At 37.4% G+C, this 69564-nt stretch overlaps 8 protein-coding genes and 1 non-coding gene across 9 annotated transcripts; 3 read left to right on the top strand and 6 right to left on the bottom strand.

Moving 5' to 3' along the window:
* Positions 1 to 9015: 9015 nt before the first annotated feature.
* LOC141819448 (PH, RCC1 and FYVE domains-containing protein 1-like) lies at positions 9016 to 25879 on the bottom strand. Its single transcript, XM_074706744.1, has 9 exons — positions 25766 to 25879; positions 15104 to 15190; positions 14845 to 14934; positions 14110 to 14190; positions 13368 to 13556; positions 11215 to 13287; positions 10775 to 10921; positions 9720 to 10006; positions 9016 to 9379 (listed from the first exon to the last, which is right to left on the bottom strand). Exons 1-9 carry the CDS (start codon positions 25811 to 25813, stop codon positions 9241 to 9243), a joined length of 3141 nt encoding a protein of 1046 aa, XP_074562845.1. The 5' UTR covers positions 25814 to 25879; the 3' UTR covers positions 9016 to 9240.
* A 2520-nt stretch (positions 25880 to 28399) lies between these two features.
* LOC141819453 (uncharacterized) lies at positions 28400 to 29884 on the bottom strand. The gene is made up of 2 exons (XM_074706750.1): positions 29850 to 29884; positions 28400 to 29667 (listed from the first exon to the last, which is right to left on the bottom strand). Exon 2 carries the CDS (start codon positions 29647 to 29649, stop codon positions 28546 to 28548), a length of 1104 nt encoding a protein of 367 aa, XP_074562851.1. The 5' UTR covers positions 29650 to 29667; positions 29850 to 29884; the 3' UTR covers positions 28400 to 28545.
* A 6448-nt stretch (positions 29885 to 36332) lies between these two features.
* Positions 36333 to 37635, top strand: LOC141819449 (myb-related protein 306-like). The gene is made up of 3 exons (XM_074706745.1): positions 36333 to 36475; positions 36575 to 36704; positions 36795 to 37635. Exons 1-3 carry the CDS (start codon positions 36346 to 36348, stop codon positions 37399 to 37401), a joined length of 867 nt encoding a protein of 288 aa, XP_074562846.1. The 5' UTR covers positions 36333 to 36345; the 3' UTR covers positions 37402 to 37635.
* Positions 37636 to 41132: 3497 nt separating this feature from the next.
* LOC141819454 (uncharacterized) lies at positions 41133 to 43354 on the top strand. Its single transcript, XM_074706751.1, has 5 exons — positions 41133 to 41218; positions 41298 to 42220; positions 42301 to 42711; positions 42795 to 43012; positions 43074 to 43354. The coding sequence occupies exons 1-5, from the start codon at positions 41133 to 41135 to the stop codon at positions 43326 to 43328; spliced, it is 1893 nt and encodes a 630-aa protein (XP_074562852.1). The 3' UTR covers positions 43329 to 43354.
* Positions 43355 to 45178: 1824 nt separating this feature from the next.
* Positions 45179 to 45259, bottom strand: TRNAL-CAG (transfer RNA leucine (anticodon CAG)). The gene has a single exon. It is a non-coding gene; the product is annotated as a tRNA-Leu (tRNA).
* Positions 45260 to 45355: 96 nt separating this feature from the next.
* Positions 45356 to 49461, top strand: LOC141819452 (ATPase GET3B-like). Its single transcript, XM_074706749.1, has 11 exons — positions 45356 to 45488; positions 45784 to 45995; positions 46175 to 46237; positions 46391 to 46501; positions 47172 to 47246; positions 47358 to 47426; positions 47511 to 47576; positions 48533 to 48607; positions 48687 to 48785; positions 48973 to 49107; positions 49228 to 49461. The coding sequence occupies exons 1-11, from the start codon at positions 45356 to 45358 to the stop codon at positions 49363 to 49365; spliced, it is 1176 nt and encodes a 391-aa protein (XP_074562850.1). The 3' UTR covers positions 49366 to 49461.
* Positions 49462 to 49568: 107 nt separating this feature from the next.
* Positions 49569 to 50529, bottom strand: LOC141819451 (ribonuclease 1-like). The gene is made up of 4 exons (XM_074706748.1): positions 50422 to 50529; positions 50213 to 50368; positions 49949 to 50147; positions 49569 to 49871 (listed from the first exon to the last, which is right to left on the bottom strand). The coding sequence occupies exons 1-4, from the start codon at positions 50527 to 50529 to the stop codon at positions 49648 to 49650; spliced, it is 687 nt and encodes a 228-aa protein (XP_074562849.1). The 3' UTR covers positions 49569 to 49647.
* A 1639-nt stretch (positions 50530 to 52168) lies between these two features.
* On the bottom strand, positions 52169 to 55550 carry LOC141819450 (fructose-bisphosphate aldolase-lysine N-methyltransferase, chloroplastic). The gene is made up of 6 exons (XM_074706746.1): positions 54859 to 55550; positions 54685 to 54713; positions 54155 to 54366; positions 53367 to 53489; positions 52827 to 53231; positions 52169 to 52575 (listed from the first exon to the last, which is right to left on the bottom strand). Exons 1-6 carry the CDS (start codon positions 55365 to 55367, stop codon positions 52360 to 52362), a joined length of 1494 nt encoding a protein of 497 aa, XP_074562847.1. The 5' UTR covers positions 55368 to 55550; the 3' UTR covers positions 52169 to 52359.
* Positions 55551 to 57693: 2143 nt separating this feature from the next.
* LOC141819446 (dual specificity protein phosphatase 1-like) lies at positions 57694 to 60769 on the bottom strand (the record flags this gene model as incomplete). Its single annotated transcript, XM_074706743.1, has 3 exons — positions 57694 to 58021; positions 58404 to 58549; positions 60649 to 60769. Coding segments are annotated over 3 exons (275 nt in total), but the record flags the coding sequence as incomplete, so codon positions are not given.
* Positions 60770 to 69564: the final 8795 nt, after the last annotated feature.

Raw genomic sequence — 69564 nt, 5'->3', positions numbered from 1 at the left:
TTATAAAGTAAAATATAAAGTTGAAGATTTTTTAAAAAAATTAATTTGAATTTGTCCCTTTCAAATAAAATTATGACTAACCCATTCAGGTTGAAACGTTGTTTTTTTATTAATAATAATAATAATAATCTTTTGAAAAAAAAAATGGAGATGTGCCTCAAAAAATCTTTTAAGGAGTTTTCTGACATAGCCACGATGAAATCGACCACTATACAAAATTGCAATATAATTTTTAAATTAATCTTTCCCTTTTATTCCATGACGCCTCGTAATTTTTCATAAGCAATAAATATACAGAAGTCGTTACTATGCCTTAGATAAGGAAGGAAGGAAGCAGCATTTTGTGCCTCCATGGCTCCATGTCCCTCCCTTGTATAAATAAATACATGTTCGTTCAAGTTCCAAGAGCCAAGAGAAAGGAAAGGCTCTCGACCGACTCAAGGGAACAGTCAACCCGCAACTCCATTTCTTGCCCTCTATCATAGGCATGGGCATGGTAGTAGTTTAGAACCAGCCAGTTATGGCGCCTCAAACTCAAAGAGTGACGATTCCTGGAAGAACAAAAAATTAATTGCTTGAACGTCTGTTCCCTGGATTTGATTTAATTAGATCCCATCAATTCATGCATTGCGGCGGTTGTATTTTTTCCAAAAAAAAATCATCATAAAATTATTGATTTCCATAATTAATGAATCGAACAGGGATAGTATGATTATTTAACAAATAAATCATCGTGAATTAATTTTTCAAGTGAATGAAAAATTAATATCTAAGGACAAAAATTTTGACTTGCATATGAGTTGGACATGAATAAAATTATAAGAATGTTACTTCGAATATGCACTGTTCTAGGTCAATACATCTAAATCAAGAAAGTCAAGATCTTGTTCAATTGACAGCGACACGATAAAGATAATGTCTAATCTCATGGTCGACTGGCTCAGGTCAGTGCCCAATCCCATAGTTAGCTCGGCTTATCACCTAGCTCGACTCGAGGTCCCCGCACTTTAAGCCCGAACTCTCCCCTCTAGCTCAGTTGTCGATCTTTGACTCGACTCTCTTATCAACCGTCCGAGCTCTCCACTTTAACCCAGTGGTCGAGTGACGGCTCAGCACCTTGGTCAACCGTCCAAGCTCTCCACTCTAGTCGAGTGGACGAGTGGTGACTCGACCCCCTAGTCAATTGTCTAAACTCTCCACTCTATCCCAGTGGCCGAGTGGCGACTCGGCTCCTTGGTCAACCAACCCTACGACTCACTCAGCACTTCACTCAGTGCTCCGCTAGCTTTGTTCCCAACTAAATTCGTGATCTCTTAGCTAGAAGTCGATCCCTCCATCAGCTCAACCTCTCCAAGTTCGTGCTTCTGCCCAGACCACCGTTAGAAGGACACATGCAAGTATGGGTGATAAAACCCTTAACTACCACAACGACAAAACATTCTCCTTATCGGCGATAGAACATCTCCTCCAATGACTCCATATAATGGTCTTGCTCCTCGTAGACAGAGGTACGGGCACACGTGAACACATACCATCTTCTCCCTCTCCTGCTTTCTCTTCACCTCCATCTTGGCCGGAGAGTTGATTTGAGTGTCGAAGTGGCTGAAGCTAGGGCACCCCTACCTCCGTTCTTACTCTCTTCTTTTCTTTGCAATTTGACAAGAGTGCCACCGTCTGTCTCTAGTTTGTGGGTCCTACGTGACTTTATCATCATCAGAGCCAGAAATATCTGATGACTCATCCATAGGCGATCTCAAATAGGAACATGCATGAATGTCAATCCGTGTAAAACTATTGAAGGGTGTAAAATCAAAAATAATTTCTAAAATTTAACTGTAAAATTAATCAATTGATTATCAATTAATTAATTAATATAATTAATTGAATGATTAATCATATTAATCACAACTATAATATTAATTTAATTAATTAATATATATCCTAGTTATTGATTAACTGAATCAATTAATTGCAATCGATAATGTTTTAACTGAAAAAACACACCATATATTTTTTCACCTTTTGAAAAAAATCCTTCACCCCTCGCAATAACCTTTTCATCCCTATAAAAGGAAACTCGCTCCTTCTCTTCAATTATCAAGCTAACTCGATCAGCCAAGTCACCAACCTCCCGATTTCTCGCAGTCAGACTTGCCAAGTTGACTTGACTAATCGAGTCGCCGACCTCCCATGACTTCCCGAGCACTTGCTGAATCGGCAGGATCAAATCCTTTAATCTAGCCGAGTACTATTAGCTAGGTACAGTCAGACATAAATAGACTTGCCGAGTCAGCAAGACCAAATCCTTTAGTCTACTGACCTGCTAGATGATTTCTGATGATATGGGAAAGGCTTAACCAGTTTGTCGAAGGAGGCACGACGATAAATCTGAAGCATCCTTTGAAAATCAGTACAGTTCGGTCTTGGGGCTGTTTCGGATGTTGTTGGTCGACGCCCGCCAAGCGTTCGATAAATTCCCCTGCTCCAGGAAGTTGATGTGCCGATATGGAAGGACCTGTATAAAATACATTATCAAGAAGGAAGTTTTATCTTAAAGCTGAGCCGTCGAGAAGGTCATTTGAGAAGGTGTCCAACCAAGGATTTCCACTAGAGTTTTCAACCTTTCTGATCGTTCTTCCAATTGGCCACAAAAGGGCCGGGTCATCATTGACAGCCATCGGTGCCCTGCTTCTCTTTGTTGATTCTCTTCTTACTATTGTGGCAGCTAGCGCTGGTTTTACTCTTGTAGAAAGAAGAAGGATCGTCTTCATCTCTTGATTTGTTGATGCCATTAAAGGTATTCTGCTTTCTTCTGATATCATTAAAGATGTTCTGCTTCCTTCTGATATTAGCACCTTGGACTTGATCTTTCACACTGTCCCATCTGATTCTTTGAAACAAATGCAAGCTCTTCTTGAAAACAACATTGCAGATTATGTTTTAATATATATTGCTTCAATTCCACTCTTATGGAATTATGTCTACTTCTCAAGTAGAATGATTAGCATTGATCTTGGCACGCAATTGCAAGTTGTATGCATAACGGAGTTGAATTAAAAGCTATTACTAATTTTGGAGATGCCACTTCACTGTGAGTGTTTTACTCGATAACACACAAATGTGCTCCCAAATTTTGGAGATGGCACGCAATAAGCTTCATTGTAAAAAGGAAGGATTAATTTTATGAATTATTAGAAGATGATTGGAGAATCACAGATTCACGAATGCAGGAATATTTCCAAATATAACTTCATATAAACATTCTTATTCATTCTTCAGTATTGCCACGGTTTGCTTTCAGATGGCATCACTTATGGGTTCTTAAGCCATGGCCTCTGCAAGGAAGATGTTGTATTTCGAATGCGCGAATTGTGTGATGTCTTCTTAGTACTTGTCAAGCAGGAGATATCAAGTTGTGTACCAGATGCAATTTCCTATAAAATTTTCATTCGGATGATGGACATTAGCTAGTGGAACAAAGAGATTTCCAAAGGCCATGAAAATTCTTGAAGTCCTGATGAATAAACATGTGACTTGACTGGTCCAAAGCTGTGTGATTTCTGCACCGCAATATTTTCTCAGAACCTCGGTTGGTTTCGAGATCGAACTTCTGATTATTCTCTCCGACTCCACGAGTATTCAAGAGTCAAAAATAGAGGTATTCTCTCTCCGATTCTATGGATACTCGGGAGTCGTGAGATCGTGTCAATTATACTCTTGAGTATATTATTCTTTCCTTGACTCCGCGGACATTCGGAAGTCAAGGGACCAAGCTATTCTCTTTTCGACCTCACAGGTACTCAAGAGTTGTGAAATCAAGTATATTATTTTCATGTCAACTTCACGGTACTCGGAAGTCGTGATCGAATCTATTATTCTCTCCCTGACTCCATGTACATTCGAGAGTCAAGGGAGTGAGTTATTCTCTCTCTGACTCCATGAATACTCGAGATCATGAGATCGAGTTTATTATTCCCTCTCCGATTCCATAGATATTTAGGAGTCATGAGATCGAGCCTATTATTCTCTCGCCAACTCCACAAGTACTCAGGAGTCATGATCAAGTCTATTATTCTCTCTCCGACTCTGCGAATATTCAAGAGTCAAGGGACTAAACTATTCTCTCTCCAACTCCACGAGTACTTGGGAGTAATGAGATCGAATCTATTATTCTCTCTCCGACTCCATAAGTACTCGAGAGTCGTGAGATTGAGTCTATTATTCTCTCTTTGACTCCATAGATACTCGAGAATCATGATTGAGCTTATTATTCTCTTCCAACTCAAACATAGTTACAAATCGAGCATTCATTCCCTCTGTCTCCGGCAGATGGTGTTCATCAGCATATATCTTCCGATTCGGATATAGTCGCAGATCGAGTTATTTCTGTCCCGACTCAAACATAGTTGCAAATCAAATTTATTTCTCTTGGTCTTGTACCAAGGCATCCATCAGCATCGACTCTAACGTCCTTGGTCTCATACCAAAACGTCCATCGACTCAAGCCCTTATCTCGGGCAGGTGGATCGTCTCTATCCACTTGGTCTCAGACCAAGGTGTCTATCGACTCAAGCCCCTATCTCGAATAAGCAAATCGTCTCTATCTACTTGGTCTCAGACCAAGGCATCCATCAACTCAAGCCCCTTTCTCGGACAGGCGAATCATCTCTATCCACTTGGTCTCAGACCAAAGCGTCCATCGACTCAAGCCCCTATCTCGAACAAGCGGGCTTGAGTCGAGATAGTGAATTGAGCTGATGGATGTCTTCGATAGGGGCTTGCCCATTGACAAGATAATTGTTTAATCAATCGGACTATATTCTCCTTCAACTAAACTAGCAGGGGATACTTGTGATAGAGAGGTAAGTAAGAGTCCACTTGGTGAGCTCTTAATTTGGTCAACACATGAGCCAGGTGGCATGACGCGGGACTTGATCAATATAGAATTCAAGTGGCATGTCAACTACTAAGCCAACTTGACCAGTCGAGCCACTAACACCTAACCTCCCAACTTCCCAAGCAGTTGAGTCACCGACCTCCCAACTTCCCGAGCAATCATGACTTGTCGAGCTGACTCGACCAGCCGAGTCGTCAACCTCCCAACTTAATTTCCAACTTCCTAATTAGTCTGAACTGCCGAGCTAACTTGACCAGCCAGGTCATCGACCTCCTGTGACTTCCTGAGCACTATTGAGTTTGTCTGATCTCCTAACTTGCTGAGTCAGCAGAATCATGTCCTTTAGTCTGGTCGAGTTCTATATAACAAGGTGCATCCGGGTACAAATAAACATGGGGCATGATTCACACTTTCCCATGTTCTTTCCCCCACTTTCCCATGCTCTCTCCTCCACCTTCTCATGATCTCCTTAGGTGTCTGCCCCTTTCACATGGATAGAAGGGTAGGTATATATGTCGGGTAAAGGGGATCCTTCTGGGGGGCTCTAATTGACTCGAACTCTCATTTTACTTTTTCTCTATTATCGAAACAACATGATGACTTAGGCATCAAAGTGATTTCGTTGGAGGAACTTTTGACGAACCCTTTGATGTTTGTTATTCTCCACAGGAATCGTCACGTCACGAGAAGAAGGTGAAGAGAAGGCTTTGAGGTCATTGCTCCTTGTGCAGGAAGGATTTTTATCATCACATCCTCGTAGTGAGATTTTCAGACAGCAGCAACAACAACAAAATAACACTATTTACTTGAAGAAAATATACCTCATAAGGTTACTATCAAAAGATGTCTCTAACACATTTGAAGGTGAACTTTAAACTATGGGAGAGTTATTGACAAGGAAGAATAAAATTTTCCTATGCGAGAACCATGCCTTAAAAGGTTGAATGCCAAAACTATACTATGGATATAGTGTAATAATGATGGTAAGGCTTTGTATGGCTCATTAGGCTAAAATCACAAATATGAGGATGATGAGTTTAAACTATCCGAAAAGAGGGCTAATGAAAAGCTTCAGATAAAAGGTCAAGTCCACTTGGCCGAAAGCTAAACTTGAGTCTTACTCAGTGAGACTTAAGTAGAGGTCAAAATAGATGAGTTAAAAGGATTGCATTGCATGTGTTGCAATTAACCAAGAAATTAAGTATAACTCCTATTATGTTGGAAGATCAAGGGATATATACTTCTTGAGTCGAGTGTCTCTCAAAGAGTAAATTAATCTTGGTCAGCACTCTAATCAAACGACCATAGCTTTGGCTCGACGAGATTAGAAGACAAGGGATGTATACTTTTTGAGTTGAGTGTCTCGAAGAGTAAATACTATCCTAGTTAGTACTCCAATCAGACGATCGTAGCTTTAGCTCGATGAGATTGGAAGACCGAGGATGTGTACTTCTTGAGTCAAATGTCTCAAAGAGTAAATGCAATCCTAGTCAACATTTCAATCAAATGACCATAACTTTGGCTCAATGAAATTGGAAGACCAAAGGGATGTATACTTCTTGAATCGAGTGTCTTTCAAGAGTTAATACAATCATGATAAGCACTCTAATCAGACGACCACATCTTTGGCTCGATGAGATTGAAAGACCAAGGGATATATACTTATTAAGTCAAGTGTCTCTTAAAGAGTAAATGCAATCCTGGTCAGCATTCCGGTCAGACAATCGTAGCTCTGACTTAATGAAATTAGAAGGTCAAGGGATGCATATTTTCTAGATTAAGTACTTTTCGAGAACATGTATAATCTTGATTATCATCCTGATTAAGCAACTACAGTTTGACTACGTGAAATTAGAAGATCAAGAGATGCATGCTCTCTAGATCAAGTGATTCTCAAGAACAAATGCAATCTTGGTCAAACTTTGATTAGACAGTTGTAACTTTTGGTTCAATATGAGCAAGAGGTCAAATCAAGACGCGTGGTTCCAAATGAGATTGTGGTCTTATGTCGTGCAAAGGGAACTTTACTAAAGGTATTACAACCTTTTGTCTTTCCTCGCAAAGGATGCTTCTTCATTGATTATTGAAAGAGTTATTATGGAGACTTACTTTTAAGCAAGGTTGAGATCCTTGAAGTGTTTTAAAAAAACACTAGAAATGTGATTGAAAAAATCAACTAAGCAAGATCATATATATAGCCTAGAAATAAAAAATCTCTATAAGTCATGAAGATTCCAATGGAGCTAATAAATGTGAGGGTGAACCAATAAATACGTGGGTATTTGGGTATGATATAAATACACAAATTAGGGCCTAAAACATTAATTACATAAAATGCATTGATATGTGATAATATATATGATGTATTAGAGTATCTAAAAAATTATGAGAATAACAATAGTGTAGAATAATAAGTCTTGAAAAGGCTTAATATCATTAAATATGTAGATCTCTAAAAAGGTCTATCAAGAGATCAACTATAATGCATGTCTAAAAAATTAAGTCTAAAACTCAACATTTGAAACGAGTAATAGTAACCCAATCATGCTGAATGAAAATCCCAAGATCGCAATTTAAAAAGGGCAACTAAGCTATAAGATTCGAGACATCTAGGAGTAATTAGCTCAACTAATTCCTAGGGACAAAAAGTCCCCTATAAAATGAGTAAAGGATTGGAAAAAATTCGTAATGATTATTATATTATACCGCAAAGGGTATAATTGGGTATTACGATACTCTTAATAGAAGATCACCTATATAAATGTGAAGATAGGAGCACTTCAATGAAACCCTTATGAATCTTAAGCTTTGTCCATGACCAAAACAGACATGATAGAGAACCAATAGAAGCTCAGAAGGCTATTATGTGAGTATGATTGTCTTAGTTTACACCAAAGTTAAACAATTCAAGACATAATTCATTGTGCAATCAAGTAAATCTAATTGTATTTCATTACAGAATGTTCAAAGGCACAAGCTACCTCTCTCGATACAATAATCTTCTACGGAAATTCTTATTTGAAACTTGAAATTTAACAATAATTTACATTCATATGGAGATTATTACAAAATTAATCAATTGATTAATATAAATTAATTAAACGATTGATCATATTTATAATATTAATTTAATTAATAATGCTTTAAGTGAAAAATATAGTCCATGTCTTTTCACCTTTCGAAAGAAACCTTTCACCCTAGAGAATAACCTTTCATCCCTATAAAAGAAAACTCATTCTTGTTCTTCAAATCACTCAATTCAATTCAAATTATGAAATTTTCTTTTGAACAATCTTCTCTCTCCTCTCGTCAAAGTTCTAAGACTTCCAAAGTTTATAGATATCGAAATTTAAAATACTCTTATTTTAATACATAGATCTTCAAAAAGTGATTGTCCATAAATCATAAGCACCTAGATGAGATAATATCATCTTTAAAAAAATTTAATCTTCACCTTGACTTTAATACACTTATCTGCAAGGATAAAATTATCTTTTCCAAAAGGGTGGTGTTGATATCCAAAAAGAAAACAATTGACGAGATTAAATCAATAATGACAATGCCAAAAAAGATATGTCTATTATCCAAAAGGGTACTAATAACCAAAAAGATATATTGAAAATATAAATGAGACAAGATTCACATCAACATACCAAATACCAGATTGAGTCATTGACTCATCAATTGACTGATCAAACCCAATTGTTGGATCAACACCACCATTCCATAAATTCCAACCAAAACACCAGGCAAAATAATAGCATAACGAAAATTTGTAGGGTAATATAACGTTTTTTTTTTTTACTTACGATACAAATAGCAATCTGGGCACAAACTTAAAATTGTCCTTATCAGTAAGCGTGAAATGATTATAGAGAAATAAGTGACCACGTGGTGCCCAAAATATTCGCTATCTACGAGAATGATATAAACATGGTTGCCCGTGGAGACAACTTACCTTCTAAATAATCCATAGTTCATCTACCGACAATCCAGTAACAATAAAAAAAACGAGAAAAAGATAAAACCTTGAATTAAAAAAAGAATAATAAAAAAGAATGTTGTGGCCTTCGAGCGAGTGGATAGAAAAAAAACACGCATGCAAGACTCAGGGAATGAGGAAAAATTTAGCATGTTATTTTGTCAATGGAGTAAACAAAAGAGACAAAACAACTGCACAAGCTTATTCAAGGCCGTAGAGACGACTAGCATGTGATTGTCCTAGTCAAGACTGACATATTCTGAAGCAACCATCGACTTATGTGCAACACCCACCGGCAGTTGGGTTATTTACATTTACCGGGGGGAGTGAGGAGAATCCATGGATATCAGTTCTATGTCAGTCAACCTGTTCTTTCTCTAGATGCTGAAGCAGAGGCGGAGGCATAATTTTCACCGCTGAGAATAGTGTATGTCTCCTGAAGCCTAGACTGATTTTCTGCCCACCACTTCTCTGCCTGTTGTTCGCTGAATTTTGTCCGGCTGCATATCAAACATGGGTTGAGTTTTGTTTACAATGCATAAGACAATGTTTCAGACATGCAATCTGAAGGGTACGGAAAAGAGCACATGCAGCTGAACCAAGTAAGTTTGACAATCAAACCAGACCGAACAGTTCAGGAACCAGAAGCAAAACTAGTTCAGTCCGACTAATAGGGAAAAAAATCCAGGAGATCCAGGAGATGCAGGTAAATGAAACAGAGTCTACCTATGAAGCATATAAAGTGCAAGGAGGTAGGAGAGAAAACAAACCAAATATGTGCATTCTCAAAATGACAACAGAAGTCATATGAAATATGAATGGTTGGAACATTTTGCATACCTAAAGCGTACACGCTTGAGAGATTTACGGCCTCCATTCAGAGAAGTTATGGTAAAGTAAATGCCTGGTTCAGCCTGTTCAACCCATTCTGCAGCCTCAGGCATTTTATCATTTCCATTGTACAACACTGGATTGCTAGCACAACCATTTGACTCAGACACATGGGCAGCAAGCAAGTTGGTTGACATGCTGTCACGGGAAGAAAGTTTAGTTGAATCTGATGGGCAGGCATATTCATCATTGGATACCAGAAATCCCTCCGGTACTCTCTCAGCAACGGCTTTCAGCTGCCAAGGACAAAACCAAATTATAGTCCAAAATCCAGTTCGTTGAATAATGCAGCTAAACAGGCCTTTGCTGAATTTGCCATTATAGTTCATGAGACAATGAACAAAATAGCAAAGAACCTAAAAGCTAGTAAATGAGTTGTTTTGGGAATTTAACATGCATAACTTATTGGACCTGTATAATATTAGTGATCCATGATAAAGAGGTCGACTATAAAGATGCCACTTCTTATTGTCTTACTCCTTGTTAAACACAAAAAGATCCATCAGCTACTAGTTAGTAGCAACACATGCCGTCAGTTCCATAGGTTGATCACCTTGTTAATTTTCTCCCAATAACAAGAACTTTGTACCTAGAATGAAGTCCATCGAACTTATTTGGGTGGCTGAATAGGAGAAAAAATGACAAGATAAGAGATATATATTGATTTGATAAATCACCATGCTAATTCTACTGGTAGTTGTGTCTTCTAGATGTAAGAAAGGAGTTCTTTTGAGAAATATAGTGCATGGCTTCTCATGAAAGTGGTTAATGAATTAGATGCTTCAACCATTTCTTTTCTTATATAGGAATATGATTGGAAATGATAACCAATATGGATGAGAACAAGGTGGGGATTAAGCAAGCATATCAAACCAAGAAGCCATGAAGCATACAAGGAATTTTTAGTATGCAATAATTTATTAAATTAAGAACACTAGGCTGCTCTTCACCATTGGGAGCCTTGAGGTTCAAAAAAGAAGAGTATTATGAAAAGCAACATGTACCTGTGAGGTAAGAGACTTGATAACTTCCTTTGCAGCTTTGCACTTTGCAGTTTCTTCATTTGCTATTACCTTTGCATCTATCAACTCTTTTGTTGCTTTCTGCAGTTCTACTTCTAGAATTTGTGATTTAGACATTAGCTCATCTACCTATAGAAGAAAAAGCACCAGTTTGTAGTATATAACACATCAATCATCCATACATTGCACAACGATTTCAAATAGAAAATCTTCATAAATATAAATATAATCAAGGATGGAAAATGTTTGCAATTGATCCTTTCATAATCAAGAAGAAGAAATGCAAATACTAGAAGAAATTAATTGTTAATTAGGCAAGTAACACTGACATCCATATTTCAATGTTTTAAAAGATAGTGTGCAGGTTATTTTGGTGATTGAACTTGATGCATGCATAATTTGAGCTTGTAATATGTAAATACCTGTGCCTGTAACTTGGCTACTTCTCGTTCTAGATCCTCAGTCATCGGCTTTGGGTCAGCAAATATCTCCAAGCATGTATGATCAGTTGCAGACATTTGATGTACCAAGTGGGGCGGGCTAGGCTTGCATGATGTAGGAGATGGTGAACGAGAAGAAACTCTCGAACCAGGAACAGAAGCAGAAAATATCTTCCTTGAAGATGGTTGAAGCAACTTTGAAGAGGTAGATGAGTATAGATTTCCCAATTGATGCAGGATTGGATGGCGGATGTTAGTTGATTCTTTGAAATCTCCGCTTTCACCTTTAAAAGATTCAACTGAGGAGAACCTACAAAACTGCCCTTGCACTTTAGCACCATTTGAATCTTTGTCAGCCAGTTCATCAGGAATCTGGTTTCCAATTTGATATCTTGGTCCTCTTGGTATCACACCATCCCCTATCACTTTCTTATGCTTTGCATAGCATTCATCACATACTCGATACGGCTTGTTAATATTTGGTGCCAATGAAGCTCTGGTAGATTTTCTACTGCTACATGCTTTGCAAAAAACTAAGCCGCAATTATAACAATTATGACGCTTTCTCCTGAAACCAAAAGGGAGATGACAACCAGCACAAGTGGACTGATCCACACTGCATACCCACTTATGAAGACATATGACAGCAGTAAAACTTGCACCACACACAACACTCTTCACTTGTTTGTCCTTCAAAGCTTCAACAAGAGTTGGAGTACTGCAGTCAATATTGTCACCATGGCCTAAACGACCATTTGCTCCCTTTCCCCAGGTGTAAACCTCAGTTTTCGAAGTTAATACAGCAACATGATAAGAGCCACATGATATCTCATCGACAAAACTATTGTAAATCTTACCCCCAACACGGCAAGGAAGTTTACCATCTGATACAGGATTACCAAGTTGCCCATAGGCATTACTTCCCATTGCATAAACACATCCAGAAGTTGTTAAAGCAATAGTTATGTCGTGCCCACAAGCCACCTTACACAAGCTATCAGAAACAGAAGCTACACATGCTGGAACAAATTGAGGTTCTCTATCACCATGTCCGAGTCGGCCTTTATCACCATCTCCCCAAGTGAATAATTTCCCTACTGAAGAGCAACCAGAATCAGATGATGCATCTAAAATTTCTACAACTGCAGCTGTGTGCCAAACACCACATGCTGCACAAACAGTTCGCATTCCTCTCAAAGCTTCAACTTCTCTTGGTATGTTTGTGCTACTACGATCTCCATGACCTAGAGCACCAAACATTCCATCACCAAATGTAAATAGCTGACCAGAAGATGTCACAATAGCAGTATGCCATGCCCCACAGGACACTGATGACACACGCCGATATTCCACTGCACCACCCACTCTTTTAGGAATCCAGTGACTTGCATCACTCCCATGCCCCAGGAGTCCTGAACTGTGAGTACCATCACCCCACGAGTATAAATCCCCGGACAAAGTCACAGCACATGTATGATATTCTCCACAAGCCACAAGTTCAACATTCAGTCCACCTAAAGCGTCAATAAGCTTTGGCTGGGAAACATCAGCATTGTTTCCATGCCCAAGCCTTCCTCCAGATTCCTCTCCCCAACTGAAAACCTCTCCTTGTCTGGTTACTAAAACTGCATGGCCCCTTCCACAGGCTATATTATGAACATCGAGAACTACATTTGATTCCAAGGCTCTAGGCAAAATTGCATCCATATTAGTGGTAGATGAACTTCCAATCCTCTGCAATCCACCCCCTAGCAACCCATCACCAATGCCTTCACCCCAAATGAAAACATCACCTAATGCATCAAAACTTCCATGGCTAGAAGAGCTAACAGCGCTAGATAAACTCACTCGAACAGTATCAGTCGCAGAACCCTGGCCATATGAAACATCAGTAGCCCCTGATGAGTATGAGTAAGTAGGTTTACTTAAAGAATCTGAATGAAACAAATCTTCAGCTGGTGCAGTACATAATATCACATCGGACAACACCTTTCCTAAACCATTGGTTGGTTGGCTCTCATATTGAATATTAACTTGTTGGTCATCAATGGAATCCTTAGAAAGTAACAAGAGATGTTCAGTAAGCAGCAAATTTATGAAATTTCAAAAGTTTACCAAGAATAAACTTGTCAAACCTTATGGAAAATATTGCTATCACTGATGGGTGATGTAAATGGAGAAAATTTCCAAAAATAAGCATGAGGATTATCAGAGGAACTCCTATCACCTTTTGATTCCAATCTCAACTTTCGGTAATTTCCATTTGAGATCAAAGCCCTCAAACCAACAAACCAGACTTCTGCTTCATCCTTATCTTTACAGATCTGTGAAGTGCAAATAAATGTGGAGCGTTTATTATGAGAACACACTTCAGAAATAATCTTAATAGCATGTTGTGCAGCATGTTATTGTGTGCTCAAAGCATGTATTTGTAGTTTCTTTGGGTATCTTAGAGTGTGTTTATTTTGGAAATTATTTTTCAATTTTCATTTTCCTTTCCAAAGAAAAGAAAAAATATTTTCAAAAATAAGTACAATAGAACTTCGACAAGAATAAGTATAATTGAAATGAAATATTTTTATACATAGGACAATTTATCTCCTGTAGAACTTAATAAACAATACAGTTTTTCTTTAGTCATACTTATTTTGTTGTAAAATTACTATGAAGCATATTTTTCATAAATAATTTTCTCTTCAACAAGAATGGGAATGGGAAAAAAGTGGTATTTTTTTTCAAAACAAAAACAAACACAGGTTTAAATAGTAACTGCAGTCTGCCAGAGGAGAAATTACAGACTGTTACTTCTAGAATATAATAACAACAAATTAGTCCAACCAGGAGGTAAAAAGTGAGAAATAATAAAGAAATGCATACCAAATCAAGTGATCTGTCATTGTATATGAGGGAAAATGACTGGTATTCTTTATCAGGTTGTGGATACCGCTGAAATATTGCCTGAAAAAAATGGAAATCTATAATTGTTCTTATGATATCACAGTAATTCAATAGCGTTGTTGTTTAATCAAACAAAAAAAAACCTTCTAAAGTCATTCATTACTCAAAACCCTAACATGTCACATGTCCAACTATTTGGGACTGACTAAATGGATTTTCTGCTGCAATCGTTTCAAAATAAGTAATATCCAAGTGTTTTAAGTCGATTTTATTTATGCTAAGATTCTTTAGTCTATTATTACCCTATTCTCATACATTTAACTCTGACTTATTCAACTTGTCTAAACACCAAATGCCAGTCATCTATGACCATATTTATATCTTCTAGTTTAAGTTCTCACATATTATCGTCTATCAAGAGTACAACTTACTCCTGAATGACAAACATACACATAACTTCACTATAACTTTTCGTGTGCTGTTTCTTTTGTTGCTCAACAGTCACTGATGAATCGACAAGATGACTGGTGACTACAGATATATGTCTACAATTTGCATGGGAGGAAGAAACAAGAAAAAGGGAAGCTGATGTATGTTTATCTATCATATAAGAAGTAACATTAAGAATAAGGTACGATGAAAGCTCTTGAAGCATGATGTAGGAAAAACATGATAGTCATACAAATCGCATAAAGCCATATGAAATAAACTCACAGTACGTTGTCCAGGTATAATTTTTGAAACTTGGCTAAGTCTAATTTGCTTCTCATCTCTTCCAGAATACCAAATAAGTGTAGCTTCATCCTAAAAAATGATCAAGACAAAATAATCACATAAGTGAATTACACCAGAGTATCCTATAATTACTTGTTCAAATTGTACAGTTAGTGACCGCATACAAGGAGAGGTGTAGTAAGGAAAATTCAAAAGTAAAAGAGATACACCACCCATAAATCATACTGAAACAACTTACATTAGAAAGATGAAAAGGGCAGAATTTTGGCTTCCCTCTACGGCCATACTTCAATAGATATGCTCCTTTCTTCAAGGCTGTGATTGCCTGGGCAGTGTGAAGAATTAGCATCAATAATATAATAATGGCAATCAGAAAGGGGTGGGTCCTATTATATGCAATTGCACTTGTGCCTTGCACATAAAAGGAAATGAAAGAAAGAAACTGGGTTTGCAACAACAATAAATTGAGCAAAAGATCAATGTTTAACAGTTCGCGCCAAGAAATTTAATTTGTGAAAAATCAGATTAAATTGTGCTTTCTTACATGATGTCATCAATATGGAACCGCACAGCAAAAATGAGAATTATATGGCACAAATTACTAATTGAACTGAATTAACATGTATTTTTATAAGCATCAATACTTTCTGTAGAAGGTCCCAAGTTGTAACAATTATAATTGTATGAGTACCAACAATTTACCTAGCTGCGATTGACATGATTTCACATTGTCACTGTTGTTCATAATTGATGTTACTATGTTATTTTTTTACTCTTACTATCCCTACAATTAAAAATAGTATTAAATTCTTATAAGATTCAAATAGACATTTTTTTTTTCTTACTATCCCTACAATTACAAATAGTATTAGATTTTTATAAGATTCAAACAGACATCACCATGAACGACATATGCTAATGATCAAAATGTCTTCAACTGGGATTATAGCTAGATAAAATACTCCAAATTTCACTGCTTAATATTATTGAATGTCGAAAAATATATATTGATCATCTATTTGTTAGTTTTTATCCAGAAACCTATTAGGTGAGCAGTTAAATCTAGGAAATATGATATTTCTTTAGGATTGATGATGTTGTTGGATAGTTGTTGGTGTTGATCCAACAACATCGACTCCAGTCAGTCACCTCGTTGATAAGTCGATGGCTCAAACCAATGAGGCGTTAGTATGGAAACAAGGATCAAGCCCCTTAAAGTTCTTGACACACCCTTTTGATATTGAGACATCCCTTTGGGTGATAGACATACCTTTCATGGTAACGTCATCACCAACTTAGTTTTGTCGATCATTGACTTTATATCATCAGTCGTTGAATCATCTCTTCGGATGTCAACACGCCCTTCAAGTAAGTTTATGCTTGGATAAGAGTTTTAACGTCGAGGCAAAGGCAAGCCTTCTCTCCTTAAGACAATATTGCCCTGCTTAGTACTAACGATTGATTGACAATCGCCTCTCAAGATACAACTATCTATGACTCGAAGTAGAAGCACTCTGAATTTCAAGTCTTGACAAACTTTCAAATTTGAAACTCTTTAAAGAGGAGAAGGAGAAGAACTCAAGAGGAGAACTCATAGGAGAGGGAGAAGAACTCAAGAGGAGAACTCACAACTTGAGTATTCAACAATTTGAGAGTGGAGTCTTGCGACCTTTATATAGTGATGGAGAGGTAGTGTAAACAAGCATGAACGAGCAATATGAATGGAATATTTCCATTAATGGGAAAGAAGATAAATCTCTCTTCTATTCTCTCTTCTCAACCAAGGGTACTCATTGGATCCCACATGCCATTTGGCACCGTTGCAAGTGAGTGTCAATTGGTATTGTCATTCTTTCATGCACAATTAATGCACATCTTAGGATTCCCATGATTTTAGTCTCACACGAACTAATGTTCGCGCATACTCAAATCAATATTCGTACATCCACGTCCATGGACCATGATTGTGTATGAGCTTATGCCTTCGTCTAATCAAGCTGAACCAAATAATATCAAGATTTTCTCCATAACTCGAACAGTTTTGGATATTAATTTCGCATTCACCCGACAAATTAATTTACGACAGTCTACTCATTAAATAGTTGTCCATGTCCTCATTTGATCAATTGGTTACAAAAATGAATTTCTAATAAATAGTATCTCTATGTGTATTTAGTTATTTTTCTCTTCCCTTTCAGCCAACCATACACCCAGTCATTGTCCTAATATGTTGTATATCTAGCATGCCTATATGACATATATGGATAAACCGTATTCACATGTTTCAATATTTTAAAAATTGGGTTACTTGCATAAATCTAAATCATGATTATTCAATTAATAAATATTTTTTCTCTAAATATTAGTCAGATAGGATACAAGTGTTTGAAATAGAGAAGAACGTCGAGTGTTCTTTGTGATCGTAAAATACCTCTAAAGCTTAAAGGAAGTTCTACAACACTACATTAAACATGTTATGTTCTACGAAACTGAATGTTAGACTATAACTCGAACACACGAGCAAAAGATTAGGATGTTAAAGTAGATATATGGACATATGAGGATGGACAAATAAGAAATGAGAACATTAGAGAGAGTCGGGATTGTACCTGTTGAGGAAAAACTCCAAGAAATATGTTTAAGATGGTACTGACATATACTTAGATGACCAATAAATACTCTAATTAGACTATGTAAAACTATATAAATATGTACATTGAACGAGGAAGAGAAAAACCAAAGAAAACTTGATTAACAACGATAAAACAGAATAAAATTTATTTAAATACAGATGATGATATAATAGGAAATAGAGCTCAACGATGTAGAAAGATCAATATAGCCAACTCCACTTAGTAGGATAAAGCTTGGTTGTCGTTCTTGTATTAGTTAGATAGGATATTAGCCAGGCGAGGTAAAGCATAAAAAGGTTATTTGCATTGAGTTAAAAAGAGGAAGAGAGTATAGAGTGTCATTTTTGCTCTCCATTTCATTCCACTCAAATGGGTGGAAGAGTGAAGCAACACCAAAATCAACCCATGAACAACACATAAACTTGGATGAAATTGATGAAGACGAAATTGATGGAGGGAAGAAGGCAATTATCTAACAACGAGAAACACTCTCACACAAAGATTAAAAAATCAAAATTATTATTGATTGCAAAACAACAATTACATGGACTTTAGACATCTTTCATAGACATGACTTTAAAGCAAATGAGAAAATAAATAATTCAAATCAAGGCCTTGCAACTGAATAATTTCCTTAAAAAACAACTTAACTATCTAAGATACAGCATTGATCTTATTGCATATAATAAAATGTGTCATTTTCTAAAATAAGTCTACCACTACTAAAATAGTATCATGGCTCTATTTGGTGTACACTAAAAGTAAGACGAAATCTATGCTAATATAAAAGGGGTCATGGGGAATAATAGCCAATGGCATTTTAAGACTTATATGTTAGCTAGTTGTCTTTGTTGTTGACAAGTGCAACATCATGATATAATCTGTGCAATATCTCGTGGCAGTGAGGTTTACTAAATTGATTCAACATAAGGATGATGGTGCTACTATTTCTAAAGTGTATAGCTAGACCTTTACATGCATTTCTAAATAAGTCTATAAATGAAGGAATAAAAATGACTAAGCATAAATGGACAAAATCAACCAATCTAATTCCCATTTGATTACAAAATCAACCAATTCATGATAACAAAATGACTCCCATGTAAATGTTCCATTGAGCAAAATTTGTGCAATGGACGTACATGTTTGGGTTTATACATATTTTTGAGATGGTTGGCAAAAAGGATACCTTTTTGCCACTGTGGTGTTTTTTCATGGTGTATGTGCATCCACAAAATGACTTAGTGCATCAACACGATTGTTGTCCACTCTAAATCGATGCTTATATTTTCAAAAGTGTGTTTTGAAAAACTTAGATCAACCTACAGCCAACCCCACTTAGTGCATCAACACGGTTGTTGTCCACTTAAATCGATGCTTATTGTTGTTGTTAGATCCACCTAGCATATTTGACACTTAACTATAGGATCGAGTGTCTAGAGGGGCTAAATAGCCAAAATTTAAAATTGACAATTTAAAATCTCAAGTGCAAAGTTTAGTTAAATGTTAGTTGCGCAAGGAAATAAAATAAGCTATGCTAACTCAGTTCTTTTAATGTGGTTTAGAACCCTAAGATTTCTACTCGGCCTATAGACTCATAAACTGAGTTACTCGAAATTTGATTATACTTTCTCCTTGTCAAAGGTGGAGAAACCTCTAACAAAAAAAGCCTTTTACAATAATGTAAAAACAATAAAGTGAATAAGATATGTAAGGAAATGAAGCTTAGATGTAAAATCTCTAAGCCCATATCAGTGGAATCTTGGCTTTCTTGTTCTTAAACGAGCTTCTCTTGCCCCTCTATTTATAGTTTTCGAAATAGCTATGGATAACCTCCAACCAACTATTTTGTTTAATTCCAATCAACTCAAAATGCCCCTAAATGACTGAAACTTTGGTCAAGGAAATATTATCCATCAGTTGATGTCTCTGGTCGACTCAATGAATTTCAGTTGACTCAAATGCATTCCAACTGACTTAATTGAATTGGATCGTAGGCTTATCATTTGAGTAATTATAATTCCAACATACTAAATAACACCATTAGTTGACTCAAATCAAACATAATCAACTCCAAGCTTGGTAGGTAGTTGACTCAAGTGGATGAGATCCGCCTAGATGATACTATTTTGAATCTCAAATAATAATTTAGTCAATTATCCAATCGAATCAACTTACCTAAGTCAACTCAATTACAATATAGTCGACTCGTGAGAGCTATTATTTGCTAGAGGAAAGTCTTTAGCCAATTACCTAGTTGACTCCACTTACCTCTCAATCACTCATCTCTCATTTCTCATATACCAAGAGTACTTACCTCCAAGTTATTTTTCATTTGCCATGAGTCTTGCCTCCAGGACTTCTCGTCTACCGAGTATCTGATCAACCTTGACTTACCAAAACTTTTCACTTGCCAATCCTACCTTGACCTACCAAAACTTCTCACCTGCCAACTCTTGTTGGAATTCATCATTCACTATATATCGGGACTTGGACTTTCTCCATATGTCAACACTTGTTGGACTTTCTTTCACCCAATGTTGGATTTCTCTTTTGCCAAGTATGTGGTTAACCAACCTACTTAGACTTTTCCACCTACTCCTCCTATAGTAACATATCATTCTTGATAAACTTTATCAACAAACATAACATTAGCTTAACTTAACCTCTTTACAAAACACATCAAAATCACTTAGTCGAAATTGACCACTTACAACATGATTGCACCAACGTTAACTTCTTCTATGTTTAAATGAAACTTAGTACCTTATGGTCCAAGTGTTGGATGGACTCATGGGATAGTAGGTAATAACACTAATATTTAAGGCCTTGAACAATAGCATAAGTCTCTTGTCATAGGTAGAATAACAATGTCTATTCTTATAGAGATTCTCACTAAAAATGCAATCGCGTGACCTCAGCTCAAGTTCCTCCTAACCTACTCAAATGCATTGTTAGACACCTCAAATGCTTTAGAGAGCTCAAGATATTTTAGAAGAGGGTCTTAGACAGCTTTTCCTTAATCTCCCTAAAGATTGCAAAGGTGAATTCAGTCCACAAAAATTCCACTTTCTTTAGATAATTCATCATGAGAACCAAGTCTTTAATGAAATTTCGATAAAAAGTCATAAAGACAAAATCTTCGAGCCTCTAGAAGAATGTGTGGTTATGGTCATTAAGCTAATCTTCTTTAAATCTATTGAAATGTCATGTGCAGAGATGAACACAAGGAAGAGATCTTGAGTTGATAAAAGGAATATTGTTCGATGTTGACAAAAAGTTTCTCTACCCTAAGGGTTTTTAGGATGAGACATATATGTTTCAGGTGATTATCATGAGTGTTATTGTATTTAAGGATGCCATCAACGGATCACAAGGAATTTCCCTATAAAAGATTTTTGGACTTGGTTCATCACCCTCATGAAAGTACTATAAGCGATGAACCCTCATGAAGGTACTATAAGCGTTCACAAATCCGAAGAGCATAACTAACCACCAGCAAAGTTCATCTTATGTCTTCAAGACAATTTTCTATTCATCTTCAATCCTAATTTGGTGATATACACACATATGGGAAGAACACCACACCATATCTTATCCCAATATGGACTAATCTCAATGAAAGCCAACAATCTCTGTGCACCGGAAGGAAAGTCTAATTTACGTATTCCTCCTTATAGCATGTTGACTGCAGGTTAGGTGGCACGAATCCTAGAAAGAGATCGAGTGCAAACTATGTTCATGCAACTCCTCCTGTTAATAACAATTTTGCAAGATTTACCTCCGCATTTTGTATGTGTGAAAGATGTTGATGTGTTTCTACGTGGCTTCTGATATGGGCGCGGAAAGGATGCAAGACACAATGTTCAGTCTTGCAATCACTTTTCAATTTCCTTAATCTCATAATGCTCGCCAAAGGGCTCTACCTCATGATCACTATCCAAAGTCAAAAAGGGTGCAAACTATATCCTTAGGGTCTTAATGTTACATGACTCTTGACACGATTGTACTATCGGATGTTGGAATTGGGTTCTCTATTTTCCTTGGGTCTGTGTTTATATTTAATCATTGAATGAAGACCCAAGGCAAGCCATGTCAATGGGTTCGCTTGACTATGGTGATGCCTTATAAATAAGAGTGTTTCCAATCATGGGGCTGGTGGTCAAAAGGTAAGCACTTTCACAAATTGCTCTATTCATTCAGGTTTAGCCTTATAGCAACTACTTTTATTGAGGTTATGGCAAATAACTTTGTCGTCATATTTCAAGCTTAAGTTCATTATTAATGAAGTGAATCACGATATCCCTACAATCTAATTTAGGATTGTATAGCATGCATAAATTGTTAAATTTGTTAGGTATTCAATTACGCTCATGTTCAATTGTTTTAAATTATTTCACATGGTGTCATGTTAGTTTTTAGAGTGTATTATGACATATACTTTGTAATCTTACTTTATTACAAGAGATAAGTCCCTATTTATACACGAATATAGGGACCTATTCTAGGAAAATTATTCTATAAAAAAGAAAAAACAGAATTTTTATCCCTAACAGAATTTTTGTCACTAACAGAATATTTATCCCTAAATATTCTAACACTCTCCCTCAAACTGGAGAATATAAATCATATGTACCCAGTTTGTTATATATGTAGTCAATTCGAGGACCTCTCAGTGACTTGGTGAATATATCTGTTAGTTGATCCTGTGAATTAACAAAACTAGTAGATATTTCATCAGATATAATTTTTTCTCTGACAAAGTGACAGTCGACTTCAATATACTTTGTCCTCTCATGAAAAATTGGATTCGAGGCGATATGCATGGCTGCTTGATTGTCACATATAAGTGACATTTGTGTAACCTCTCCAAATCTTAGCTCTTGAAGCAATTGTTTGAGTCATATAAGTTCTTGACTGGCTATGGTCATAACTCGATATTCTGCCTCTGTACTGGATCTTGCCACAACATTCTGCTTTTTGCTTTTCCAAGAAATAAGATTATCTCCGACAAATATACAAAAACTAGAAGTAGATTTCCTATCAATGGGAGATCTTGTCCAATCTGCATCAAAATAGCTTACAACTCGAGTATGTCCTTTGTCTTCGTACAAAGACCCTTTCCTAGAGCACCTCTGATATATCGGATAATGCGTGTCACAGCATCCCAATGTTCCTTGCATGGAGAGTTGAGAAACTGACTTATTACACTTACTGCAAAAAAGATATCCGGACGTGTAACAGTAAGGTAGCTTAATCTCTCTACTAATCGTCTGTATCGTTCAGGATCTGGAAAAGGCTCTCCTTGATTTGGCATGAGCTTGACATTAGGATCCATAGGTGTGTCAACTGTCTTTGAGTTTAACATGTCTGTTTCTTCTAGAATATCCATTGCATACTTCCTTTGGGATATGATAATCCCATCTTTGGACTGTGCTACCTCTATCCCCAAAAAATTTTTGAGTTTGCCGAGATCTTTGTCTAAAAATGTTTGAAAAGATGTTGTTTCACCTGTGAAATCCCGAGATGATCACATGGTGTCATGTTAGTTTTTAGAGTGCATTATGACATATACTTCTTATTCAATATCCATTTCATTTCTATCCGGTGCTTAATTGATTCCTCCCCATTTGTGGCATATTGATTTTGGACACATTGTAAGTATTTCTTTGCCAAAGCTACCAGTTTTATTTTTACAAATCATACTTATTCCATTTAGGCCACGGTGCATGCAGTTAAAGTAATCCTCCATCTCGACGCCCAATCAAGAAATGTGTTCTAATCAGCTATAAAAATAAAGGGCTTTAAGTTTGACTAAACAAGTCATATATGTGGCATTTTTAAGTCTAGATCAAGTATAAGTGTTTGAGAAGTGGTCCTCTTCATCAAAGATAGGGTGATAGTTCCGTTGTAAATAATGCCTTGGTGATCATGGAACTACATGTGATGTAAGATCCACAAGCTCGAAACTCATCTTTACCAATTTCTCAATTACACTAACAACATAATCTCTAAACCATTCTAAGTCTCCCACTCTAAATCATAAGGTCTTATGCTCATCTTCCACAAGCTCACACCTAGTATCTACCCCTTCGATGGTGGGGATTCTCGTCATAACTAATGTGGAGAGGTTCAACAAGTAATGACAACTATATAATTAAATTACATACTAAATTACAAAAACAAGTAGGGAACTAGACAAATAAAGATGATGAAAAGATAGGAATATATATATAGATGTAATGTGAGGAAAATGGATAGTACACAAAATTTAATTAACCACTAAATTAAATTAGAACATCAATAATTTTCAAAGAGAAAGTAATGTTGCTGGGTTGATGCAAGCCTCTCCGCTGCACTGCAATACTCCATGCATAAGCTGAACCTTTGTTACATCAATTTGATTACTACATGATATGTAGGGAATAATTTCTTTTTCTCTCTTTGCCCATTTTTTGCTATAGTCGTTTATTTTTGTTTCCCCAGTGTAGCAACGGTAATATTTTTTCCCATATTAGTAATATTTTTTTTCATTTAATGGATAGAAACCCATGTATAGAATTAATCAAATAAGGAAATTTCAATATCTGAACACAGATAAGAATCGTTTGTGGTGTCAATCAGGCAACCTTTGACGACTATGTGTGTGATTTGAGTCACTTCGTTGGACAGCAAGGTCGGTGGTGCGCAGAGACAAGGAGAGGACGCAGGAGTTCAATTAGAATCTGATCAAAGGAGAATTGTCGTGAGAAAAGTCGTGGATGAGAATGGTAATGTAGCTTGAGGATGATAGAGAATCGAATAACTAGCACCGAGATTTAACCACCAGGCTTCAACTTTGAAGCCAATTGACACAATATCAAAATTGAACTGTCAAACCATACGAGAGCTAGGATCAGATTGATGAAGCAAAGAAGATAATTACCTCACTATGAGGAAAACTCAAGCACCAATATTGGAAAGTAAAAAATTATTATTGATTGCTAGATGACAATTACAAGGACTCTGACTCTAAAGCAAATGAAGAAATAAATAATCTAAATCAAGAAATACACTAGACTATAATTGAGAATTCAAATTATGCGCTAATTATTTATCAAAAGAGAAAATGCCACAACCATAAATATAATTTTCCATTTAATTATTACTTGCAAGTATAAAACTGCTAGAACATCAACACTAACTAATGTTGAAGTTGCTAAAATTGGAGATCCCAACAAGAAGTCTCAGATCAATCAATGCCCAAGACAACCTCTAAACCAAGTAAGATCCATTGCAGGGTTGGAGTGCAATAATCATCAATATTGGAGATGAAATGGAAATTGTCTGGTCAAAGTGCAACAGCCTACTGAAGATGATGTGAAAATCATCAATCATATAAATTCATAAAGAAATTCCTTCAAATGAAACAGAAGTTTGTTACATATGTTGGCTAACGGTGTTATGCCAATTGGTAGGTATAATATTGAGGGTCTTTTTTGCATTTAAGGACAATGTCATCTGGATAAAAATAAGAGAAAATAAAGAGATTCCTACAATAACACAGTTAATGAATGTAGAGAAGAAATGATGCATCACCAGAAATATGCTTTTTAAGCATTTTATGATCTACACTAGTAAAATAGCTTGCAAGATATTCTGGACATGTCATGAGACCTCAAGAATATGTAGGGCCGACCGCCGGGGCCGACCAAATAACCTTAAAAGCAAACTAAAAGGGCAACTGAAATATGAAAAGCATATCCATAATGGCATTCTACTCCTATTCTAACTAGGAAAAATCTTTAAAGACATCCAAAATCACCCTTCTGCTGCTTATATCAAAGCGCCTTCTTGAAACTTTATCTTGCTTAGCATTAGTTAAAGTCTTACAAGGTAAATCCGTCTCTGCTAATTAACCATGTTCCCCAAGATGAGTTCATTAAAGAGTTATCCTGCAGTTCAGCTAGTCAAGGACACTGGTTCACAGATCCATTCAAAACCTTAGTAGCTTGTAGAATCAAGATAGATCCTAGGCTAAAAGATCTCAAGTTCCTCAAATCATAAACTAATGCTGATTACATCTCTTGGATTCTTAACAATGAAACCCACATTGCTTAAATCTAACACTGAAATCAACTCTTTCCATGTAAATTTGCATTGGGTATTCAAGCATAATAGATTACAATGCATTGTTTTCCTAAGAAGCCAATACAACCAAAATAATCACAGTTCAAGCAAAGAGATACAGGAATTTAAAAAAAGGAATTTAACTTCTAGAATGCTACCTGTTCTACATCCCTCTCAATGGGACCATATCTTAAAGGATCTGCCATTCACCTACGACTACCAGCAGTAAACAACATATGCACAAAGAGCAAGCCTTGTCTGCATAGTGGCAAGAAGATATTTTGCTTCTGCATAGAACCTTCCACGGCCCCATAAACGAACTCAGAGGATCTTTCGTTTATGGAGAAAAAACACACATTCTAATTCACAATATTTGGTCGTGAGCAATGACAAAGAAACATGAAACGCCTATTAATCCAAACCAAACACACATTCCGCTGCAGACCAAATCAGTAGCAGCGCGAACTTTTGTGTCAGCTCGAGCTGAGGTCTTCCAACTTCAATGTATTGCAATGCCGCACTCTTCCGTCCCACAATGCAAAGGAAAACAAAGTGCCGCACAATCCTGAGAGGAATTCCTAGTTCCCAGAAGCCGAGCGAACTTAGTGGAACAATCCACAACAGAAACAACTCAGAGATCTTGACGGAAACCCTAGAAAGTTGGTATTTCCCAAAATGAAATCCCAAATTCCTCGAGGCAGCGCGAGATGACCAAGGCCTCGATTCCAAGACGATGGAAGTAGCAGTCGAGGAATGCCCTAACGTACGACGACAGTGCCCGAAACTGGGGCCACCCGGCTGGGAGAAACGACAGCAATTGATCGGCGCTGCTTACAGGGGACGTCCGCGAGGTGGAACCGCGATGTACTCAAGGATCTACGCCCGCACGCGAGGGAAGAAGCTTGGATCGAGAGCTCCGCCGCCCGACGAGAAAAAAACGAAAAGAGAAAGAAGGGACGTGTGTGTGTGTGTGTGAGAGAGAGAGAGAGAGAGAGAGAGAGAGAGAGAGAGAGACGAATTCAAATGCAGGGGCTGCCCCTGCGATTTGCTAACGTGCGCCTCTGCAAATCTCTTCCTCTCTTTCCGGAAATTAAAAACACGTCTTGCAGCTAAACCCCGTTAGAACTCATATCAACGCGCATTATATAACAGTCGATGTAATCGCACCGACTTCATTTACCCGAATTTGTCTCCTCTCGGACTCCCAATGGGGTCCACCGGAGACTGCGCAGGTACAGTGAGCGGATCGGTACGAGGAGAAAAGTTTGGGGATGCGAGACGGAGCCGTGGCTCGTACTGAATTTGTGGTGAGCCACACCTGCCATTTCATTTATCATTATTAAAGATGGAATAAAACACCGCTTGGAGGATAAAATATAAATTGACGATTGATTTTTAAAATTTCGGGGGGAAATTAAAAATACACATTATTCAAAATTTAATGTAAAATTAATTATTTTTACAATTAATAATTATCTTAGTGTGATGATATTTCTAACAATTTCTATGACCATGTGAATGTTTAAATTTATATATATATTATTATTATTATTTAAAAAAACTTTAGTTTGTTTAATTCTATCATTATTGTGGTTCTAAGTAATTCATATAATTTAGTATTGATTTACAAGTAGTTAAATTTATATAATAATACTATTAAAAAAAGTTTAATCATTTCTTCATTCTTATTCAAATTAGAAGATATCAAATCAAATAATAAATAAATAAATTGTGACTTATTTTTTATTACAGACGCATTTACATTGGTTTTCTATTAGGTTTTAATTAATTAGATTGAGTATTAGGGAATATTAATTTTTAAAATATTTAGTATTTTATGTGTAGAGAATATTGGATTGGATTGGATTGGATTGGACATGGTGATGATAATGCTATCAAAAGAAAATAATACATGTGGTAAGCATGCAGCGATGATAGGAGAGAATATAAAGCGTCAGACGATGAAAGCCTGGAACGGGGCTTTTCCCAATAAAAAAGATAGTGACTAAGGAATATAATTTTTCAAGCATGCGGTAGCAATTAAGGACATCACCTTCAACCTAAAGCAGCTACAACTGTGTCAGACATCATAATTTAGCATATATAAAGAAAGAACTCATAAAAGGAAACGACCCTCAACCTTCAGTCCTCATCTCGTATCATCATTTGTGTTTGCTGTAGACCTTCCCGGCTGTATTTTCCCAATGTTTCATTCCCTCCACTAAACTTGTCATCGCTGTCATGCTTAGTTTGAAAAGGATGGCAATGGTGATCGAGTGTGACTGCTCATTGCCATAGGTGTCGCCCGGTCGTAGTAGATAAGACTTACTGGATTGTGGTTTGTCTCTCAGTCTCAGTCTCAGTCTCAGCATCAGCTACAAATTTGACAACTATACACCTTCATCATGCATGGCCTGACACACACTGAGACAATGGTGAAGATTAGTAACTATACGCTAAGTGTAACAGTAGCATTGGTAATTAATTCCTGCAATCATTGAGGGAGTCAGTCTCTGAGTTGGATGTTGCAGTTGACATGCTGTTGAGCTCATGAGCTATGTCCATGATCTTATGCACCATATCCTCCAACGAACAGCAATTTCCAAACGCTGTCTTTCTACTGTTCAGTGCAGATTCTTCTCGCTCTCTTTCTTTAATGCTCTCTCGTCTCATCCCATCTCATTCGATCGGTACTTAACTGATATGAAGAAGCATGAAATTGAAAATTAATGGTCCAACAAGCGGGGAACAAGGAGATTAATTATCTAGCAAAGCCCGGCAGAACTCTCGTTTTTTTGTTTGCAGGAAAGAAAAGAACCAAATTAATGAGATCATATTGAAGAATCAGAAAGAGAAATAATATGCGAAAGAGAAGGGGAATTGAGACAATTAATGCATGCATATAATGATATGACGACGCCTATGCATTAATCAGGAATTAATCGCTCATGGCGTCGTGGCGGTCGCTTTCCCGGTAGTGGCCGGACGTGGACGACGGGGCCATCGCCTCGGAGGCTGTCGAAGGCGAGCGGTAGACGGAGGATCCGACGCCTAGTTGTTGGTTTGGGAAGAGGGCCATGGAAGTGGCGGCGGGTGGGAAGTTGAGGAAGTGGAGGCCGGTGGATCCTCTGAACATGGAGCTGCTGCTACCCATTTGAGGGAATGCCCAAATGGACTGCTGCTGCGACTGCGGCGGCGGCGGCTGGTTGATATGATCTTGTTGAGTGTTAGGGTTTGTGACCATCCAAACTGTTCCAGATGGGATTTGGCCATGGCTTGCGAATTGCTGGTTGTAGCCTGCTATGTGCTGTTGCTGTTGCTGTTGTTGTTGTTGTTGCTGCTGCTGCTGCTGGAACTGGATCTGATCGGGCTCCCACCGGCGTTTCCTCAAGCTTCCAGTATCTGCCTCCGGCGAGGCGTCGACGAGGCCGATGCTGCATGAGTTGAAGTTTAGTAGCACGGAGGAGGAAGAGGAGGGTCGTTCGGAGGGGAAGGAGGAGCCGCTGCCATGTTCCGGCCAGTCGTTATGGATACGGAGGGAGGGGCCAGGGAGGGAGGCAGCGGCCATGGAGTTGAAGTAGTTGGCGGCGCGGAGGTGATAGGGGGCCGAGAGCGACGTTCCGGAGCTGCGGAGGGAGATGTTGAGCGAGGTGAAGTTGGCAGGGATAGTGCCCGTGCCGGTGGCGGCGATTACGGCAGGCTCCGCCTGCTGGAGCAGCCACTCGATGGTCTCCCCATCAGTCTTGTGGCCGAGCTCGCGGGTGAGCTGGAAGACACGAGCGGCGCAGAGGGCCGGCATGCGGATCCGGCGCCCGCGGCCCTCCACCTTGGTGTGCCGGTCCTTGTTGGAGCTCCGCCTGGGCGGCGGCTTCCGCGCCGCCGCCTCCGCCAGCTGCTGCTCGGCCGCGGTGGATGTGACGGAGGAGGAGATGGCCAGCGAAGGGTAGGCGGATGTGGAACAGGAGTCTTCTTCCTTCTTCTCCAGCAACTGGAGAGGAAAATTAGGGCGTCGCGACGATCCACCTCCAGCGTCGCCTTCCATCCAGCTCTCGATCAGCAACTATAATTAATTAACAGAGACAAGATCACGCACAGATATACTACATGAATTGATGAGCAGCAAGAACTCGAGACTGGATGTATAGCTAGCTATAGCCAGCCAACCGACTCCGGTATCAAGTCAAGAATCTGGAACGAAACATAAATGATCATGAAGAGAAGATTTAAGAGGAAGGAGCTAACTAGTTTTTGGTAGGGTACTGTTGCAATTGGTAGGCCTTCTCCAAAACTGAAAGCTCGGAGCATATAAGGAGAATAGGCGATAGATAGGGATTTTAGGTCATGAGGAAAGAGAGAGTAGAGCCAGGATCTGAGTGCCTCATCTAATTTTATGCATTTCGCTGGTAGGGCTGGCGCATACAAATTCTTTAAAGGTACAGAGAGGAGGCCATTTTTTAAATTAATTTATTTAATATACCTATCATCATATATATATAGTACAGTATGTTACTTAATTTAGCAAAATTCAAATTTAACAAACTTTAGAAATAAAAAAAAGTTCAACGTCAATTTAAATAATTAATGCATAAGGTGGCACAGTATGTGATTTCACCTGTCACAAAGAAGGGGGGAAAACCCTAATTAAAATTATATGTATACATATACACTCCAAAGATAAAGGGTATAATGTGGGTCCGGATCACTCCGGTGGACATTCCTTTTTTACTCTTTTTTTTTTGCCCCCTCGCAATTGCCAAACTTTCTTTGGGATCCTACAATTTAATCCTGCCGTTGCACCTCGTGCAGTGCCAATGGCTACAGGCCACGTACGTTTTATCAAATGTGGTCCTGTTCTACTGCTAATTACTAAATACAGAACGCTTTCAGCGATGGATAGGTTGAAGACTGAGTCAACGCACAGATGTATTTGTACGAAGATTTACCCCTGCCCTGCAAAGTGCAGTGAGTTGTTGACTTTTAACCAGTGGCCAAACTTTTGTGCAGTAATCAGTAACATTGTTTCCTATTTTTCTCACCTTTTGTTTTGTTGCAAAGGAGCATTACAGTTTCTTCATTGTATATATTAAACTCATGGTCCTTGGCTATGGCCGTATATATAGCATTATTTTACAGGACATGGAACTTTTTATACTTCTATTTGACATTAAGAATATTGCTGGATTGCAAGAATGCGAGGACAAGATTGTTAATGAAGGTCCTTCGTTTAAATATTTTCGTACAGTAGTATTTTAAAACGAATATCCAAACTCACTGTAGATTTACATAAAGGAAAACTTCATATTGTTCCTAATGATAAAATTACACCGTTATATTATTGATTAGGTATTGTCGAAGAGCACTAATTTATATTGATTAGCCACGTAAAGCATTTGAGGAGGCCTTCTGAAAGGATCGAGTAATTAAGCTTTGGAAGGCAACAAGAGAAGAATAGCAATGATAATCATGGAATGGAGTGGAGGTTAGATGTATTTTTCCAAATGTCGTGGAGAACGAACCGATGATTTGGATCAATAATAGCAGATGGATTTGGCTACTAAACTTGATCTTAGAAAAGATCAATAATTAAGATATTCAGTATTTTACGGATGAAAACATATAATTTAAAATGCTAGAGAATTGTGTGTTTCTGTTATTAATTATATATGGCACTCTTTGGTGAGTTTGAGATGTTTACTGATGCATGATCCATTACAACTCACTGGTTTGATGAGTTTTGGTGCTTCAAAATGCAAACAGTGAAATTTTGGTTGCATTGGTTTGTTGATCCATTGCAATTCTTTTTTACTTGTTTTGAAGGTTAATAAAATAAGATTCTGCATCACTGCTCTCCAATTCAAGCTAGCACAGACAATAGAACACTTTAATTTTCTCTTCTTTTGCCTCTTTGAGATGCTCTTATTTGTTGGAAGATCATAATACCATTAAACTAAATACCACACCAATTATTTCGTTTTAGCACATACTCCAAGATTTAAGAAATCTTAGATTAAGGAACAACAACAAGTTATTACCACTAGATACATGTAAATGTCTATCTGTGAGTTGGCTGGCAAATGCAAAAAAAATGATCATGCCCTCGTGCTGTTGCTTGCATCTTAGCCATTTGCTGCACCAAAATGGAGGAGACAAGCGCATGTTACATCGACATAATTGCTGGCCACTCCAAATGGATGGACATGAACCAGCTAGCTAGATGGCTTCCTCAGCAGCATGTATGGCTACCTGCCAACCATCCAATGTTGCTACATGAACAACAATTAAAGCCTATGTCAGTCACCCTCTTTTGGCTGTAAAGCTCTTGCCTTCAGGTCTGTGGGACCGACCGGCCTTCGAGCGAGCCACAACCGGCCAACTAGTCCGTTCGAGCTCGAAGAGAAGATGATGAACAGTGGCAAGGGATCTGCTGCGTCTGAAATGCTACTCAGAGGTGCAAAAATGGAGAAATGAGGCATTTGGTGCAAGTAACAATGTAATCTTTCAGAAACAATTAATGGCCCTAGTACTCAGTATGTTCCCCTGTTGGATCTCCTTTTTTTTTCCTTTTTTTTTCTTTTTATTAAAGCGCATGCATGTCACAGCTGGTCATTAAAGGTTTGAGTTGCTATCATTACCAAGGTATATAATTTGAAGAGCAGAGGCAAATTAAAAAAAAAATAAAAGATCATAAAATCACTGCAATTAGTCCTCTTTCAGGTTTGAGAAATGCATGGCAGAAACTGTGAGTGAGTGGACATGAACATGGACATGAAAGCAAAGCAAGAAAATACCCATCTACTCTGAAACTAATACACAAGGCTTTTTATGAGTAGATTTGCATGGATGGAAGGAGTATGAATTACAAAAGACATATTAGGGTTGCACCTATATTCTTAAAGTATTCTAGTGTAAGTGTCAATTTTTTTTCATTCTATATAAATTTTTTATTAATCTAGATGTGTACATCATCATTTAGTTATAGATTTAATAGATGTCTTTTTTTTTAAATTTAATTAGATGTCATTAGTTACCATGCCTCATCTAGTACTAGTGGGCATCATTATTTAATTCCACTTGCTATTTTCATTATTTCATTAATTAGATATTTTTATTTAATTATTGATAAATTTCACCTTCTATTAAAAAGATTAAGGTATATATGTTATGCCCGGAAAAGGATTTTCATTAGTTTGAAATGAAGTGAACTTTCACTTAATTCTGTCCAATTATAAAAGATGACATGATTTGAAATCTCTCGAGGATTCTGTCCAACATTTATCAAGGAAAAAAAATAAACAAAGATGATAAAAATGTTTCCTGAACATGATCATTGAACTAATTAAAAAACAATGATTAATTCAAGATGAAGTTTGATCATAATGACCCTTATCTACTGTGTTGTTGAGTTGAAGTTGAAGTTCAAGTTGAAGAAAAGTGTAGGTGAGGAATCACCTCAATCCCAATAAAGACAGCATGCAAGAGTTGTTAGATCTAATCAGAATGTTTGCAGTATCTACCTTTACAGATAAATGGCTAAGCAATAGTATATGTGTTCTATATTGAGTGGTTTCTCTGATCATCAGTCTCTTATCTAAAAACTCTTATCTAAACATCAGTTTTGACAGTTGTAGTCCCAACAAAAGTTTAGGGTACCTTGGACTTGGCAAAAGGCACCCTGTAAGTTTACTTTTGTAGCATGATGGCACTGAACGATCACTCACTGTTAACAAGATGAACTTTTGATTCCTACACAGCAAACCCTATTCAAATAAACTGCATACATAGAGACACTATAACATGGACCTCAACATAAAGTACTCACACATTGGAATAACACTCACCAACTACAAGTCTATGATAAAATGGTGATGGGACCCCAAAACACATTTCTATCAAACAAATTTGCATCTTCGATCACTATTGATGAAGGAATAGAAAACCTAATCCAGCTGCGTTACAAACATTTTTAATACGTTGAGGGAACAGTAGTTAACAGTTGTTACTGATATTTCATTGTTTCGTATTTTTGAATCATCGAACAACTGTTTGCTACTAATAGTTGAAGTTTCACTTCCAGCAACAGAAATGTTTAAGATCAAAGGACAAGCAAGATAATGCAGGACCTGACAGAGAATTGTCCTTCTTCCCTTCACATGTTTTCTCTTCCCTTTTACTGGGCATTGTGCTGCGGTAAAAACTCAGGAACTTGCCTGTTAAGTTCTCTCCAAATTAAGCGGTCTAATCAATTCTTCTGGTGTAGTAATTGTTTGCTTCAAGACTCAAGAGAGAGAGAGAGAGAGAGAGGAGAGAAAAACGAAAGATCCAAACTGTCTTTATTGACACAAAAGAGTCACTGTTCATTTCTCTCTTAAAAATTGTTGCTTGGCATCCAAAGGCAGATTAAAGGTATGAGGAAGAGAGGCAGGCAGCCACTCATGCATGGAGGCATGCATGCACAGCAGTGGAGTGTGGGACTTGGCTTCGCTCTACAGTGCAAACCTCACATGTTCTCCTGCTGGCTGCTGCAGCTGCCTGATTCCTCTCTTGATTGTGCTGCCACATCCTGCACATTTGTGTCTGCACATTAATTATTCATTGCAAGCATTTATCAGCATCTCCCTAAATAATACCATCGCTTTGCTAATCGAGTAGTTAAGGTGGTATCGACTTCGTAAGTTCTTGTCAATTATGTGGGCGTAAGTAAAGTACCCACAAGATTGTAAATGGTCATCTAGCGAAGAGAGGCTTAAAAATAACATGTGAATTGAATGAATTTTTCAGCACTAATCTCAAGCATTTAATCTGGACAGTTTTGTTTAACCAAGTGTTATATTTCTATTTTAGCAAAGAATAATTTGATATGATTAGTTTATTGAAATATATATATACAAAAATGAAAATTTCATTTCTAAAACTTCCCATGGACTAAAAGTTTTAGAAGAAGATTCCTTTCCTCCGTAATTAATATGATTTCTATATCCACTAAATGCATATCCAAGAATGTCTCTTATGCTCAGAAGAGATCATGGAAGAGGTAGATTGCACGAGAGTGAAAATGTTATTCATCATTTACTAGGCGTAAAATTCCGATCCAAATGATAGATTGCCAATTCATTCATTCATTGAGTTTTGGCTAAACTTTGATATATTTAAAATCAGACAAAAAGAACCTTTTTTTCTCCCCTTTCCAGCTTGTGAAATCTTAACTTTTTTGAACTTGAATGCCCTCTTTCTTGATCATCACTTGCCACCCTCCTTCAAATTTCACTGCCTCCATGATCACCTGCTCACTTTCGCAAGCTAGTCTTCTATGAGCCCTTAATTTTGCTAATTGGATGTTGGCTATGAGTCATAAGCTAGACATTTTTTTCAGTTCTTGACAGTTAAATATACACAAGGTCGACTAAATAAATGAACAAACTTAAATAACTCATCAAAATAAATAAATAAACTTGAACACATATGTGTTCAGTTCAAACTCAAGCTCATAAAAAACATAAACCAAACTTGAATAACCATTTCAACAGCTTAATTTATTTTAGATTAGGTTTGGCTTAACCAAACATAAACCTAGTTGAAAATCACCCAAACATATGCCTGCAACACCTTCAAAAGAAAGGGCTTCGGCCCAAGAGTGGCTAATTATAACAACCTCTGTCTGGTGGCCAGTCACTGTTGCTGCTGCCCAATATTGATCATCGAGGAAAACAGGAATCTATTCAGCCTTTTTCCTCAATTCGCTTTAAAATCCATATTTATATTTATATTTATATTTTCTGCACGATATCATGCCAAGATATCAACAGTGACTAAGTACAATGATTGATAGAGATGACTAAGCAGCTGAACCTTGAAGTCCTTCTAATCTGAACGAACAAACCTAACTCGCTTTTATAGCGAAAGCAATGATTCAATCAATCAAATGTGGAGGAATTGACGCCTTCAAAATAATCTAATTTAATCATTTTTTTCTCAAAAAAAAGAAGAAGAAGCAATTTATATATTGTTCTACTGGAGAAATCAATAATGCATAAGTTCCACCTCACAAATCTCATTTATTACTCTGAGCTACGTGTTGAGTGGAGCAGAGCTTTTTATTTATATACGCACAATTAAATATGTGCCGGCAAATAAAATTATTAGTTATGAGGCCTATTAAATAATTCTCTATAAAAATATATATATTGAAATTAATTGTGCAATAAATTATTTAAACACTGAAATGACTGGTGCTCGTATATATGTGTATACACTACAGAATGCCACTTAAATGTAACGAGACTTTGTGCATAAATTTAGGCAGAAATGATAAAGACATCAGGGTACTTTTTAAAAAATATATCAAAATATTATTCTAATGTATTTATCATTAAAAAAAATCTTATTTTAAAGTTATTATAGTAGCTATATACGGCTTTATTTAAATCAAATTTATTATTATATTAGAATATTTCGTTATTAATTTAATTAAAAGATTAAAAAAGTTTCATCAAATAAAAATAAAATTTTAATTATTGTCTTCGCTTGAAATCTCTCTTCTCAGTGTAAATGCTCCTTGCTGTCTTTCTTTGACCTTTGCTGCCTCTTCTCCTCTCTTCTCCTCTCTTCCTTGAGAAAAGAATGCATCTTCTTAATTTCTAGGGTCGATCAGCAAACTTGTCTGCTAGCAACCTATTCAGCCCATATATATAATCCAACAGAACCAGGAACTGAGTAGTGGCTCAATTTTGGGCTAGCTATCATGGGAAGGCTACCTTGCTGTGACAAAGGAGTGAAGAAAGGTCCCTGGACTCCAGAGGAGGACCTTCTTCTTGTCTCCTACATACAGCAACATGGCCCTGGCAACTGGAAGACTGTTCCTACAAGCGCTGGTTAATTACCCTACGTCTCTTCAATTCCCCTTCATCGTGAATTCAGATCCCAAGGTCACTAAATTCATTTGTTCTTTTTGACTTTTCTTGTGATCGCAGGGCTTATGAGATGCAGCAAGAGTTGCAGGCTTAGATGGACTAACTATCTCCGGCCGGGGATCAAGCGCGGCAACTTCACAGATCAAGAAGAGAAGCTTATCGTCCATCTCCAGGAAATTCTCGGCAACAGGTGTGTGTGTGTTTACTGATCTGATCGACTGTGAATTTTTATGCATGCGTATGAATTTGAGGTGCCAGTTCGATCTCTGTATTCTTACAGATGGGCGACGATAGCTTCGTACCTCCCAGAGAGGACGGACAACGACGTGAAGAACTACTGGAACACTCACTTAAAGAAGAAGCTGAAGAAAATTCAGACTCTCAATCAAGAAGGTGGCGTTGTGACCGCTGCGTCCTCAACCTCTCAACCTGCTCTTTCGAAGGGCCAATGGGAGAGGAGAGTCCAAGCCGACATTCACATGGCGAAGCGAGCCCTTGATGAGGCCTTGGCCTTGCAGGATAAGCCTACAGTATCGCCGACGACGACCACCGCCACCACCACCTATGCCTCCAGCGCGGAGAACATTGCCCGGTTACTCCAGGGGTGGATGAAGAACAAGAACAGTTCAGCTAAAACAACCGGATCAAATTACTCCACCTCCACTGACGCCTCCTCCTCTGCCACCGTCGCGGCTAGCAAGAGCGACCTGTCGCCGGTGATGGACTGTTCCCTATTCAAGCTTGACTCGCCGAACCTCGAGGGGTCGGAGACTGATCATCTTAACCATGGCGATATCAAGATCCCAATCCTCACTTCTTTGTTCGAGACTTGGCTCTTTGAAGAAGAAGACAGTATGGAAGTAGGTCGGTTTGATATCATCCTTTGAGCTTGCTGGGTCCTTGACTTATGTTGTTGATCGAAGGATCAACTGGTTCAAGGAAATTAATTAAGTGTACATTATGATCCTGAAGAACTTCAGATGTAGCTTGTTAATTAAGTGACGATACATATTGATAATTGAACTCATAAGTATCAGAGGGGATCGCTCATGAAATGTAACCAATATTTATCTGTTAGTGTTGGATGGTTAATTATAATTCAAGTGGTAGCTAGGATGTATAAGTGTTAAGCTGTGGCACTGAATTATGATATATCTATATATATAACAGAAATTTCACAAAATTATTTCTCGATGGAGTTGGTGATCAAATTGAATTAATCTCTCTTAGCTTCGTCTAGTAAATTAAAAACCATAATTAGGAGGTGAATCTTCATGCCTTTTGGCTTGTTGTGAAACTCTACTCTATCCTCTATAAATCTACATATGCATATATATAGATACAGACAGTGAGACAGACAGTGAAATTAATGAAGCAGCAACCTGTATTCTTGGTTTGTTTGTTTGTTACTGCATGGAAAATGAGGTAAACACCTTTAGATTGTCAAAAATTTTCTTTGTTTGTTATTGCATGGATGAGGATGATCATGCTGTATCTTCAGTTTGACAACGCAACTACATGCCTAAACATATTGAGGTCATCATCAGTTTCACTATCTGGCACCAACTAGAGATGGAGACTAGTATTTGACTCTCAGGCTGCAGCATTTGTTGCTATCAGATTCACACTAGCACAAGACATACAACTGTTTAACAAAGAGTTGAAAATTCTTCAAGTTGTAATGATTAATTAATGTAGCTAGCTAGCAGACAGTGAAAACAAACAGTAATGCACGGTGTTTAATACAACAATAAAAAGTTATTATACATGCATGTGAAGCTTTCTCTGTGAGCCATGGAATTCATATGACAAAACCATAAACCATATCAGTTTGCATTCATTCATGCCTTCTTTTTTTTCATGGTCATGTGCATCTATCTGGCTTTGCTTGTAATAGTGTACTAACTCTCACCCTCTCCTCATTTGCCTTTAAACAGCCATCTGATAGGAAACTTAAATAACGATATATATGAATAGAGGTCATCTTTCAGAGTTACGTTGTATATGATGGAGAAGGACATCTTTTACTTATAATCTTGATGAGCTTCGAGTTTATCTGTCAAGTTTTTTGTCTTACATTATGACTTTGCATAAGTCAACATTAGTCACAAAAGAATATGTATATCACAGTGCTTGACTCTTGTCTTTTACTTCTCAATTTGCATGCATGAGTTTTGGTGACAAGATCTTAAAAGTCGATTTAATTAATGTTTACTAGCTAGTTTAAATCAAAACCAATGCTTTTATAAAGTATTTAAATCAGCAAATAGATAATCATTGCCTCTAGTGAGGAAATGACGACAACTAGTAGGTATAATTTACTTGATTTGGCCATGATTATCAACATAGAAAATGACTTCTCTCGCGTGGTTAGAATAATAATTATTGTTGTAATTAATACTTGTGGAAATCCTCTTGTGGTTTACTCTTCATTGATTTAGTTGAAAGCCTAATTATGCTCTAATATTTTAATTTTCTAATGTTTCCATGGAGTTACAAATTTGTCAAATTAAAGGAAATTAATTTAAAAATCATAAATGAATAAGAAAAGTCTTTTGGCAAAGTCGAAATTGAAAGTGACGATTAAGATGTAATTCTCCAATTGAATGCCATGACTATTAAGCTTTAAATTCTTACATAATTGTGGTCCACTTAATAATTATATAAGGGTAATTTGTACTAATGCCCTTTGTACTTTGTTATAATTACAATGCACGTGTTGAGTCTTATATTGTAAACATTTTTATTCAAGTAATTATTTTTCATGGACTATGAGTCGCACCATTAAGAGATATTTTAATTGTTATTATTTTTCACTTAAATGAAAAATATGAAAATAAAAAATATTCATTGTAAAGTATGAAAATTAAAAAGGATGTTTTTATTACCATTTTTATTAAGATGGTATTCCTTTTTTTTTTAAATATATATATATTAAAACAGTGTCTTATATATTATACTCTTCAATTCATTCTGAAAATACTTTTATTTCAGCATCGTTAAAATAAATTAAATTAATTTAATTAAAACTACATAATTTTATATAATTTTTTTATTAATTTGATCAAAATTTATTTATTAATTTAATCAAATCACTTCAATTTAATCAATTTAAAATACTATTACACTACTGTTAAACAAATTGATCAAGCTAAAATACTTTTAATACTATATATTTTTTTATATAAAAGGGTTTTATGTATAATATTTTTATTAAATTTAAATTAAAAAATTATTGTAACAAGTTATATTAGCAACTACAATCTACAAATCACATCCACATACTACAACAACTAGTTACTGATTAACATTAATCATGTATCTTAAAATACTTGACTTTTTTTTGGATATGTCAATTTAGATTTTTCCACGATTTTATTATTTGTTTGTTGTAAATTTTTTTAAACATCCACTAGAAACCGATTTTGTTAAAGAAAAAGTACTATAGTTAATTTTTTTTCTTTAAAATATTTTTACGAATATATAATTTTACATGAAGTATGTTTTTTTGAGACTGTCATTCAAAAAATGAGTTACTCCAAAGACTTAAAATGAATTATTCATTTTGGCTATTGTCCGTATTTATTTTGTAGTTAAATAGTAAAAAAAATATTGAAATTTTCAATTAAAAAACCTATGAAAACATAAATATATAATAAAATTTATATTAATAAATTGAAACATACACATTAATGTAATATATTTAAATTTTATAACAACACTAAAATAAAAAATAAATTTGAGATGATCCAATTAGGTTTGTCCGATGGTCCAGTGCTTCCCCTTCTACAGCTCTTGATTAGGCAAGAAAGCGATTTGTTAGCGTCCCTTAAAATATAATCCATCTTTTGTTGAAGCTTACTTTTCTTGACTCGATCAGTGCTTATCTATATAAACAAATCGCATGGACTCCACTTTTTATGGAAATATTTATGATCAAAATAAGATGAACTTTTAAAGTATATTTTACTGATAAAAAAAATAATGACCATTACTAATTCCATGCCATCTTGTAAGCCTATAATTTACATGGTTACATCAGTGTTTCTCAAAGTTACATGATACAGCACCAAAGTTTGCAGGTCAACGGGTTTAAACTGCTGAATTGGTCGAATGGATCATCAAAGAATAACATTGTAAATGAATTCTATTCAGTTCATCCTATACAGAAAGTTAAACTGCAATTTAGAACTTTAATTCCATGCATTCTCGGTCAACCTTTCGATCTAAAACTCCACTTATTTAGAACACTTGGCAGCGAAAGGAAAACCACCAAAAACGTCCAAATCTCTTCACCAGTTTGATAAGATGACGAAAATCTTGCAGGTTTTTAAGCAACCCACCCTGCTTCTCCTGTCATCCTCTTTGCACCTTTCCTTCCTCCATAAACAACACCAAGATTTTTTCTTGCCTCGTATCAGATCGATCAGCACTTCCAACACCAAGCTTCACGTCTTCATTCTTTAAATCTTCAGTTTTTTTTGGCCCCTGCCGTTAATTATAAGTGAAGGGCCTGTTTTTCTGGTAGCAAAGGGCCTGAGTTATTGCTTGTAGTGGACGAGATAATGGTGGATTGATGAAAGTAGCTGCTTCTGTTCCTGTTCTTGTGCCATGCGAGATGGCTCTGTTTGCCTTGTTTTTCTGGTTCTTGGTTGCCAATTCTCTGATTCTTTTGGTCGGTTTTGTAGCCAGACATGTTTCCAGGTGCCAATATTTTAACTGGAAGTGGAAGCTATATATTTATTTGATCATAACCCGTTTCTCACTGTTTAATTCTGTGCAGAACTAGGACGAAAGGCACTACTCCAGAAGAGAAATTGCTCGAATTCAGCAATCACGATTCATCTCCAGAGAAAGAAGAACCGCGCTTATCTTTTAAGTTTCAGTATCAGATTCCTGATCAACAGAAGGGAAAAAGCAATGCAGAAGCTTTGCTTAAAAATGAGATTTTAGTCGAGGAAAAGCCCAAACACTACGAGCCCGATACGTTTAATGAGCTCGTAAGAGACAATGTGGCAGATGTGTCTGAGGAGTGCTCAGGTTTTGATTCAGAATCTGATTCCATTAGTGTGAGTGATGATGGCTACTCAGTGCATGATCTTGCTGTGGATTCTGATGCCTTCTCGTCTGAGAAGAACTTTGAAGCGGATGAACTGAAATCAGCTGAAAAAATTACTTATCCATGCAGTGGAGGAGGAATAGAATCTGTCATAGTTGCTAAATCTCAAGGAATGCACTTGAAGTACACTGATTCCAGCAGTGAAGAAGATGACAATGATGATGTTTATCTGATGAGCCATGATGAAGCCCTTGCCCTGGATAACAAATATTCACCCAGAAAAGAGGCAGACGATTCCACAAGCTCAAGGCCATTGCTAGACCCTCCTATCAATGCTTATTTGAGATCGATCGCCGAAATGGATGTTGTGCAAAAGAGAGGTCAAGATGAGCAGGAGTCACCATGGGAGCATCAGGACCTCATCGAGCAGCTCAGGATGGAACTGCAAAAGCTGAAGGATATCGGCCTACCGACCATTTTAGAAGAGTCAGAGAGCCCCATAACAGTGGAGGACTCGAAGCCATTGATGGTGGATGAGAGTTTCCTGCATGATGATGCCATGGTTGAGATCCGGAAGTCTTACTGGAGCTACAGAGAAAGGATGAGGAAGTTTGACATACTGAACTATCAAAAAATGTACACGATAGGTTAGTCAAAACCGAAATGTTCATTCTTTCTCTCTACAGTTCACTCCAAATTGCATCTCAATTTCCTGCTAAACTCACAGGCTTTCTTCAACTGAAGGATCCTCTTCAGTCAGTGGAATCTGGGACACTAGGACTAACATTCCAATCCATTTTTCCTCGAAGCTTTTGGTCGGTTCGTCGCAAGTCCAACGCAAATCCACTGGAGAAGCTCATCGAGGAGCTCCAAAGTGACTTGGAAATGGTGTATGTTGGACAAACATGTCTTTCCTGGGAGTTCCTGAGATGGCAGTATGAGAAAGCTAAAGAAATGCCTCAACTTTTTCATCCATTTGGGAACCATTGCTATAACCAAGCGGCTGGAGAATTCCAACAATTCCAAGTGATCATTCAAAGGTTCACCGAGAATGAGGCATTTCAAGGGCCAAGGTTGCCTAACTACATCGAAAATCGTCGCCTTCTTCACAATCTTCTCCTAGTACCTGTACTTAAAGGTATAATCTGAACTATATGAAGCCTACCATGGACTTCTTTAGAAACTCAGAGTGAAGTGATTGAGGCTAATCTTTTGTTGCAGAGGACTGCCTCAAGGACAAAATGGAGGATGAACAAGGAATAAGTGGCAAACAGATGGAAGAAATCATGGAGGAATCAATCAGAATTTTCTGGGAGTTTGTCAAAGCTGACAAGGATGCAACTCCAGGGATTCTCAAAGGGTTCATGGGCACTCATGTTGAACTTCAAGGCCCTTCAGATTTTGACCTTCTGGAAGACATCCAAACTGATTTGTACAAGGTATATTATACTTGTGATCAATCTTTAAGTACTGCAATAACCATATATATACTTTGTGCAGAAGGAGAAGAAGCTTAAGGACATTCTAAGGACTGGCAACTGCCTGATTAAGAAGCTCAAGAAACCGAAAGAAGGCAGACCAAATCAAGATCTTTTGTTCTCCCAAGTAGACCTGAAGCTTGTGGCCAGAGTCCTGAGGATGTCAAGGATTACAAGTGAGCAGCTGCTGTGGTGTCGCAAGAAACTGAGCAAAATCAAGTTTGTAGAAAGGAAGGTCATTAGGGAACCTTCTTCTTTCTTGCTCTTTCCATGTTGATGTGTTTGTTAGATGCAAATCACACAAATAGGGCTGCAAAGGCTTTTTTGGAAACAATTAAGTGAAGTGTTAATATTTGGATTGACTTGAAGCAGTGTTTCAGTGCCATTAAATTGGACATAGTAAAACAATGAGAGTGTTTATAGGATTAACAGTGCAAATCTTTAATGAAATTGAGTTTATGATCAGTTTTAACTGGCAAAAATGCAGCTTGGAGGCAATTCCACTAACTCTGATCATTACTTGATATCTAAGCTTGCTTGTTGTTTCTGTTGAGATCGTCTGGTGGACACGTCACCCGCCACGCAGCACCACGATGGACGTCGCGAGGAGGAAGAAGATGATGAGCTCTGGGACCTGTGAACACCAATACCGTGAGAAGGAAGGCCAGGGGTGTCCCTGGCTCGACCACTCCGACGTTTAAGTTAGTTACTGGGAAGAGGATGAAGAAAACAACAAGTAGAGGAAGTGAGTGCTTGTGGTATTGCGTACATGTGCATACAATATCAGGAGTTATATAGATAGAGAGGAGAGAGAATTATATCTGCTTGTCTTATCGTTAATTAAGGAAAATATATTTGCGTAGTAGATTTTGTCAGAAGAGTTATTAAGGAGAATATTATCTTGTCAGAGGGGATATCTCAACAGGTATGGAAAATATCTGGTCATGATCATCCGCGATCATTAAGGATGGAATGCCCCCTCACCGTTATAGCTCCGCATCCGGTCTCATATCTGCTGGGCGGTGATGTGAATGTCTGACGGATTGGATTTGATTGTGACCGCCTGAGAGATTTGACAGGCAAAAAGAGATTGGACCACAGAGATTGTGACCGATGGGTCAGGGCAAGTGGTCGAGGAGATGGGCGAACGATCGGATAAGGATTCTGAGTCGAACGTGCCCGATTAAGTTCAGTCAAGCGATCAAGTCAATCGTGACAATCGGGTCTCTCCCGCCTATGCCATGTGTCCGGACACGTCATCGTCTTTTGTCTAACGTGTCGTGATCTAAGACTGGACTTTGCCGGCCAGATCATAATATACCATAACACTTGTGATTTGTGAGGGGGAAAAACAACAAACTTTTTGAGCTTAATTATTTTTTATGAAATTTATTTATTAAAAAATTTATTGACCTCAATATTGTTTTTTATATTTTAATAAAAATATTGATCTGATAAATGAAATTTATATTAATTTTTACTAGTATTCAAGTTCATTTATTTTATATATATTGAAATTGCTAAATAGATATAATTAAATAACATCTTTATTGAACTAAATATTAAGTTCATTTATGAATATTCTTTTTATACATTCTAATTTTAATTAAGTAAATAAAACTCATTTAAATTTAAAGTTAAAGAAAGAAACCAAGTTGCATATTTATCTATGAATCTTGAACGAGGGATAAGTCCTACTTATTTAGGGAGGGAGTAAGAAAAGAAAAGTGGGAAAATAAATTTGTAAATTTCACTACAATTATGGTATCAAATTAATTTTTTTATGAAGTTGAAAATTAGACAATGTTATTTAAATGAAAATAAAAGGAATATGTTTCATTGTATATTTTAAAGAAGAGTGTAAATTTGATGTAATCCAAATTTTATTTTCATTTACCATGCATTGCTATTTGTTTTGTTTATTAATTTTAAACTTTTCTATCAATATAAATCAGAAAATATTGAAAAATGAAAACAAAAACATTTATGGTCAAACTTTTATACGATTGTATAATAAAAATAATTTTTAATTAAATAAATGTTAAATAGAAATGACATGTGGGTTTGCGTAAGAAAAAGAGATATAAAAACAGATTTCAGCTAATTACAAAATTAGAAAAGATTTCTTGTCAAGAATGGGATTCGAACCCATGCCCTTTCGGACCAGTACCTGAAACTGGCGCCTTAGACCAACTCGGCCATCTTGACATTGATGTAGCGTTGGCTTTATAAATATTTATTTATGTTTTTAACATATTCTACAGCAAAACCCCTTGCCCTTGTTCGGGTTTTTTCATTTCTCAAATGTTCTGTCGCTTGCTTCCTTCACACATGGCTCGCCGCCTCTACTTCAAGGCCTCCCGCTGCTCGTGGCTGCCTCAGTCTCTCCTCTTCTCCCACCGCCAGCCTTCCTTATTCGTCCGCCACTCCCGTCCAGGTGTGTCTCTCGTATCCATCATTCCGTTCTTTGTTTCTGTCTTCAAGCTTGCAACTATGGAAGAGATTGCCGGTCTTTCTAGGTAGAATACGTTCAGGCCTTCAAGGGTTCAATAAATGTGCCACCTTCACCGTTTAATCTGTGTATCCAAAATTTCCGATTCATGCAACTTAGTGCACGTCATACTTTTTATTCTGTAACTTTCGTCAAGTATAATCTACCTAATCAAACTGGAAAATCAACTTAAAGATTGGATTTTGGAGACTCATTTAAACAATTCTTTCGTTCTATGCAGCGAGTGCTATAGCTACTATCGCAGAAGATGTGGGAGGGTTTAAGGAGATGGCCGCAGGAAATAGGAGGAAGTACTACATGCTTGGAGGTAAAGGAGGTGTTGGGAAGACGAGCTGCGCGGCTTCTTTGGCTGTTAAGTTTGCAACTCAAGGTCATCCCACTATTGTTGTCTCAACAGACCCTGCTCACTCCTTAAGTGATTCTTTTGCGCAGGTATAGAGTCGCTGCTCATTAGTAATGTAGAGGTCTAGTGATTCTAAAATTTTATTTTCCTGAAAATTGAATTGAACGTTCTTGAATCCACCTCTTACATTCTGAACTTTTGCTTTCAGTCTTTTGGCTTATTTGTTTAGGCTTTTTCTGATTGTGTTACTGTGTATCAACATCGCTAGGATTTGAGTGGTGGAACATTGGTACCTGTTGATGGGATGAATGCGCCATTGTTTGCACTTGAAGTAAGCCTAAACCTTCTAACTTGTCTCTCTATTTATTTTTATAGAATTTCTTGAGGTATGTCCTTGCTTCCTTGTACTCCTTCTATATTCCCTTTATCCTCATTCTCTTCAAGTTTGTGTAGAAGTTTTCAGATTAATATTTTCGTTTTACAGATCAATCCTGAAAGGTCAAGGGAAGAATTTCGTAGTGCAAGTCAAAATAGTGGAGGCACAGGGGTCAAAGATGTCATGGACAGTATGGGTCTAGGAATGCTTGCTGACCAGGTGCACATACCATCAAACAAATACTTTCAAACATATTGTAACTAGTATATGTTTGTATTACTTGTCATAGGATTTGGTATATTTCATAGTCATCATTCATATGAATATGGCTGTAGACATTTAGGATGCTTTTACTGCTGAGGAAGAGGAGAAGAGAAGGGAGTACATATTATAGAAGAGAGGAAATTTTCAAAGGGAACTTAGAGAATCCCACAATTATAGTATAATAGAATAACATTCCACAACAACCATAACAAAGATGGTACAGTTATTCCGACAGTAATTGACTCAAGTCATTGTCATTTCACTAGGTTCATAGTCATCTCCCTCACTAGACTATATTGAGAAGCTTGATTTGTCTACCTTGCTGTCCAGTAGGTTTTTTAAATTTTACTGAAATCTAAAATAAAGAAGGGGAGCCTTGGCACAACGGTAAAGTTGTTGCCGTGTGACCTTAAGGTCACGGATTTGAGTCACGGAAACAACCTCTTGCAATGTATGGTAAGACTGCATACAATAGATCCTTCCCCGGTACTTCGCATTGGCGGGAACTTCGTGCATGGAGCTGCCCTTTAGTTGAAATCTAAAATGATCTTTTCTGACTAATTTACTGTTTCTATATCTAGTCATTCCTAGAAATTGCTTACTTTTCTTGTTCAATCGCATGAAGCTAGGAGATCTGAAACTAGGAGAACTACTGGACACTCCTCCTCCAGGACTGGATGAAGCTATTGCCATTTCAAAGGTACAAAATTGATTATGCTAATGTTCTGCACAAAATTTTATAATGTGAATCCTTTTTATTTTGTCAATTTTGTAGCTCATTGACTTAAAATCTCTGTGTGTGTTGTTTAAGATTATGGAATTTGTTAAAGCACAGGAGTATAGTATGTTCAGCCGTATTGTTTTTGACACTGCTCCAACTGTAAGCAATCTACATATGTACAGAAAATTATTTGTTATGTTTATTTTGAACTACGTAGGCACATTAATTATCATTTTGTCATAGGGCCATACCCTTCGGTTATTATCCTTACCAGATTTCTTGGATTCTTCAATTGGCAAGATAATGAAGGTTTGAAATCTTAACATGTTTATTTTATCTTATATGTGCCTATGTTTTTTCTCTATTGTATCCTTGAACAATAATTTAGTGTTGTTGAAATATCTTTTGTGTATTTTTTCTTAAGAAAATGGTTGATGTAATCCAAACTATACAGATGGATTCGTCATATGCAAACCTACCTATTCAATGCTTCATGTCTATTATGTTTTTGACTACTTATATCAATTCTACATCCAAAAATTATCAAGGGTGTGCTTGGGTTGGCTCACTATATTGATGGTAATTCTACATCCAATTGTGTTCTAGTCCATAGTAATTGTTGCACAAGGATAAGCTCACTTGATTGCTCCTTTGCAGATTTCTTTGCCAAGGTTCTTATAGTCCTTTTTCTTTAGCTTATTAAGGAGCTGATTTGTTTGAAATACTCATTGTTGCATGATGCAAATTGATTGATTCTTTCTGTTATGATCTAGTTTACACACACAGCAACGATATCCTATTACATCCATGCTGACACATGAGAGTCCACACATGTCTACCTCCATTGATCGACCATCACATCTGAAATTTCACTGCATGACTACTATATCTACATAGAACCATGATATGCTCTATGGACCCTAATCAATAAGCTTGTCCTCTAACCACTGATGATATCAGATTCTAACTAGATCCTTCAATTCAATTATGATTCTCTTCTGACCATCAACTTCATCTTCACATTTCTATTAAAATGAGTGAGGCTATGTAGGAAAATGTTGTCATTTTGGCTTTTTTAGGTGTATAATGACTAAATGTTTTGTCCAGGATGTTGTTGTGGTTAAGTGAAACCAACTAGGTTGTCATTTTGGCTTTTTTTCACTATAGGTGTATAATGACTAGAGATCCCAATTGCAGCATGGTGGGATCAATATTTTGCGGAATCTGTTGGTGTAACAATTTTTTTGGGGTTTTGCTCATTTCAGCTAAGAAACAAGTTGACTTCAGCAACAGCAGCCCTTAAATCTTATTTTGGACAAGGAGGACCAAAACAAGAAGCAGTAAGTTTCAATCTCCCACAAGATACACATGTCAAACTCCTTCATATGTAACCTTTATCACTATCCTTTTGATGTCTAGTCTGATAAACTAGAGCAACTAAGGGAGAGGATGGTCAAAGTGCGGGAGCTTTTCCGAGACACAGAATCAACTGAGTTCATTATCGTTACAATTCCAACGGTAATATATCAGCTGTGTTTGCCCATTCACGCACCTAATCCTGCATTTATCATGACTTGGTTTTTATTGTGCCAGGAGAACTGGTTCTGTTATGCAATATGGATTCATTTCTCTGGCTTTTGCAATATTATTTTAGTTCATGCATACAACAGTTTTCTAATCTAACAACTAGAAACTGATGTTGAAGGTCATGGCTGTCAGTGAGTCGTCTAGACTGTATGCCTCTTTGAAGAAAGAAAGTGTACCTGTGAAGAGGCTTATTGTTAATCAGGTTCTACCACCATCTGCAACTGACTGCAAGTTTTGTGCAATGAAAAGTAAGGTAAGTTTTGTGCGCATGATATGTTTTTGTTATTCATATAACTTTTTATCTTGCCATTCGGTGGCTCTTTCTAATGAAAGCAATGCTCTGATACATGTGATTCTTGAAAACTTCTGATAGGATCAAATGCGAGCCCTTGAAATGATTAAAAACGACCCGGGGCTCACGGGCTTGAAGCTAATCCAATCGCCATTGGTTGATGTAGAAATTCGGGGTGTTCCTGCCTTGAAATTTATGGGAGACATGGTCTGGAAGTGAGATTATATGACGTTCCACCATGGTAAAAGCATCATCCAAACATAAATGAATGGTGAATGCATCTGCGCAAATACATGCTATTCTTCTTCTAGTTTTCCTCTCTTGTCCTCGAAGGCTTGAAAAATTGTTCTATGTAGAAAAGAAATATAGTACTGCTTTGCCTGTGCAGAGAGTTGCTATCATGACATTGTTTAGTTGGGTAAAGTAGTTTATTTATTATAATCTTACTCAAACATTCCCCTGATAATCATCAACCAACCAACCAGTTGTTAGTTGTTGATGTTAGAACGGTGGGAACTCTACGCGCGAAGGGCAATTGCTGGTAGTCGAGACCGGGCACTCGATGAGCCGCTCCCCCTTCGCATCCACGCACACGGAGACCTGATACAGCTGCTGATTCCCACCCTCGTCCGCGTTGCACTCCAGCTTCGGCTCAAACCCGGTGCCGTTCCTGATCGCGCTCGAGATGTCCGTCAAGCTGTAAGACCCGCCGTCCGGCTTTATCCCTGCCGATGCCCTAAACCACCATTGAGTACTCACAAACCCTAGCAATTTTGTTTTGTGGGAATCGATTCAGATCAACCTGCATCTTGCAGTGATTGGAGGAGGTTAATTCGGTTCCTGAGCCGGAGAGCGGCCCCGAAGTAGGCGTGCTGGTCGAGGACGGACTCCGAGCAGGTGCCGTGCTTCTCCCACTCGTGCTTCCAAAAAGTGGACTCGCCGCCGCCGGAGCAAGCCAGGCTGGGCCACTGCGATCTCAGACTCTCCGTCAAATCCGCAATCTGCATTTTTTTTTTAGTTTCTCTCATTTAATCAAAAAGAAAAATAAATTATCGTAAAAAAGTACCTGTGAGGAATCGTAGGGGGTTTTGCGGTCGCAATTGGACGGATAGGATCCGTCGGCGTAATTGGGCCAGAGCCCATGGATGCTGAAGTCGGCCGTGGGCTTCCCGGTGGCCGGGTAGCAGCAGCTTTTCTTGGTGTCGCAGAAAGATCCTGGCCACTGTTATACAATTAATTAAAGAATTAGCAGTACTGAGTGATGTAATTAATTACCTGTAGAACGAAGTAGAAGAAGTCGAAGTCTCGAGCAGTGGACGTTGATGGGGCAGAAAAGAGAAGGGGAAGAAGGAGAAGAAGAAGCATGATGGAAGGCTGCATCATATTAAGTTACGCTAGCTGTAGGTGGAGGAAGAAGGATGTGTGTGTGTGTGGTAGGGTACTTATAGTCGTCGGAGAAGGAAAACTGGTGGTGGTGGTGGTGGTTTTGTTTGGATAATTAGTTTGTCGTGAAACCTACAAAGTCCATGTAGAGGACGTTCCCATTGCATTGCTTCCGGTTTGTTGATTTGGATTATCATGATAGGTTTATGGATTTAGGGATGGTAATTACTTGCATTCATGGATGCATGCATGTTTTGATTCATAAAAAGTTTTACCTTTCAAGTGCGTTGTGTGATGTGTAACGGAAGGGTGACGAAATAGATAAACTGGAGAAGGAGAATCTTGCTTGCACTCTACCTGGATAGTCCTTGAGTGTGTGGTTGGATGAGATCAGTGAATCGGGTACCCAAATCTAATCTTACTTCTGCCTTTTTGGATTGTGAAGTGGCATGCAGATAGTTAGGTGAATCTGGATCGATTAGCTGACAGATGGCAATTGAAAAACTCATCGTATAACAAACTCATACATTGTCCAAAAAACAAAAAGCTGAAGAAGAAGAAGAGGAGGAGGAAGTGTTCCAGTTGAGAACCACCTAGGGATGTGTCATCAACCAGATCGCTTCACCAAAAAGGAATCGGATGAAAGGGTGCTGAATGGCCGAGTCCTGCAATCAGAAGAAACGTGAGAGGGAAGGCCAGGGGTGTCCTGGTACGACCACTCCGATGCTTAAGTCAGCGAGTCAGGAGGAAGAAGAAGGAGAAAGAACAGAGAAGAGTAAAAAAGAGAGGGTGTGATCGCGTGATACCCCTGGCCTACGCAAGTATGCGCGCACGCGATCACACCCTCTCTTTTTCACTCTTCTCTGTTCTTTCTCCTTCTTCTTCCTTCTGAGTCCTGACTCGCCATATCCCATCCTTATTAAATGAGCCGTCCCATCTTAATTAAAGAAAACATCCCATCCCTGAGTAGGACTGTTAGAAAAAATGATGGGGTTAAAGGAGTCAGGTATTGTGATGACCGTTTGACGTGCACTTTAGCCGAATCCGAATGGAGGTGAGGTAGCTGAGTCGACTGGGAGGCTGCGGGTTCGCAGGAGGAATCGGCTCCGCGGGATGTGCCTCAAATGAGGGTCTGGCTCAGCGTTGTGCATGGGGTACCGTGGAGTCGGCTTCGGGAGGAACTGGTGCCGTGAGAGGATTTGCCGTGAGAGGATTTGGCTCGAGGAAGATTCGACTTGAGTAAGGACTCGGATCGAGCAAGGGTTCGACTCGGTGGTCGACGCAACTAAGGGCCCAACTCAGGTCCTGAGGGAAAGGATCACGAGTCGAGGGTTGACTCGGACCAGCCTTGGAGTCAGTGGATATGGGCCGACGAGGGACTCGGGCCGAAGGTCGAGCCGCCCCCGTTCTATCGGTCTACACTCCTAACCACCCATAACAGGAAGGAAGAAGAAGATCTTGGCCTCTTGGCGATGAACTTGTGGCGGTAGAATGAGCAAAAGGAATTGAGGTGGACAAGTAAAAGTCTTTTGTAATTAATTAATGTGCTGGATGGTGGTTTATGTTCAGATATCTTGTTAATTGAGACGGTAGTATATCCTATCTTTTGATAGAATCTGTATCTCAATTCTGACCGATCAACAACTTTCCAATCCATTGTTTAATTTTGGTTTGTGATGATGATGGCATTCTTTAACCATTTTTTCCTTTGATTCAGGTACAGATCATGCCATCTTTACTCACTGCAGAATAGAAATTGACTGTCATTTGATTCATCAACAGAGAGCATGCTGTTTATCTATCTTCAGCAGGGAAAATGGATTCTCCATCCTATTTAGTTTCCCAAAAGATGATTTCGCCTTGCTCCCCGACTAATCCCAGATCCTTGAGTCGCCTCTCCTGATAATATTCTAAGCCATCCAACTCGGACTCCCGGTCTCGGAAAGCATCAGCAATCTGCCGGAGTAGTTTCTTCTCGCCTACTCTTATGCGAACGGCAATGCCAAGTCTCTCACCCAGATTCCCCATTTCCATAAGTTTTTCATCCTGCATGCATAACAATGAATATGAGATGGTTATCTGATAGAAGATGCAGACAACAATCTGTTAATGTAGTTCTGCACATTTACAAGAATGTTCATTTGAATTGGCTTTTGACTGAACTTGGTAGAAAAAGGCCAAAAAGCTACTGCTATTGAGTGAAAGAAAAAGAAAAGAGCAACAATTGGCCAAGAGTTTGAATGAACTTAGTAGAAGAATGAATGTTGATTTCAATTTACATTAACAGAAGCCCATACCTCTTCAATGGTAGTGCCATAGCCAGAGAGGGCAGATTTGCAGGCATCTCTGATAACACGACAGATAGTTTCTTCATTGGCTCGACTCACAGGCAATTCAAGATGATCCCAAACTGAATTTCTGAAAATCGATTCTAAGAGAAAAGCATCTGTTCCTCCAAGAGCTACCAACCGCAAATATGGAAGCATCAATGGAGGAAGAGTGCAACCTTGAACAACATCAAAGTATGCAGTTTCACCTAAACCATTTGATTCTGCAATGTCTAGTTTATCTCCATAAAACGGGTCTGATTCGCTTATCTCTAAAGTAAGAGTATATGCATCCCGATCAGGCCTCAGGTCGACAAAACCATAGTCGAGGGCCAGGTCAGCATTGCTCTTCCCCATATCATACTGAATATATACCTGCATTCAATTACCATTTCATGTCTGAGTAGAAAGGCTACTTGTTTCTTTTTCTGTACTAATCTTACCATGGAGATAATCTATTTATGATTGAGAAACATAAATTTGGTATGGTCGTGATAGAAAGAACCTCACCTGCTCACCAGATTTGATGTAGGCTGGTGTCCTTAGGGAGAATATCAGTTCCCTTGAGAAGAGGCCCTTTCCTTTGATCTCCCAGGAAGATTCCTCCACAGTAATATTGGAACTATGGTTGATCTGTGTGGAAAGAGCAAAATCATGTAACTGAAACAAAAGTGCGAGCATTGGTGCAAGAAGATACAAGAGCAACTAAAGAGCACATGAAGGAAAATTGTCAAAGAGATCTGATGGCTCCTTTTACTAGTGATACTTCTTCCATCAAGAAACAGTAATCCCATTCAAGTTCTCAGTAAGTTGCGAGACTGAATGACAAGAATATTGTAATAATAACTAGATACGTAGGTGCATCAAATACTTCAGCAGCCTGATAGACCCTGTGAAACCCAATAACAAAGCATTTGAAATTATGCTCAAATGCATGATAACATTTGATGTCATGGTTACTCTCAATGCAGATAAACAAGCAAACAAACCCTAAGTTCCATCTATTTGTAATCAGCTACATGGATGCTATCCCATTGTTGAGCTCTGTGAAAGATTACCTTGATATTACAATTTCAAAAATGAAGAATTAGACTTGATTTTCAAAATAAAATATATAGTTTTCTTCAGATCCTCAATGAACATACTAATAATTTGATCCATAAGGTGCTCAGACTTTTTTTTTATTTGTGGGATGATAGAGGGAGAATAATCTTGGGGAGGTCTATATATGAACAACAAAGAGAGACTAATATATAAGTTTCATCAAGTTGTACTACTTGGAACGATGAAGATCTTACAAGATCAGCCAGTGGAACTAGAGCAAGATTTTCACCCCGAAGACGTGCAAAAGCTCTTGACCTGAGCATTCCGAAAGCCCAAAGAAAATCAGGCATCGTTATGGCTGAAGGGAAGAGATCTTTGTTTGGAAGTATGATTTCTGCTTCCACTTTGGTAAATTCATTTTCAACATATTCTTTGGCGCCCATTGTCGTGCTCAATAGTTGAGTCCCTGCACCATGCACACACATACAAACACTCATCATATTACTATACAAGACGTTGAGGCTGACAAGAGGATGCATCACAAACATCAAATAAGGAACATGTAAACCTTACATTTCCAGTAACATTCTTCACCCATATCAAATAATGTGCATATGCACCTTAATCTTACCTTTCGATAGCTTGGGACTAGTAGGTTGAAGTTAAAGTTACTTCCCACAGTTTCTCTCTATGGTTCAAATTGTATGCTGCTGAAGTTGTGGATAGAGAGAGACAGGAGATTGCCAGCGATAACAATGTAGCTGTAAAAGCAGAGTTCGCTTACCTTGTATCTCAGAGAGCTCCTCTTCTGGCCTGCACTGCAAACGCCAAATATCGTTTAACGATCAGATTGCACAAGAAAAGGTGAGAACTTTGTGGAGTGAGATGCCACCAGTAATTTGAATGGAAGAGAACAAGGCATGGATACGAGAGCAGCTGAGCAAGTTCTCAGTCTCACCAGAAGAGAGTGGAATCGGTAGTCGTCGGAAGGATGTTGAGATAGGGGTGCCAGGGGGAGGCCGGGCCCAGGGCCTTCTCCCGGAGGAGGAAGAGGGCGATGGCAACCCATGGTCTGAGGCCGCCGCACAACCTCCCAATCTCGGAGGCTGCCACCGTGTCCGCGTCGATCCAGAGGCTTTTCGAAACCTCCACCACCACCTCGTTCCTAGGGATGTCCCTCTGGGCCACGAGCCCCAAACCCTCCGGAACGAATTCCGGCTTCACCACAGCGGACGAGGCAGAGACCGCGCCCTTCTTGGACATCCACTGCCAGAAGTCAGCCACTGCGGACTCCGTTGGGGCGAGGCTCCCTCGGATGCTATTGCTAGCACGTACGGCGGCGCCGTCGATCCTCCTGCCACTGGCGGCGTTGAGGAGGGAGAGGGGCCAGGGATTGTGGAGTGTGGAGAGGAGGCAGGATGAGGAATGGGGAGGGATGAAATGAGGCAGAAACCGGGGCAACGCCATCTCTGTTACGATCGAGATGAGCAGGGAGGGAGCAGGAAGAGGAGGGGAGTCCAAGTACCAACCTTGGCCATACAAACTGTGATGGATATGCCGATGGATTCACTTTGGATTATCCACTTAATTTTTCAGATTTGTCCAATTTGCTAAATTTAGTCATGATCCAACCAATCGATCTCAGTCAACGATGAGAAGGCTTGGCGGTGACGATCCACAGTTCACCGACGTCAGTCAACCCCACCACCTGCTGGTGACGCCGGCGGACCTGACATAGTCACCGCCGACCTGCACTGGTTGCAACTCCAGCAAGCTGTGCAACTACGCGCTTGATGTCTCCTTCTCCTGCGCCTGGCCAGATCATGCCTCGGAAGATCCGCCTCACGGCGCACAAGGATTTCAGGCACATCGTCGTCGGCGACGCTGCGTCCAACTGCAGAGTGTGCGGCCGTGGCAGCGGCGGGTTCGGGTTCTGTTGCGACTCCTGAGGCTACCAGGTGCGCCTCGAAGCAACTCACGGTGAAGCAACGGGCGGCGCATGCGCACTCGCTCCACCTCTCCTTCTCGCCGCCAGATTACGAATTGAGGCGTCCTCTTGTGATCTGTGTCGGGGCGCCGGGACCGGCCACTGGCCCTATCGTTGCGTTGCATGCGAATTAGATGTCCATATTGGTTAGTCCTCCGATCTGACTACTGCAGTTCTGGTTCAGAAGATTTTTTTTTTATAGAGAATAAAAAAATAATAAATCCCAGTCAGTCTAACTCAATTCCCATTTAAAAGAAATACACAGATAATATCACTTCTTTGCACCCCAGGACCTAAAAATATATACTTCTTGAGTCATTAATAAATATAATCTTATTCAATATTTCAATCATTAATAAATATAATCTTATTCAATATTTCAATCAGACGAATGTAACTTTGATTCAACGAACATTTTTGAGAGCAAGTGCAATTTTGATCATCATCCCGATTAGGCACTAATAGTATTAACTCGGTGAAATCAGAATATTAGAGTTATGGAGATTTGCTTTTAAGTAAGATTGAACTTCTTGATAAAAAAATATTAGAAATATAATTAGAAAAATTAATTAAGGAAGATTATTTAAAGTGATTGGGGGAGGAATATTTCTCTAAGGAGAGCGACATTTAAGTAATCGATTAGAGCATCTGCAACATTACCGTGTTATAACATTAAAAAAATACATGTGAGATAGGTCGGCCAGAGACTGGCCCACCTCACTGCACATGAATGCGTTCAAACCATTGAATGCATTCATGTGCCACATCATTCTTTTCTCTCTCTTGAGGTGTTATTAACGCCCATTAATACAGCGTTACGGCTGCTCTTATATTATTCATCTCAATTCAACGATATCGTGGCTAACTCTTTTATTGACATACTATTCAATAAATTTAAATATCAAAAAGATAATGTTTTAATTTTGGTATGGCGTAGATCTTGATTAAAGTTCAATTCAAGGTCATTTACTGTATATATGCCTAATACTTAAAATGTGTTGGTGATTCTTTTGTAATTTTTGTTTATCTAAATTATTAAATGAAGAAAGTCAAATTAATTTGATAATGAAATTAAATCTATCTAATTATTTTTTTAATAATCTAAGTGTTTAAATTTCACATTATTAATTTTGAAGATGGAAAATTTTCTCTCCTAATTCACCTACCTAATACATTTAAAATATAATTTATACATACTTAAAAAATCAATCTCTAAAACATTTTTGAGATTCGAATTATATTCTTCTTTATTTCTTCTATAAATATTTTATCACTACACCATATAACAATCTTATTTCGTGTATAGTAAACCAAACTATTCAAGGGCATTTAAGTCAATTGGGCAACATCATTTGCCCTGACAATATTATTGCTGTGTTTATTGCATATAAAAATAACATTTTAAAATCTTGAACTTAATTACACATTTCGAGAAATAAAATCTAACTTTTACAGAAACTTTTCGATCTTCATATAAAAACTATAAAAACGCCGTTAAAAACTAAAAATACTCAACAATTTTCATGAACAAACAAGACACAGAATGTATCTGAATTTACACCAAAAAAGTGTAATTTTGTGCATGCAATTGATATGAATGAAAATTTTATTATATAGAGCAAAGGCATTAGTTAGACACAACAAGTTCAATACTGATCTCAGCCTCAGACAATAACGGATGTGGTAACCTCTATTGAACCCCCAAAAACTTGACTCTTATGGCAGATGTGGCCATAACAAGATGGAACTTCATCCTGCATTAATCCAAATATATATAAATGACATATAAAATAAGTTACATTCTAGTTAAATCCCAATAAAACCTTATTAATTGCAGTACAAATACACTTTGAGAAAATAGTAGCCTGATGAGCCACGAGTTGATAAAAGAAAATACCAGAGTCAAAAATGTTCCTGGTGTAAACTAGAACGACCTGACGATACATGAGATTGCTAGTTGTATTACGGTGTAATTACAAAGTAAATCATAAAAAGCAACCGATCAGATGCGAATACCAGCTCGCGAAGCTCTCTTGGAAATGCTATGCCATAATCGTCGAGCAAAGACCAGAAAAGCAACAAGCGACCAAAGTTTGCCCTTTTTGTTCAACTCGGATAGAAATACCTCAATTCACTGTTTCAGAGAAAATTTTCATCAGCTACTTTCGGTTTTGGACCAAAGAAAAGAAATCTTGTAACAAAATGAATTACGCAACAAATAACTTGGGATTGCCTTGAGTGCCTGAACTAATTGAACAAAAACTCTATCCTGACAGTGGCCTATTGTTCTATCAAACATATATTGGATTGAAACAGTCAATAATAATAATAAAAATAATAATAATAATCAACATAAACCTATATTTTCATAATCAGCAGTCATGTTTCACACCCCAAATATAGCAGTAAGTAAATATATGACCATTTTGGCATAGTTAACACAGTTATTAATTCATAATATCTTCAAACGTAAAAAAAAAAAGAAAAAAGAAAAAAAGAGTAACATCTGCTATTACCTCGAAGGGATTTCTCAAAGTTCTCCAACTGGGTCATAAAACCATGATTAGGAGCTACATGTGGGCGTTTGCTCCTTACGAGTGACAATGCCTCATGCAGAGTAATATGATTCTTCTTCATCAAATAAGCAAGAACAATAGTAACACTGTGAAGAAAGAAAGCAAGTTACAAGCTAGTTGATTGCATGGCAACCATAAACACAGTGTGAAAATGTCCAAGTTTTATAGAACTAGCACATTACACTAATAACTATTTATCAAGAGAACAGTATCCTTAAAGTGCTAAAGCACCAATTGTCTACTAATGGTTGACATTGTATATTCTTTCAAGAAACACAGATATAATAACCATCCCATGTGCAATTCATAGTTGAAACACAGTTAATGAAGATGATTAATTTTGTAATTCTGATCATCTCGTGAGTAAATTGACAAACTTGCCTAATGCAAATTGTAGGCCTTCCAACTTGAAAGCATAATAAACACATTGTTGCCATGACCAACAAAAAAAAACTGTGATATCCCAGCTAGAGCTCAATCACAATCGACATGTTCCTTAATTTTGGAAAATTTTGTTTCATATTATTCAATCATTGTTTATATAAAACATATAAAAGCTTTTGTCTATTGTGTTTGTCTCTTCAATCAAGATAGAGTGATAGAAAACATACAACATGATTCATGGTTATTACTAACCATGATAAATGAAGAACACAACCTTGTCTTAATCTCATAATTGCAAGAAACTTAGCAGAAATTCTTAGTTCCACTTACTGGATCAATTTGACAATGCACATTATTTATAGGAGAGCATAAATGATATTGCTTAATATTCATTTGATCTATTTTTTCTTTAACCGCACCACACTAGCAGTCAAGGAGAGCTAATACAAGTTCTCTAGAAAAAACAAAAATTATACCCAAAACATTCTTATCTGAATATTTTGTTAATTACTATCTTAGTTAATAATTAGCTTCTATGCAACATACCAAAGGAAACAACAAAAATGATATGAGGGAAAAAAAACAGAATTGAATTTCCATATAAGCTTATAATTAAATATAAACTGTATAAGAGATACTTATGCTCCTATACCACATTTCTAATGTCACAACGTATATCATTTAATTTTCTGTTGACAGTGCACTGTTTTTAAAACTGCATGTCTGCATCTTAATGACTTCAATGTTAGTCTACAAAAATATTTATATATGTGGTGGGTAAAAGAAAGGGATTCAAGTGTGGCAATGCAACTAAAGATACAGAAAATCTGGCAAGTTTAAAAACGCTCAATATCTTAGGTCTGGACTCATAACATTGCACATCTTGACAGTTGGTAGTGGAAAGTAATATGAGGACTTAATAGATTAGATTACATTGTTAGGCAATCATATCAGAAAAGGTTAATACAAGAATCAACAAGAGGGTGATGAGGGCTTGGGCACCCTTAAGAAAATCAAAAGAATATTCTAATTGGGCTTTTATAATATAGGTAATGGTGCCTCAAAATTCTAAATTTTTTCTGGACAAACTACCATAGGCCCACCCATACTCTAGCAGAAACTTTTCCAAACATGTCTTTCAACAAACATGAAAGCAACAATCAACAAACTAAGGCAAGGCAAATGTCTCCATAAGCTAGCAGTTTTTTCAGGTATCAAGTTTCACTTGCTGATTATGAATTCCTTCATATAAACAAAGTTCCTTTCTACCATTGACAAGATTGCATTTCTTGGAGATGGATGCTTCTGAAAATTGCACCAACAAATCTACTCTATCTAAAATTAACTGTAGGTATGGACAATTTGGAAATGCCCTGACCCACTTAGACAAGTTTTTTACTGAATCCTGTAAACCTCTATTGAAATATAACTGCCAACAAGAACCTCATCAAAAAGTAGACACACTGATAATAATTGCATATTTTGCGTAAGGGCAGAAGAATACACTTTCACTCAATGTGATTTCACAAGACATACATGCAAATAAATTTATAGACTCTTCTCTGCAGCTCTATGCTCAAGATGCATGAAGATTGAAAGGCAACAACCAAAGTTAACTGAATGACTAGCCATTGCCCTGATTTGAAGCTGATAAGGACTTGCCAGAATGACAAAATCTTCAATGGTAAAATCTGTCTAGTTCACTATGTGATTCAATATCATTATTCTGCTCTTCTCTTGGATAGCAATTTCATCTCATAGATTATAAGACAATCAAAGCAAGAAACAGAGGGGGAAAAACCTTCTAGACATCCCTGCAAAGCAATGAACCAGTACACTACCACCTGAGCTTCTGCCTTCATCAATGAAATTGAAGCATTCATCAAAATGCTTATCCAATTCTGTCTCTGGTGTATCAAACACTGAGAATATAGAAGAATGTATAAATTAATCGAATGTTCTAATAAAAATAGTGCAATTAATGCATCTGTGAAGGAGAAACGTATGAAAATATGAACATGTTAGTTTCAGAAACTTTGTTATTCTAGTTATTGATCTGATCACTTAAATATATAGATTACTGATCATTGGTAAAGCACCTTCTTTTGTTCATCTCAAGAAGGATTGCATCTTCATACCTAGAATGACCTGCACTGCCTTTATCAGGAAGGCAGATCAGTTATGTTTGGGAAGAGATAATTAATACAACAACAACAACAACAACCAAGCCTTATCCCACTAAGTGGGGTCGGCTATATGGATCCTTTTACGCCATTGAGCTCTATCTCCTATTATATCATCATTTATATTTAAATAAATTTTATCTTGTTTTATTGTTGCTAACCAAGTCTTTTTTGGTCTACCTCGCCCTCGTTTGATATGCGTATTTGTCATAGTTTCACACCGCCTAACTGGAGCATTTATCGGTCGTCTAAGTACATGTCCGTACCACCTTAAACGTGTCTCACGGAGTTTTTCCTCAATAGATGCAACTCCAACTTTCTCTCTAATGCTCTCATTTCTTATTCTGTCCATCTTCGTATGTCCACACATCCATCTTAACATCCTCATCTCCGCAACTCTCATCTTTTGCTCATGTGCTCGAGTCATAGCCCAACATTCAGCGCCATATAACATGACAGGTCTAACTGCCGTTTTATAGAACTTTCCTTTAAGTTTTAGAGGCACTTTACGATCACATAAAACACCTGATGCTCTCCTCCACTTCAACCATCCTGTTTGTATTCTATGTAAGACATCTCTCTCAATCCCTCCATCGGCTTGCAAAAATGATCCTAAATATTTAAAACTCTCAGTTCCAGACAACTCATCATCTCCTATTTTAATACTTGTCTCATTACGTTCAATATTACTAAACTTAAATTCCATATATTTTGTCTTTACTCTACTAAGCCTAAAACCTTTCTCTTCTAGTGTTTCTCGCCAAGATTCTAATTTAGCATTTACTCCCTCACGTGTCTCATCTACCAATACAATATCATTTGCAAACAACATGCACCATGGTACGGTATCTTGAATGTGTCCAGTAAGTTCATACATGATTAGTGTAAAAAGATAAGGACTTAGAGCTGACCCTTGATGTAACCCTATCTTTATTGGAAATGCTTCAGTTAATCCGCCTGAAGTCTTCACAATAGTCATTACTTCCTCATACATATCCTTAATTAGGTCAATATATACTACGCTAACACCCCTCTTTTCTAGAATTCTCCATATAATTTCCCTTGGGACTCTATCATAAGCTTTTTCTAAATCCACATATATCATATGTAGATCTTGCTTTTGCCCCCGATACTTTTCAATTAGTTGCCTGAGAAGATGTATAACTTCTATTGTCGACCTACCAGGCATAAACCCAAATTGATTTTCGGTGACCATAGTCTCTTTCCTTAATCGTTTTTCTATTACTCTTTCCCAAAGTTTCATGGTATGACTCATTAATTTAATGCCCCTATAATTTGCACAATTTTGTACGTCCCCCTTATTCTTATATAAGGGAATTAGAGTACTTACTCTCCATTGATCTGACATTTTCTTTGTTTTCAATATCATGTTAAATAATTTTGTAAGCCATTCAATACCTTGTTTCCCTAGGCACTTCCATACCTCTATCGAGATATCATCTGGTCTAACGACTTTTCCATTTTTCATTCCGTTTAAAGCTTGTTCTACTTCTGAAATTTGAATTCTACGGTAAAAATTTAAATTTCTATACTCATTTGACCTGCTTAAATTACCTAAGTTAAGTTGATCACCTACACCTTCATTAAAAAGTTGATGAAAATACCTCTTCCACCGCTCTTTTATTTCTCCATCATTTACTAATACCCTATTGCATTCATCTTTAATACATCTTATTTGGCTAATATCTTTTATCTTCCTCTCTCTCACTTTAGCTATTTTATAAATGTCTTTTTCTCCTTTTGTATCCAATTTTCGATATAACTGATCAAAAGATGTATTTTTAGCTTCATTCACTGCTTTTTTAGCATCTTTCTTAGCTAATGTATATTTTTTAAAATTTTTTTCATTCTTACAAATATATAATTTCTTATAGGCTATTCGTTTTTTCTTCACTTTTTCCTGTACTTTCTCATTCCACCACCAAGATTCTTTACTTGGTTGTACATGCCCCTTTGACTTGCCGAGTATACTCTTGGCTATTATTTTCAACTTTGATATCATTTTATCCCATGTCGTAGTAGGGTCACCGTATACTTCACCTAATACTTGTCCTTCTACCTTCTCCTTAAATATGTTTTGTTTCTCATCCTTCAACTTCTACCACTTAATTCTAAGAGTAGTGGATATTTTCTTTTTATGGATATTATGCTTAAGACGTATATCCAATACTACTAACCTATGTTGGGTAGTTAAACTTTCTCCAGGAATGATCTTACAATCTTTACAAATCTTTCTATCCCTCTTCCTAACCATAAGAAAGTCAATTTGCGATTTATTATTCTCGCTTTTAAATGTGATCAAGTGTTCTTCTCTTTTCTTAAAAAACGTATTAGCTAGTATAAGATCATATGCTATCGCAAAATCCAGTATAGTTTTACCTTCCTCATTTCTTGTTCCAAACCCATAATCCCCATGCACTCTCTCATATTCTTCATTTTTCACCCCAACATGTCCATTTAGATCACCTCCTATTAAAATCATTTCATTTGATGGAATATTTTGTAATACTTCATCTAGGTCATCCCAAAACCTTGATTTGGTATTTTCATTTAATCCTGCTTGAGGTGCATTTACACTAATTACATTTATAGTGTCTTTCTCCACTACTATTTTGAGAGTTATAATTCTATCCCCCTTTCTATTTACTCCTACAACTTCATCCTTTAACGAACTATCTACAATAACACCAACTCCATTTCTTGTTTTACTCTTCCCTGTGTACCATAACTTATAATCCGAGTTCTCTATCAACTTTGTCTTTTCGCCTACCCATTTTGTTTCTTGTACACACAAAATACTAATTCTTCTCCTAATCATCGTATCTACTACCTCCATTGTTTTACCAGTAAGGGTTCCTATATTCCATGTTCCAAATCTTAGACTATTAATTTTCCTATAATTTTTATTCTTACCCAACCTATGGTGTGAGAACTTTTGCTCATTTAACACTACACCCAAGTTCTCATGGAGATGTAGCGGTCCTTGCCGAGACGTTACAGTCGGACCCTGCAACGCGTTCCTTCCGGGGAACATCCTATGGTGTGAGAACTTTTGCTCATTTAACACTACACCCAAGTTCTCATGGAGATGTAGCAGTCCTTGCCGAGACGTTACAGTCAGACCCTGCAACGCGTTCCTTCCGGGGAACATCCTAGCATTAACACAATAGTTTAATGGATCCATTCATGAGTGTTTGCCTTAGTTTAACGCTGGCTGGCAACCTAACGCAACCCTCCTCCTTTATCCGGAAGAGATAATTAATAGTCAAAGACAAAAATACACAGCTTTTCAAGGTAAGGTTCTGTACGTTAATTTGGCCCATGAATTTGTGTACGTACATTTGCAAAGTATCAATTCAAACAAAAACTAAGCTAGATGTTAACTTGACACATTTACATTATCTTGTGTAGGGGTGGTATACCGTACCGTACCAAAAATTTTATATCATACCGTATACCGTATTGAAAGTTTCGGTATTTGAAAAATATATACCGATACCATACTGAAATTTTGATATACCGAATTTTTGATATGGTTAAATTCCAAACTGTTCATACCAAAATTGTTCGATATTTTTTGTATACCGAAATTATAAAAGAAAATATATATATATATTTGTCTAATTTCCAACATCACATTGGTGTTAGATTTTAAAATCAATACCATGATGTTGATTTTCGAAAACCAACACCAATATGATGTTGGATTTTAAAATCCAGCACCACATAGTACTGATTTTCGAAATCCAACACCAATGTGGTGCTAGATTAATTTCTTTATTAAATAATATATATATTTTATTTTGTTTGAATCCATAAAATAACATTGAATAAATAAACATGAATAAAAAAGGAAAAGAAACAATTCCCGCTGCAAGGTTTAAAATATCGAGCCGTGCCGAGATTTCGATCCTGGACCGTAACGATATAGTTTCGGTATCGTATAGTACCATACCGGTATAGTTTTAGTATTTTTAAAATATAAAATATATTAATTAAAATATAAAATATATTAATTAAAATAAAAAATTTAATCTAAATATTTACAAATAAAAAATAAAATATTTTAAAAAAATAATAAGATAATTTATGAGTTTTAATAAAGTCTATTTAAATTATTCCCAATTATAGCTAGGAATTGATTATTAAAATATGATTAAACTTAAGTTTTAAAAAAACGAAACAAAAATCGCGGCGCCCGCGATGGGGGCACGTGCGACCCGCGTGCGAAGGCGCCGCTCGAGCCTGACGTCGCCGCCCGAGCCCAACGACGCCTCCGGTGGTGTCGTCGGGCCCAGGCGACGCCGAGCCCGGGCAACACCTCCGGTGGCGTCTCCCGATTGGAATCCTTGTGTCGGTGTTGTACCGGTGTTGGTCCGTTGGTGGAACAAATTGCCGATATCGCGCGATACGGCTCGAGATTTCAATCCATGATTCTCAGTTCTATAGCTCAATTTAAAATTATGGAGTTTTAACTGCTTTTTTGAAAACTTAATTTTTAATATACCAAAGTTTATAATTAAAATTGAACTTACAACAATATGATACTAACTAGATTATTTTATTGTTTATTTAATAAAGATTCAAATTATCATATAAATTTCAATAAATAAAGATTAAATCCAGCACCATATATGGTGCTGGATTTTAAAATCCAGCATCACATTAGTGTTGGTTTTCGAAAATCAACACTAATGTGGTACTGGATTTTAAAAATCTAGTACCATGTGTTAAGGAATGGTTTCGAAATAAAATATAAAAGAATTTATTCGATATTTTGGTATATTCCGAAATACCAAAAAATAAAAAATCTCATATCAATAGTGAAATTGAAAAGTTTGGTACAGTATAGTACCGTACCAAAATTTTTGATAGATTGAAATTTTCGATATGAACGGTACACATCAATATGGTAAGTTCAATATACCAAAATTTTCAAAATTTTCCCCACCCCTAATCTTGTGGTTTAAAAATAAATTAACAACAAGAAACAATCTGAAAATTTTTGAAGAATTATTTTCAAATAGCAAATCCAAAAACAACTTATCCATGGTGAATAAACTCCGCCATGGCCAGCCCCACGCTTGGATATAGGAGGAGGGTTTGCCAGCCAACAACAAACAAAGACAAATATTATATATAGATCCATCAAACTATTGAGCATCTCAAAAAACAAAACAAAAAAAAAACACAATGGAAGGACAATCTAATAACAAAATGGGAAACCATAAATTACCAAAAGTTAAGTCAAACCTGAGTATGTAATGATTGGTTGTATAATGCAGCTTGGCTTTGAGCCTCATCCATTAGATAAGTCCATTTGTCAAAGCACCAAATACATTAACTAAAGTATGAGTATTGGGTTCTAGATTTTCCTTAACATTAATTACTTAAATTTTGGGCCATCAACAAGATAAGAACATAAGCAAAAGTGGAATTCTTTAGATAATTAATAAATAAAATATTTGAGTCTGTTTGAATATATGTTTTTATAAACCTTTTGATTAGGTAGATATATGTGACAGGTTCATCAAATCACAATTCTTTATTTGTCTGAACATTATGTAGTAGTGTTGTTGTTTTAGTGGACTACCTAGGAAAATTAAAGTTGTGAAGACAACTACATTAAATCCTATCGTGGTTTTAGTTTGTGGGAACTTTTAATTGTAAATTGCTCAAACAAAGATAGAATATGATTTGTGTGCTTGAATTTAATCCACTAGGGATACTTTCTGGGTGAATTTCTTCAAGCCACAATCGAGGATCATTGTCATGATTATTTGTTGTTTTCATCAATTCACGTCTGTCTCAAATACCATTGAACTCTATTCCAGAATATTGCAATAGTCATGCTTTGGTAGTGATCTGATTAAGATGAGAAACTGATTTGAGCATGCAAGTGGTTCCGCAAGCGACCGAAAAGGTTGACTTAAAAGGGGTGTGGTCTACCAGCTATATGACTTTCAAAATTGTCATCGAGGGATCTCAGCGCATACACTCTACTACTTAAGTCAGATTGGATTTGAGTTGGAAGCTAAGCAAGCTTGAGAAGAAGTGTTATGGATCTCCAAGATGTTAGCTTTGGTTGACAATTTAGCTGGCTTTTAATTGGCCTTTGTGAAATGACCTTGGTGTTCCTCTTCAAATGGTCAACATGGTCTAGACAAGAGGTCTGCAAGTATCGCAATGTGGAAGGATGAAATCGCTAAGATGGCAGCTGTTGGGATTCCTAGTAGACATAAACACATAGGAGTGGTGGGAGGCCGCTGCAGGCTTTCCCTAGAGGGAATATCTGTTGGAGATAACTATCCACCCTGCACATTGTGCAAATGTGGTTGAGGTATGCCTTTAAATTGCATCCAAGTCGAAGATCAAGGGGTGTGTGTGCTGTGGAAGAGCTGCTGAATTTTTCAAAGATGTGTGAAATCTATCTGAAAGAGGAACATTCATTGTCCAGATAGGGATTTGGTTTGTGGAATTGTGAAGGGCTTTTCGAGTTAGTAATCGTCCTTTCAACGATGAGCAATAAGTTCAATAGATAGTTTGTAACAAGAATAAATTCAAGGATTGATATTCAATCTCTGTAAATGTTTACGGTTTTATTTTGATTATTTGTGCATTTGAATCAACAATGGTATCAGAGCTAATTTGAATGCATAATTTTAGTTTGCGGTTATCTCATGATTTTTAATGATTGCAAGATCTTGAATGGACAATATACTTAGGACCATATGAATTCGATAGCATGTTTATCTATTGTACAGTAGAATTTCTGCATGTATGCATTTTCTGTGCATGTTTGATTCATCGACTAAACATTATAACACTTAATGTAGGAGTTCATTGATATAACATGTATAGAATTCTATTGATGCATGAGTGATGCATGCTATCATAAATGTTTATTATATGTTGCATGAGATTGCTATTGGGCGTACATATATTTATTAGAATGTTTCAAATCCTGGAAACAGCCTCTTGCCAAAGGCAATGTAAGGCTGTGTACAATGGATCCTTTCCTCAGACCCCGCATGGCGGGAGCTTCGTGCACCGGGTTTTTTTGGTTTGATGTTGTATTTGCCTTCTTAACGCATGAGAAATCTAATAATGCATGAACGATACATAGAAGATTGTATTGTTCCGGAAAAAAAAGAGTCGAATGGTGACGAAATGGATTGCTTTCGTTTGTATTGAAACCGTCGTGTTTGTTTAAACACAATGACTAAGTGATATTGACACAAGTGATGTCGAGTGCTCTTGGATAGTGCTGCTTCGTAGGTGCACTCAGGACTTGATAAACCTACTCGAACTTAGGCAACAGAGTGCTACCGAGTGATTTAACATATGAAAGCATGACCGTCGAGTGGTATTATTAAAGTCCTTTGGCATGCTGGTACTGCTCAGGCATGCCATGACTAAAATCCACTTGGACTTGGATTGTCGAGTAGGTATTCAGCGTGCCAAGTGGGTGTTGGGAACCAACTAAGACTCCACTTGCACTACTCGGACTCGACTGACATTGAGAATTGGCACTCGGACTCGATTGGCTCGAGGAGTTGGCATCGTCTTCAAATTGTGTGACTCCGAGTTGCCAATTTGGAGTTTGGAACTCACTCAGACTCGATTCAAACAGCACGACTTGGGTCTTCTAAATGACTATGTTGGTCGATTTGGCACCTAGATGAATCTCTGCCAAGTGGGTACGATGGTCGAGTCATCCAAGATGAACCTACTCAAACTCAACTGCAACTTGAGGGGTCTGTCTTGACCAGACTCATGCAAATGAAGTGCAATGGTGCTCGGGAGGAGTTGGTCATGACATACTTAAACCCACTCGGACCACTCAGGATCTGACTTTGAGAGTCGGCAGTCGATTAGTCAGTCGACTAAGCTATCATTAGTCGACCGATCCAATGAACCAGTCGACTAGCTAGAGCTCCTAAAATTGAGAAAATTTATTTTTCTTGATTGCTTATGTATTCTATATGTTGGTTATATACACATTTTGAATTGGAATGAGTCAGTTTTATTATTGATTTTTGTCGATTCTATACTAACTTTGTTAATTTCAATTTCAAATAGCATAGATGATATGCACTATGATTCATCGTGATCTGTTGCAAAATAAGTTGAGGGAGGCTATCCAAGAGATAGTGTATGATTTTGCTTATGAAGTCAAAGGACACATTGGGAGGCTCGAGAAATTATTCTAGAGACTCGAGCAGCAGGATTTTCCTATCCTGGACAACTACAAGATTTTGGCCTTAGTGCACTCACTACCGACCAATCTCAATGAAGTAACACATCACATATGGAGGTGCTATGTGGGGTGCATCACATATGCAAAGTTGTGTATAGAGCTACTTCACCAAGTGGATTAGGAAATACCACCTCAAGAAGAGGAACTTGAAGAGATTGAGGAGAATCCAGAAGAGGATTCTGAAGAGATTGAGGAGAATCCAGAAGAGGATCCAAATGTGGATTCAAAGAATCTAGAAGTCAGTCTGCTTGAG

Source organism: Curcuma longa, unplaced genomic scaffold (genome assembly GCF_044706935.1).
Source record: "Curcuma longa cultivar G26 ecotype Majalengka, Jawa Barat unplaced genomic scaffold, ITB_CL_G26_1.1 contig_6571, whole genome shotgun sequence".
Lineage (NCBI taxonomy): Eukaryota > Viridiplantae > Streptophyta > Magnoliopsida > Zingiberales > Zingiberaceae > Curcuma > Curcuma longa.
Note: the sequence above shows the minus strand (reverse complement) of the source record. Positions and strands in the feature narration are given on the sequence as shown.

Excerpts from the sequence above, each read along its gene's own strand:
- LOC141819448 (XM_074706744.1), bottom strand. The coding sequence starts at position 25,813 with ATGGCAGATCCTTTAAGATATGGTCCCATTGAGAGGGATGTAGAACAG. Across the intron at positions 10,922-11,214 it reads TAGCCAAGTTACAGGCACAG|GTAGATGAGCTAATGTCTAA; the intron begins GTATTTACATAT and ends TTTCTTCTATAG. Across the intron at positions 9,380-9,719 it reads CTCAAGCGTGTACGCTTTAG|CCGGACAAAATTCAGCGAAC; the intron begins GTATGCAAAATG and ends TTTGATATGCAG.
- LOC141819453 (XM_074706750.1), bottom strand. The coding sequence starts at position 29,649 with ATGGAAGGCGACGCTGGAGGTGGATCGTCGCGACGCCCTAATTTTCCT.
- LOC141819449 (XM_074706745.1), top strand. The coding sequence starts at position 36,346 with ATGGGAAGGCTACCTTGCTGTGACAAAGGAGTGAAGAAAGGTCCCTGG. Across the intron at positions 36,476-36,574 it reads GACTGTTCCTACAAGCGCTG|GGCTTATGAGATGCAGCAAG; the intron begins GTTAATTACCCT and ends TTGTGATCGCAG. Across the intron at positions 36,705-36,794 it reads CAGGAAATTCTCGGCAACAG|ATGGGCGACGATAGCTTCGT; the intron begins GTGTGTGTGTGT and ends GTATTCTTACAG.
- LOC141819454 (XM_074706751.1), top strand. The coding sequence starts at position 41,133 with ATGGCTCTGTTTGCCTTGTTTTTCTGGTTCTTGGTTGCCAATTCTCTG. Across the intron at positions 42,712-42,794 it reads CCTAGTACCTGTACTTAAAG|AGGACTGCCTCAAGGACAAA; the intron begins GTATAATCTGAA and ends CTTTTGTTGCAG. Across the intron at positions 43,013-43,073 it reads TCCAAACTGATTTGTACAAG|AAGGAGAAGAAGCTTAAGGA; the intron begins GTATATTATACT and ends TACTTTGTGCAG.
- LOC141819452 (XM_074706749.1), top strand. The coding sequence starts at position 45,356 with ATGTTCTGTCGCTTGCTTCCTTCACACATGGCTCGCCGCCTCTACTTC. Across the intron at positions 48,786-48,972 it reads TTATCGTTACAATTCCAACG|GTCATGGCTGTCAGTGAGTC; the intron begins GTAATATATCAG and ends CTGATGTTGAAG. Across the intron at positions 49,108-49,227 it reads TTTGTGCAATGAAAAGTAAG|GATCAAATGCGAGCCCTTGA; the intron begins GTAAGTTTTGTG and ends AACTTCTGATAG.
- LOC141819451 (XM_074706748.1), bottom strand. The coding sequence starts at position 50,529 with ATGATGCAGCCTTCCATCATGCTTCTTCTTCTCCTTCTTCCCCTTCTC. Across the intron at positions 50,369-50,421 it reads TCTTCTACTTCGTTCTACAG|TGGCCAGGATCTTTCTGCGA; the intron begins GTAATTAATTAC and ends ATTGTATAACAG. Across the intron at positions 49,872-49,948 it reads CCAATCACTGCAAGATGCAG|GGATAAAGCCGGACGGCGGG; the intron begins GTTGATCTGAAT and ends GGGCATCGGCAG.
- LOC141819450 (XM_074706746.1), bottom strand. The coding sequence starts at position 55,367 with ATGGCGTTGCCCCGGTTTCTGCCTCATTTCATCCCTCCCCATTCCTCA. Across the intron at positions 54,714-54,858 it reads ACCGATTCCACTCTCTTCTG|GCCAGAAGAGGAGCTCTCTG; the intron begins GTGAGACTGAGA and ends TTTGCAGTGCAG. Across the intron at positions 54,367-54,684 it reads GGAGCTCTCTGAGATACAAG|GGACTCAACTATTGAGCACG; the intron begins GTAAGCGAACTC and ends TGCATGGTGCAG.